At 36.2% G+C, this 70,101-nt stretch overlaps 2 protein-coding genes, 1 non-coding gene and 1 pseudogene across 3 annotated transcripts; 2 read left to right on the forward strand and 2 right to left on the reverse strand.

Moving 5' to 3' along the window:
• The first annotated feature begins 32,929 nt into the window (after positions 1-32,929).
• LOC120262949 lies at positions 32,930-35,554 on the forward strand (annotated as a pseudogene).
• Positions 35,555-35,851: 297 nt separating this feature from the next.
• Positions 35,852-42,746, reverse strand: LOC120263861 (translation initiation factor eIF-2B subunit gamma). Its single transcript, XM_039271834.1, has 13 exons — positions 42,617-42,746; positions 42,441-42,536; positions 42,280-42,357; positions 42,073-42,153; positions 41,781-41,991; positions 41,644-41,702; positions 39,758-39,807; positions 39,555-39,642; positions 39,233-39,475; positions 39,053-39,145; positions 38,443-38,547; positions 38,132-38,248; positions 35,852-36,243 (listed from the first exon to the last, which is right to left on the reverse strand). Exons 1-13 carry the CDS (start codon positions 42,686-42,688, stop codon positions 36,178-36,180), a joined length of 1,359 nt encoding a protein of 452 aa, XP_039127768.1. The 5' UTR covers positions 42,689-42,746; the 3' UTR covers positions 35,852-36,177.
• A 2,793-nt stretch (positions 42,747-45,539) lies between these two features.
• Positions 45,540-45,678, forward strand: LOC120264172. Its single transcript, XR_005537344.1, has one exon. It is a non-coding gene; the product is annotated as a small nucleolar RNA Z247 (small nucleolar RNA).
• A 7,938-nt stretch (positions 45,679-53,616) lies between these two features.
• LOC120263168 lies at positions 53,617-54,741 on the reverse strand. The gene is made up of 3 exons (XM_039271056.1): positions 54,450-54,741; positions 53,992-54,281; positions 53,617-53,637 (listed from the first exon to the last, which is right to left on the reverse strand). The coding sequence occupies exons 1-3, from the start codon at positions 54,739-54,741 to the stop codon at positions 53,617-53,619; spliced, it is 603 nt and encodes a 200-aa protein (XP_039126990.1).
• Between the last annotated feature and the right edge of the window lie 15,360 nt (positions 54,742-70,101).

Raw genomic sequence — 70,101 nt, forward strand, 5'->3', positions numbered from 1 at the left:
GGGCAGAGGAGGAGGCAGCGGTGATGGTAGTAGTGCTGATGCATGTCGTTGTCTCTGATCACGCATCAACCCTACCATTTCTCGAACCAGATCCAACAAAGTTTCTTGGTTGTCAACCCCATCATTCCCTTCTTCAACAAGAATTTCACTAGCATTTGAGGGTTATCCCAGTAAATCAGCAACACTTCTGCTAGCAGCTCAACAGGAAGGCATTCTGCAAGGTAAACCCAATGGGAATCAGAGAAACACAAACAAAATGGTCATATATATTAGATAAACTAGAACACTAAATCAAAAGGTCCTTATTGGAAAACTAAGATCAAAGTTAATTGAAAATGAAATAGTTTTGATACCACTTAGATTTGTCATGCGTCGAGCCTGAGGTGTCGACAAACAGCCGTATACCTAAAAGGTCATAACCAAGTAGGCATACAAGGCCTTGGTACCTATCTCACACTAGTGAAAAACATCTAACAGAAATATTAAATTCCAAAAGTAAAGAAAGGCTACAATGTCTGTAAAGCAACAACAAATAACAATGTATGATAGAACAACTAAACAAAGATAAGGACCAAGTCTACAAGAAAGGAAAGTTATTAACTTGATAACAACTAGGTGGCAGCTTGCTCAACGACCCCGCTAAGCTGTCCACCACCCAACTCTACTCTTGATCTGAAAGAGAAAGAGAACAACTTAATGAGTTTGACATCCCAATAAGCACCCTACTAAAAATATCGGGATCACATAAAGTTTAAAGATTTAAAAAAAACATTCAAAAGTGTGCCATTGCACAATAAATATCAAAATAAATTTCAAAAATAAAAAAATTCCAAATAGATATTATTTTTCCAATAAACGAATATATAAGTTCCCTAAATAACTAATGCCAAAACAAAACATCAAAATTCATCCGTTTAAACTCAGGACCAGAGTCAGATTTTAGAGTACATTTGTTTACCCTCGGTGACGCAAGCCAAAATATCAGAGGTTGTTATTTTTCACCAACAGAACGGTGCAAAACTATAGTTTCTATGTCAGAAGTATGTGTTGACACGGTCAGTGTTTAACCCGCAGTGACAGAGTTAGTGCATATTTAATTGGGGACTACGAGTTTCTATATAAAAAATATATCGGGTCCAAAATTATCATCAACGCAATAATGATGAAATTCAGTGATCCGAATTCTAACAAAAATGATTCAAATTATATCAACAATAATACATTTAGAAAATCAATGATTAAATACAATATTTCTATAATTTATCCCGTAAAAAAAATTAATGAATAAATAATTAAATAAACTTAGTTAAAAACCCAATGATTAAATAGATAAATGATTAAATATAAAGGTAATCAAATAACTAAGTTTAATTTTTAAGATCTTTAATAACATTTCCAAAAAAACTGAGTACGTCACAAGTAAAAAACAAAAGAAGTATATAATATACTAAAGGAACAGTGGTTGCCAAAACTAAACTTATAATCTGTTTTTAGGCAAAGCATCAGAATCACATAATTAAAAATAAATGAGTATTTATAAGTTCTGAAATTAATGATAGGCACCATATCTAAAACCAAAAATATTTAAATATTATAACATGAATGGTTTTAACAGTAAAACCCAAAATAATCAAATAATTATGTAAATCATTACCGGTAAATAGAAATTTTACACATATATATGTAAATTTATACGTGGTGTACTTACCTGTCTAACGCCAAATACCCTATGTTTGAGAACACATTCCAAGGATATCAATTACAATAATCCACACAAGCCTAAAAGTTATACAAAATTAACCTCACTCACTAAACGACTACCTAATGAAGACAAATACAACAAGGTTAAACTAAGGAGCTTTGGCATGAGTATCAAAGGCTCCAATACTAATTCAAAACATAGGTTTAAGACCCCACAAGCAAACAATATAATCACACAAATTCAAATAATATTTCCCACCACTGACATGGTATATCGGCATTCAACTGAAACTAATAGGTAATTATTCGGAACCTTTATAGTATGTTATTCCCTCATCACAAGGTCCACATTTGACAAGATTACAAGTCAGAATTAGATGAAATCATCCAAATTAACAAACTAAAAATAGACAAATATTTTATTTGACATGAATTATAAAAATCCACTAACATCTGCAAACTCTTAAAAATACTAATAAACTAATAAATCAACTAATAAAATAAATAGAACTATAATACTATGTTTTCTTATAATTAAAAAGAATATATATTGCCAATATGTACATAACCCAACTCTACACAGAAAACCAAGCCATCCTAACCCATCAATTTAATATATATATATATATATTATGCATGTGTGTACTAAATTAGTGGACGCCAGCACACTAAATCCAATTCCACATTCAAATGAAAAATAGAATTAAGAAAAAGTCTGATTTTTCCCAAACTAAGGATAATGCTTTTAAAACATAAAGAACTTGTGCATGAACGAAGGCAACAACAAGCTTGTAAATCAATGTAGAAAATTTACTATACAATATCTCAAATTAACAATGGCCGGTTTAATCCTGAGATAATCAAACCACTAAGCGCATAGCATAAACCCTAAACAAGAACATCAAACAAAACCCTAACAAAGATAACACTTCCTTTAATCAAATCAAAAGATAACACCAACGAAAACTAAAAGAACAACACCATAACAAGATCTAGAAAACAATAATGAAAATTCTATAACCTGACCAAAGATCCAAGGAAGAGGATGCTTACTTCAACAATAATAGTGTACCAACCCAGAATGGCAAAACCCTTCTCCCATTCTCGCCATCGACGCCTCCAGGAAATAGGGAGAAAAAGATGAGGCAAGGTCTCTCTTTTTCTCCCTAAACAGAGACAAAAAAAATAGAAGGAGGTGAGAGACGGCTAGGGTTTCAAAACTAAAAATTAAATTAAATTATAATAATGTTAAAACGTAACTATCTAACACCCAAAAATTAAAAAGAAAAAACCTTTTGGGTGGGGCCCACAGACAATAGTAGTGGTGAAGAAACACTCGACACAGGGGATTACAGAACCGCATCGGTGAAAGCCACAGTAGGCTCACTCATTGAGACATGAGCATCATCATTGTCAAAAGTGGTAGATGAAAAAAGAAATATGGTTTCAACAACGACAACATGTCAAGAGACAAAATTTTGTAGGATGACATATTTAATTAAAGATATGCACTTTGAGTGAGAAAACCGAGAAAGATACATGGACGTGAACAAGATTCAAGTTTATGTGAAGAATAACAGCATAGCCAAGGGTAGTAATGAAGTTTAATTAAATTAGGTGGCATTTGAAAGAGAGTCTCAAAATACGAAAGCATGGAAATGATAGACTTTGGATAGCAATTAATAAGATAAATTGCAGTTGCAAATACAAATGCCCAATATGTATGTGGTTGGTATAGAGGCTTGATGGAGTAAAGTAAGACTCATTTTAACAATATGACGATGACACCTCTAAGAAAAACCATTATTTTTGCGGACCCCACCTCTCTTACCAGCATGCATCTGTATTATAGCTTAAGTGATGAATTCCCTATGCATTTCTGGGTTTCCATCCCATCAATGTCTCAAAGTAATCAGGATTTAAACTTTGATTTGCTTTTCTTCTTCTCCACTTGATCTCTGGAAAAGGCTGGGAACGTGGAAGTGTCGGCAGAGCGTTGTGGTGGTGGAGCTCTTCACCATAAGCTTATCGTCAAGCTAGAGGTAGGTAGCCTTGCTCTCTTCATACTGTAGTAGCTGAACGTTAGAACCTTGCTTTAACCTCACAATCGAAGCTTTTGCTTAAAATGCGCTTCCTGGCTAGTAGTGCAATTAAACCATTGAAAGCATGTTAAAGTTTTGACGTAATCTTTGGAATGTCTTAAATCTATGTTTGAAATCTTTGTTCTTTCTAGCTCATTTGGTCATCATGTTAAACCTTGTTGACTTCTATGTGGACACTTGAGTGGCTACTTTTGTATATTTGTGTGTTAGTACGTGTGAGTTTTTGTATATAAGTCAATGTGTTTACATGTGGTTTTCAACTTTCAAGCCCTGTAAGAGCATTTCTATATTTTTGTATTCTAGTCAATTTTGTATTTAAACCTTTGATATATTCATTGAGTTGTACCAGTATTTTATATTTTTGTCAGATTGTTATTTTCTTTTAGCCTAATTCAAGATTTGAGGCATTGCAAGCTTACTGGACTCACACCATGTAGGACTGCAGCAGTTTGTCTGTTTGTCGAGTTTGGCTTTGCTGAGCTAGGGTTGTGATAATGTTTAGGTGGTGGGGTGGTGAAGTGAGATGTGAAATACCTTGGGTATCAACTATCAAGAAAATCTTTGAGTGCTAAATACCCTCCACCATTGTCAGTATTGAGAGTGACAATGGATAAAGCAAATCATTTTTCACCAGGGGACTTAAAACATTGAAACACAGATTAAACATCATAAATTCTCTTAAGTGGATAAAACAAAATATAGCGAGTAAAATGATCCAAAAAAAAGGCCTAGTACCTATCCCGTCACAAGAAAGAATGGGAGATTTCCACACATCAAAATAAGTTAAGTCAAGGGGAAAACGAGAAGTAAGATTAGAATCATAAAATGATAGTTTATGGCTTTCATTACATTAACAAGATGTGCAATGAAATTGACTTAGATAATTGAATGAAAAACTCATAGATATAGACATAAACTGGTAGATTTACCCTTTAATTTGATGTACTTGTATAATTTTCAATAAATCATTATCAACTAAATATTAAATTATATACTCCACTAGTGGAGTTTCAAATAAGGGTAGTTTTAAAAAATAATGGAAATTTTTATAAAATATAGTTGACTAACTAATTTTAACAAACTTTTCTTAATTGGTGTAAATCAAGTAAATGTGACAAGGAAAAAGGAACGGAGGGTGTATTTTGAATCATACATCATATTTAAAAAAAAAACAATTAAGAAATTAAATAAAAAATTACAGTTACCATTTTAGACATTTTAAAAATGAAAAATTTTTGTTAACTACCCTGGTGTTTGACTCTTTATTAATTTTGGGCTTTTTGTTTGAGTTGTAATATTTTAGTACCCTCTAGTCTAAATTGTTTATAAAAAAATACCAAAACCTTTAATTCCATTGATTTAAATTTGAATTTACATTTTTATCTTTATTTATATTACTAAAACACGTACAAATTAAGAATCATTCAATTCTACCTATAAATATAACTTGAACGGGTTTTAAATATTATGCAAATAGACCTGAATGGTCTTATTAGTAAATATTTTTTGTAACTTTTTGCAAACAGTTTAGATTACTTGGTATTAAAATGTTACAATTCAAACCACAAATCCTGAATTAATTCGAAAATGTTAAATCCCAAAAGTAACTTAACCAAATTTTCTCTTTTATAAATCAATAAAAATAAACATTAAGAAGCAAACTACTGAAAATCAATCAAAAACCAATGGCCTTTTGGTCTAATAACATCAAATCTACTGCATAAAATATTTAAAGAGTCAAGTTCAAACATTAATTCACCACAAGTGAGAATATAAACATATTAAAAGATTAACTCTATATTTTTGTTTACATCTTATTCACATCCTAAAAAAATCACCATGAGTAAAAGTACAAATATATTGAAGGATTAACTTTATATTTACTCACATCCTTAAAAAAATAAATAAATAAAAATTTAAAATTTAAAATTTTTTTTAAAAAAAAGGAAATCAGTGAAAAAAAATCTCAAGCAAATCGTAACTTGCATGATGCTTTAAATCTCCACATGACACCTTGACAAGTTGTTAGTTCCAAGATCAGAATAAAATATAAAAATAATTCATACGTGGCAAAAGCCCGAGTTGACAAATCTGGCCATCCATCAGAATTATAAATATGAAAATATTTCATTGGAAAGAACACATGCGGTGGTATAGACAAAATGAACAGTAGTATCAACAGATATTGCTGTACATACTATCACCTACTCTCATTAATCAATGGAGTAAGAGATCAAAGACATCACATACATTCATTAAATTATTGAAACCAAAGCTCTATAATATGCATTGCTTCAAACCAAGAAACTAAACCAAGCTAGCTAGTCATCAATAATGGATCTCATCACCTTCACTTCCATCTTCTTCTTCATCCTTCTCCTCCCTTTCCTCATCATCCTCTTAGCACTTACCTGTTTCTCAACAAAAAAAACCAACTTCTCAAGCACTCAAACCTTACCCATTAATTGGCCATGTCCCTCAATTCATCAAGAACCGCCACAGATACCTTGACTGGTCAACAAAGATCATCCTTTCAGACCCTACCCACACCATGGGCTTCCAAAATCCTTTCCTAGCTCATGGCATCATCACTGCCAACCCTTGCATAATTAAAGGTGGCCTCTTGGAGCTGAGTGACATCCTCTTGGAGCTTTCCCTCTACTGACTTTGAGTGCCCAAAATGCCCCCTCCCCCCGGGCCGAAAAAATCCTCCTCCTGTCCAGGAATGAAATCCAGTGTCTCCTGGGCAAACATGGTCTCCTCCTCTTCCAAGCAAGAGGCTTTTGAGACTCCCCTTCACCTGCAAAAGTAGCACTTTGAAAAACTCAAACTTCTCTCTACTTCTTTGATTACTATTGATGATGATCTCTGGTTTTCCATTAAAGATAGCATGCAAACCTCTTTATATGCTAAATTCCTTGGCAAATCTTTGCCCCTTGAACAGGCCAAACTTGCCATGGCGGACGCTTGGCGAGGACTGGGTGCTTTCTCTATTGCAGACCTCCCCAACGGCTTCTACTACATCAGATGCGAATCTCTGGAGATGCAATGCCGCCTTCTTTGGGATGGCCCTTGGACTGTTGCTGGTTGCATCTTACATATTTCACCATGGTCGGAGACCTTCCAACTGGCTTTTGAAAAACTTTCCTTTGCTGCTATCTGGATCCAAATCTACCATCTTGCTATTGAGCTTTGGGGAGGAGATAATCTGGAGACAATAGCCTCACAATTTGGTAAAGTCCTTAAGGTTGATGATCACACGCTTGATCGCTCAAGAGCCAAATTAGCTAGGGTTTGTGTGGAACTCGATCTTTGCAAACACTTACAACAGGGAACTTGGGTTAATTATGGTGAGTTTTCTGTTTTTGTTCTTGTCCTCTATGAGAAACTTCCGGTGTTTTGCTTTTGGTGTGGTTTGGTGGGGCACGGCGAAGCTCACTGTCCAATTCTCAGCAATCAACCCCATTATGGGCTTCATATGCCCTCAGGAGCACCTCATGAGCTGGTGCGTGAAGACATTGGAATGCAGGTTGATGTGGCTGTTGATGGACTGGATGGCATCGATGATGAGTTCCCATCCAACCATCCCTCGGAGTCTGGGAGAGAATTTGGTCCCTAGCTTAAACTCAGAAGTCGTCATTCCTCAACTTGTAGCAAGGGTATTGGTCGTGGCGGAGGTCGAGGCGGTGCTTCCAGCTGCTCTGGCTCCCAAAACCCTAACCCTAGGCAGTCTCTTGGGAACAATGACCGAGAGGGTAACATCTGTCATCCTGATCCCCCTTCTGATGTCCATGTGGCTTCCTCTTCGCATGTAACCACCTTACGTGGAGGGCATTCTGTGAGAGGAGGGCATTCTCATTCTTTTTCAAATGCTTTGGTTGCATCGAAGCGCCATCCCGAGAGCTTTGGGACCACAAAACCCCCTCCAATACCTGACATCTCTCCGAGTCCCGGGGTAACAGTTGACGAATCTCCAGTTCCCGAGAAGGAGCCACCCTTACCTTTTCGGGATTCTTTCGGCTTTGGAATTCCATCCGCTTCAGAGCCGCCCATTTCCACCCTACTGTTCATTGGGAACCCGGAAAAAAGGCCGTTGTGCTCTCCATCGCAAAAGCTTTTGACCTTTCCATTTGAACCCCTTCTAATCACATCAAATCAAACTCATGATTCAAGTAACGTTCCCATTCCCTCTGATCGACACTAGGGAATCGTGGACAAAGTTATTGAAGCAATCACCCATTCAGAGAATATTGAAGAGGAAATGGAAGAGCTCTCTTCAGATGACTCTGGCCCTCTCCAAGAACCAGATGATGACATGATTCTCTCCTATTATCAAAAAGACATCAAACTTAAGGCAATTGCTCGCTGAAAACCCTCCAAAAATGCGACGAAAAAGAAAAAGGGAGGAAATCTCCCCTTTCTTAATCTTCTTTCCTTTTCATGTTATCTATGTTAAAAGTCTTCACTTGGAATTACAGGGGCATCTCAAACTTAAAGACGATTGATTACATTAAAGATATCATGGCTAGAATGAAGCCTGACTTCATTTGTCCTGTGGAAACTAAATCTAACACTACTCGTATCAAACATTTTTGTGACAGGTTCAAACGAAATTGGAACTGGGTTGCTGTTCCTTCTAATGGTTATTCTGGAGGCATTATCGTTCTTTGGAAACCCTTCAATGGTGTCGTCACTCCTATTGTGATTTCTAGGCTTGCTCTTCATCTCATTATTTCTACAATCGATGATATTTGGATCCTTTCAATAGTTTATAATTCGTAGGTTTTATCTGAACACAAATGCCTTTGGAAATCTCTTTCAGGTCTATCCCATCTAAACTTCCCTTGGATCCTCACAGGTGACTTCAATGCCATCTCCTCTTCTGAAGAGCATAAGAAAGGTTCCTTTAAAAACTATGCTTCTAAATCTAAAGCCTTTTCCTCCTTTATTCTTACTAATAACTTACCTGATCTTGGTTTTGTTGGTCACTGCTTCACTTGGTGTAATGACCAGGTTGGCCTTGCGTGAGTTGGGCTCGTCTGGATCGTTTTTAAGCAAACGCCAACTAGCTTTCCATGTTCAGCCAAATCATAAATCAACACCTGGCCCATATTACTTCCGATCATTCTCCTATTTTTCTCACTGCTCATGACTCCCCTCCCCTCTCCAGTAAGATCTTTCGATTTGAAAACTTTTGGCTGGACTTTGCGGGATGTCATTACAGTGTTGCAAATGCCTGGAAGTCTAACCCCTTAACCTCTCCTATGCATGCATTTACGGATTTTATTACTTGAACTAAAGCTAATCTTTGCAGATGGAAGCGTTCCAGCATCTATCATATTGATGTAGCAATCAAAAATATTGAACATGAAATCTCGGGTATGGAACATTTGTCTCACATCCCATCTGATGATTGGGGAATCACTTGGCTCAGAGCTCTTCAAAATCATCATGCTGCTCTCCTTAGACAAAAGGCTATTTATTGGGGTCAAAGGGCTCGCACGCAGTGGCTTATTCAGGGGGACCAAAATTCAAGTTTTTTCCATAGCTCCGTCAAGATTCGAAGGCATAAAAATAAGGTGAATTTAATCCAAGACCACTCAAGTACTATCTTTACTGATCAAAGATGTATCGAAAATTATTTTGTTCAACATTTTAAAAATCTTTGGATGTCCTCTTCTGATTTCACTATTGATTCTATGTTTAAAGCCATGCCGGATGATTTCCTTGTGTTAGGTGATGAGGATCAAACATCTTTGATTCGACCTATCTCTATGAGAGAAGTCTTTCAAACGCTTAACACAATGCCCCGGGGAAAAAGTCCTCGCCCTGCTAGCGTTAATGTGGAGTTCTATCTTTTTTATTGGAATATTATTGGCAAACATCTTTTCAAAGCTATTTTTGAAAAATGCTATGCTACCTCCTTCCTGGGGGAAAACCTTTGTCACTTTGATTCCTAAAAAAGACAACCCCATTTCTGTTTCTAATTTCCGCCTAATCTCTCTTTGTAATGTATCCTACAAAATTTTGGCAAAGCTATTGGCCAATCTTTTAAAGTCTGTGATCCATAATCTCCTCGGCCCTGAACAGACTGGGTTTATTCCAGGGTGTGGCGCTTATGATAATATAATTGCAGCCCAGGAAATAGCTCATAGTCTTAAATATGATTTAACTGCCCCCTCTAGATGATGCTTAAAATAGATATTGAAAAAGCACTTAATACGGTTGAGTGGGTCTCTATTTTTGCCACCCTCCAGAAAATGGCTTTTTCTGCTATTTGGATTTCTTGGATTCGTGCTGCTCTGACCTCTGTTTCGTATTCCTTTATTATTAATGGCCAGCACTCTAGTTAGATTAACAGTAGTAAAAGAGTTAGACAGGGTGACCCATTATCCCCTTTACTCTTCCTTCTCGTTTCTCAAACCCTCTCTGCTATTCTTAATAAGGCTTTGACCCTCAACCTTGTTCCTGGTTTCAATAACAATCTTCATCAAAATTTCAACCACCTCATGTTTGCGGATGATCTCATCTTAATCTCTACTGTTACTAGAAAAACTGCTAGAAATTGCCTTCTTTGCCTTAACATTTATCAAAAGCTCACTGGACAAAAACCTAATGCTTCCAAATCTGTAATCTACCTCCCCTCCTAGTGCAATAGGAGAATTGCCAAATCTATTTCTACAATTCTTGGTATTAGAATTGGCAATTTCCCCTTTACTTACCTTGGTGTCCCTATCTCTCCCAAAAGACTTCTTATAAATCAATTAAACTTTCTTCCTAACAGAGTCCAATCGGCCATTCATTCATGGAATCATTCTCAGCTTTCTTTAGCTGGCCGAACTGTTCTAATCAATAGCACTACTTTGCCATTCCAAACTATATCCTATCAGTCATGAATCTCCCTAATACTATCCTTGATTGTATCTCCAAGCTCGCTAGGGATTTTCTCTGGGGTTTTGGCAGCAATAATAGTGGCAATCACTCGGTGGGTTGGGCTCTCTCTACTCAAAGGAAATCTGAGGGGGGGCTTGAAATACGTAATCTCAGGCTTATTAAACATGCACTTATGGCCAAGAACATTTTTGCTATTCTTAATTCTGAGAGTAAGATTTGGGTGGATATTTTTAAAAACAAGTATTCTGATTGGCATCCTTGGAGTTTTTCCCTGCCTACTCATTCTTCTTGGTTCTTCAAATCTATTTGCAAATCCACTGATTTCCTCAAAAGCAATTTGAAAATCATCTCTTCAAACCCGGATGACTTGGATTGGTGGAAGGACCCCCTGGATTTTGGATCTTCCTATCTCCCATAAGCCGACTTTCTTAAACATGAATATCAATTTTGAAAATCTTCTCTTCAAAGACTTTCTTACAAACAACTTCTTTAACACTGATTCTCTTAAAAATGTCTTTGGTAATTCTGTGGATCTTGATGCAATTTCAAATTTTATCTTTGATGATGAAAATGATAAGCTGTGGGTCTGGGCCCCTCCAACTCATAAGGCTACTATCTCTTATACTGTTTATGATCACATTAATTCTGTTTATGATTCAACATACTTGGAAAGGCTAGGATCATATTTGGAAGTTATCTGTTATTCCTCATATCAAAACTTTTATTTGGAAGCTAGCCCACGGCAAGTTGACCACAGGGGCTTATCTATACAATCTTAACATTGGTCCCTTTGCTAGCTGTCCTTTTTGTGGTCTGGAAGAAGAAACTGGTTCTCATCTTATTTGGCGGTGCTCCAAAATTCTTCATTGCTGGTCACAAATGCTTACATGGATGAACTTAAACTGACTTGATATAAACTACTTATGTTTAGGCAGGTGGTTATTTTATAATGACAGGAATAGAAGTGATTGTACTCAAATCAAGGCTTTGATTGCAATTATTGCTTTGACCATCTGGAAGGATCGGTGCAGTTTTGTTTTCAAAAGTAATCAACCAATTTTTGCTTTCGCCCTCTCAACATTCAAATTCAATATTTATTTTCACAGATGCCTCTTAGGATGACTCTCTAAAACTGCTGGTCTGGGTTCCCTATTCATTGCTAATCCAAGTTTAATCCTTCTTGCAGGATCCTTGGGGACTTCTCACTCAAATCCTTTAAATGCCGAGATTGATGCTATTTGTCAAGCCCTTCAGATTTGCATGGAATACAACTGGCAACCAATAAAAGTTTGTTGTGATTGCCCAGGGGTCTCTCAGCTTTGCAAGAAGTTTCGCCCCTGCATCTCTTAGAGATCAAATGACATGATGAAGAAGCTTAATCATCTGCAGAATGCCTTCCCTGATATCACTGTTAATATGATTCCAAGGGAGGAAAATTCACTAGCCGACGAGTTAGCCACTTATGAAAGACTTAATCCACATCTTTCACTTTTTTTCAGAGAACTAGATAGACCAAACTGGATTGAAGAGCTTTGTGCTAGTCACAATCTCTTCTTTTGATGTTTTGTTTTTCTTTTTCTTCAGCTTCAAGCTCTTTAGAGCAAAAAAAAATACCCTTTGAACGTAGAACACATAATCAAAACCAAGTTTGTCAACTACCTCAAAGGGAAATTTGCAACCACTTTTCTCAATGACTTACTTGGCCAATCTATCTCGAGCTCTAATGGTGAGCAGTGGAAGCATCTGAGGAAAGTAGGAAGCATGGAGTTCAGCAAGAAGTCATTAAAGGATGCTGTTGTGGATACACTGCATTGGGGATTGAGAACAGGTTGTTGCTATTGCTGAGGAGAGCAGAGGTAAGAGATGAAGTTTTGGACTTGCAGGACATATTGGAATGCTTTGGTTTTGATATTATTTGCAAACTTGCTTTGAATGAAGATCCCGCATGTCTAAGTATAGAAAAGGAGGAGGAGGAGGGGAAGAAGAAGATCATGTCTAAAAAAGCCAAGAAAGCATTTGGAGACGCACAAAGACTCACATTGGTGCGTGCCATGGATTGGTTTCCATACACTTGACAGACGATGAAGATGTTGGACATTGGGTATGAAAAAATGCTAAGAAAGAATGTGGTCATGTGCATGATTATGCCATGAAGATGATACATAAGAGAAAGGAGCTCAAACTCAACAGTGATTTTGATATCTTGTCTCACTTTGAGTTAGAGAAAGAGACCAGTGATGAGTTTCTCAGAGATGTTCGGATAGGCTACGCGTTGACGGGAGGGAGATGGTGCCCTCGGCATTAAGTTAGTTCTTCTGGTTGTTGTTGTCGCACCGGAGGTGGAAGAGAAGATACTGAAGGAAGTAGAGGAGGTTAGAGCTAAGCAAGGGTACAAGAAGCTAAGAGAGATGCAATATCTACCTGTGGCACTGACCGAGTCGATAAGGCTGTATCCTCCAATGGCAATGAACACGGTTGAGTGCATAGAGAGGATGATATGTTGCCGGATGGAAACTTTGTTGGGAAGGGATGGTTTGTGTCCTACAATACATATGCTATGGGGAGGTTGAAAGAGTTATGGGGGAGGATTGTGATGTTTTCCGATCGGAGAGGTGGCTGGAGGATGGGATTTTCTGGCCTGAGAGTCCATTTAAATTTCTAATTTTTCATGCAGGGCCAAGGACATGTCTGGGGAAGGAGTGAGGTGGCTTATATACAGATGAAGGTTGTGGCTGCAAGAGTACTTGAGGAGTTTAAGGTTGAAGCTTTGGTGGAGAAGGGAAGAGTTCTAGAGCATGAATTTACATTGACTCTCTGGATGACAGATGGTTTGCCTGTTCAAGTCAGAAAGAGGGAATGATAATTATTAAAATTAATATTAATAGTGTGTGAAATATATAATCGGATGAAGTATTTGCATTGTTTTGTAACTGATCATGTCATGTGCGGAAGGTCTGGTTGAGTTCAGTGTGATTGTTGTTGAGAGTTAATGTGAGATTGTTATCATTGTCGCTATTCTTGAAATCTATTAGTATTTTCGATCGTAGAATGGAAGTATCTTTGATTGTTATTATTGAAAACCAATTAATGCTTGCCTTGGCAGGCTATTTACACAACTTTGATGAAGATAGAGCGTCCTGTCGCTATGAGGGAAGTCATCTTCCCTAGTTAGTTCAAAAATCAAAGAAGTGCCCAGATTTAGGTACTTTTGTCTCTGTTTATCTCTTTTTATTTATTTTTTTTTTATAAAAATGGACACGTATTAAAAAGGGGGAAACAAATCACAGACAGAAAATACAACAACCTGATCACTAGGAGTGACACCGGCTAAAAAAAACGAGAACAACTACAAATCAAAACAACAAAATAAAAGGGGAAACCCTAACAACACAAAAAGAACTGGAAAAACACAAAACAGGCATAAACCAACAAGGAACCCTAAGGAAACCCCATCAGGAGGAGCGTGGACCGGGCAGTCAGGGACGTGTGCCACTAAAAATGTGAATCCTTGGTGCCATAATTGTCACCATTGATAATTATGGACATATTTCTTTTATTAGTTTAGTTATCATGTTCATGCAATTATGGATTTAGGTAGTATTTAAACTCAAAAAAATTATGTCTATAATTATATGTACAGTGATAAACAATATTTTAAAATAAATAAAAAGACTTACCTAATCTACCTAATCGATTTAGGTAGATTACATAAGTCTCTCTGTTTTTTTATGGGTATCCATAAAAAAAATATGTCCATAATTGCATGAACACCTAAACTCATAAAAAAAATATCCATTGCATAAACAGTGATAAACAATACTTAAAAGGACTTACCAAATCTACCTAAACCCATAAAAAAATATATTCATAATTGCATAAATAGTGATAAACAGTACCCAAAAAGAGAGACTTATCTAATTTTGAAAGCAGATAAATTTAAGTATGCTATGAGGATCTTAAAGATATCATGAACTTGATAATTTCTTCAACAATTTTTTTTCTTTCAAACAAGCACAGTATTATTAGGGGCATGAGCATGGGCCTAGTGGCAGAGTCACAAAGCAGGAAAAAGCCTTCTCTTTTCCAATTAAATATATTTACTAATGTATATTTTTTAAATATGAAAATAAATTTTGAATTTTTCTATTGTTAATGTGAAAAAATGTATGTATATATATATATGGTCTAATGTGAAACTAAACATTTAATTTTTTTAGAACTTAAAATGAAGAAATAATTTAATTTTACATGGGTTAATTTGAAAATAAACCTTTAAATATAAAGACCTATCAATATCATCTCTTTCATAGCCTGTTTTGTTTGCCATAAACTTGTGAAGATTCAACTATATATGTAATTGAATTGGTGATCAATTCTTGTTGTATGCTTAGTAATAAACATTGAGAAAATTATATTCAATTGTGTAAATAATGAAATTATTTGTTGCTTTCAAAGTATGAAGATTCACAAAGATCAATTATGAGTTTGTTCTTGTAGATCATTTATATTGAGGCTATATAAATTAGTTGTTAAGGCATCTCTAACTTCAAATTGAGTCGTAATGCTTATTAACTTCTTTAAGTTAAGAAATAACTAATTCCGTACAAATCCCAAAATGTGACAATATTCATTTAACTTCTTAAGTTAAGAAGTAACTACGTGGACCTATTGGTAAGTGTGCTACGTACATAATTTTGAGCATTCAGTATACTGATTTATGGGCTCGTGTTATGTTATTAAGAATTGTGAATCATCCTCTGTATTGCATTCTAGTCTAATTTTATGTGTTGTCCTATCAATTTAAAGTTTATCTTGGACCCTAATTTTCTCCTTGAAGGATAACATGAAACTAACTAGATAAGGTTTTGTGAAGTGTACTAGATTAAGTACACTATAATAATCATGTGCTAACTACTATTTTCAATATTATTGTATTTGCCATACTTTTGGACCCTGTAAGTGGAGATTTTATGTGTGCACTACGGATATGAAATTATCTTTGCTAGCAACATAAAAATTTGTCTCATCTACCAATTCAATTTTATGTAAGCACAATAAATGACTGTAGACCAATAAAATCCAATAGGCATGCAAAGCCCCAAAACCTATATTAGAATAGAAAATACTAGAAATAAAATCTAACAAAAAATCTTGAAATTTAAACATTAGCTTACTCCATGGTTTTAACTATAAAATTTCAAAGTCTACAATGCTGAACAATAAGAAATAACTCGGTCTAACTCTAGAAATAAATGTGGGAGTGAGTGAAGAGGTTTCCAGAGGAGAGTTTTGGGAAGAGATTGGTGATAGGATTAATTGAAAGCCATAGTATGCTCAGTCAAGTTAGAGGAAGGCAGCCTTGCTATCTTTATACTGTCATAGCTAAACGTTAGAACCTTGTTTTAACCTCATAGTCAAAGCTTTGCTTGAAATGCTCTTCCTACCTAGTAGTTCAGTTAAACCATAGAAATCATGTTAGTTAAATTTCTGGTGTAGTCTTTGGAATGGCTTAAATATGTGTTTGAAATCTTAGCCCCTTCTAGATCATTTGGTCATCTTGTTAAATCTTGTTAAGTTGTATGAGAACTTGAGTGACTACTTTTGTATATTTGTGTGTTAGTACATGTGAGTTCTTATATATATAAGCCAATGTGTTTGAATGTTATTTTCAACTTTCAAGCCCTATAAGAGCATTTCTTCTTAATCATGCTTAGTGTTTATAGTAAAGCAAATTGAATATGAAAAATAAATTGAATTGATGAGAAGAGAATTGTATTGTATGCTTGTAAGTATGTGTGATTAAAAGAAGATTTGAACCTTTATGTAGAGATTACAAATAAAAAATCACCCTAACTTTATCCTTAAGTTACTCCCAATTATCCCCATAATTAATGCTATAGCAATCTCCAATTAATATCACCATGATTATTTAATTGCCACAAATAGCTCCACGAAATATTTCAATAACATAATCAACACCGATAATCTTGAATATCTTATTAACATAGTCAACACCATGATTGATTATTCCCTTAACCCCTCTCTCTCTCTCTCTCTCTCTCTCTCTCTCAAACTCAAGGTAGTAATGTAGAAGCCAACTTGAGTTTGGAAACTTGTGTAAGAAATTAACTAGGGGAAAATGATTTGGTGAAGATATCAGCTTTCTGGGCTTGAGTGGTAATAGGAGCAAGTCAAAGTGTCTGTTGGAGAAAATGATGACGAACAAAGTGACAGTCAATATCAATATGTTTAATACGCTCATGAAAGACATCGTTATGAGCTATCTGAATAACACTTTGATTATCACAATGCATGGGAGTGATGGAATGATGAGAAACACCCATATCCTGAAAAAGCCATCATAAACATACTAATTCGAATGTTTCATCTGCAAGAGCACGATATTCAGCCTCAGTTCTAGAGCGGGAGACAACTGTTTTCTTCTTACTTCACCAAGAGATAAGTAACGACCCAAGAAAGAAACAATAACCAGTAATTTAATGACGATCAGTGGGATCTCCTGCCCAATCTGCATCACAATAATATTGCAAATCTAAAGATGAACCAGAAGGAAAATGCAACCCATGAAACATGGTACCCGTTAGTTCCACGCCGGTATGGTTTGTGAGTTTTTAGAAAACACTCAAGTACTCATAGATCTCACACAAACCATCATAGAAAGTTCACACAATCAAAACAAGAAGGAGACACACAAAATTGGTAACCCAGTTCGGCGTCCACTCGCCTACGTCTGGGGGGCCAAACCCGGAGATAAACAATCCACTAAAAAAGGTAAGAATACATGAGTACAAACACTTGTCACTCACTCACTCAACAATGAAGATCACTACCCTCTCTAGATTGTCTAGTGCTCTCCCACTCTCTTCAAGAGTTACCCAAGAGTCACGCCCTACAATCTACGAGCAAGGTAGCTTATATAGACGCCTCAACGTCCCAAATATAGTACATACCTCTTTTAGAATCTCCGCGGCTACTAATTTAAAAAACTGCCAAAATTAGCTGTTGCAACTCCTGTTGTAACATAAGTTGCAACATGGCCCTGACTGCTGACTTGACTAAGTTCTGGTTACGTTGCGGACGACCTCCCATCAACCTCCCGGTCATGCTTAGTCCGAGTCGATGCAGCCAAATCTCCCGATCCCGACTGCCGGCAACTAGCCTACCTCCTCAGTTCCTCATCACGCAGTCCCCTCGTAAGGGGCGCACGTCCTTGTGCGTCTTCACGAAACTTGCCAAACTTAGTCTTCAATCCACCTAAATTTGGTCTTCAAAGATTCTCCAAACTTGATCTTCAATTCACCCAAGTTTGGTCCTCAAATCTTGCCTTCAATGGACTTCAATCAATCTTCATCATATCTTCAAGGATTCTTCAAATCATATCTCCTTCATTCATACCATGAATAGATATTTCTTTAATTAAGCTCCACCATATTTAGTCTCCAATCATATCTCTCTAAATATGGTCTTGATATGATCTTGTCTTCAAATGCATTGCCAAAAATAACTCCACCATGATCTTCAAGATATTTGGCTTGCACTCCAAGTCTCCATGCCATGTCACCATGCTTGCCACGTCATCAATTATGCCTTGTCACCATGGTTGCCACGTCATCTGCCTTGGTGTCAAATCATGCCAATTTAAATAGTGCGATTGCACTAACAATCTCCCCCTTTGGCATAATTTGACAAAACTGTTTTTACACCCAGACTGACTCCTGTTACAACTTCTTGTTACAACTTGACTGGGACACAGACTGTACAAAAAAAATCATCTAGTTGCTTACAAAATATATGATTACACCGCAACTAGTGATGTACAAATTAAGCACAAACAAATACTCCCAGTCGGTTTGGAACTCGTACATTAGTCAACTTCTCCCCCTTTGTGTCTGAATAGATGCCAAAGTCTTTACTGGTTGTTGCAAGTCTTGTTACAACTTCTTCTACAACTCCTCCTGTCTTCAGAACACCTTCTTCCTACTGCAAACGACATTAATAAACTGTAGCAGATGCAGGTCGTTTGCAGTCCCCAATAGAGATTTAAAGTTGGCAAAGACCAATTTCACCCCTCAGCTTTTCAAATCTTGTAGCATCAAGGGGTTTGGTAAAGATGTCCGCCAATTGCTTTTCTGTTGCAACATAATCAATAACAACTGTCTTGTTTTCTACCAAATCTTGTATAAAGTGGTGTCGAAGATCAATATGTTTGGTACGAGAATGTTGGACTGGATTCTTGGATATAGCAATTGCACTTTTGTTGTCACAAAATATAGTCAATAACCCTTGTTGTAAGCCATAGTCTTCAAGCATTTGCTTCATCCACAACAATTGAGTACAACAACTTCCTGCTGCTATGTATTCAGCCTCTGCGGTGGAGAGTGAAAATGGAACTTTGCTTCTTGCTATACCATGTAACCAAGTTGTTACCAAGATAGAAACATCCTCCTGAAGTGCTTTTTTTCTATCATCAATGTTTCACGCTTAATCTGCATCACTATACCCCGCAAGATGTGAGTTGGAGTCTTTTGAATACCAAATTCCATATTCTTCAGTACCATGAACATATCTAATGATACGTTTAACAGCGGTCAAATGAGACTCCTTTGGTGTTGCTTGATATCTTGCACAAACTCCAACACTGAAAGAGATGTCCGGCCTGCTAGCTCTGAGATAGAGTAAGCTTCCAATCATGCTTCTATAGAGACTTGGGTCTACATCTTTTCCATGCTCATCTTTTGTCAACTTCTGATTCACACTCATGGGTGTTCTCATATGTCTAGCCTTTTCCAAGCCAAATCTTTTCACCAGATTCTGTGCATACTTGGTTTGAGAAATAAAAATTCCTTCTTTGCATTGTTTAATTTGGAAACCCAAAAAATAGTTCAGTTCACCTACCATGCTCATTTCAAACTCTTCTTGCATTAGATGAACAAACTCATCCACTTGCCTTTGTGAGGTTGAACCAAATATGATATCATCAACATAAATTTGTGCCACCATAAGATCTGATTTAGACTTCTTTATGAATAAAGTCTTGTCTGCTCCCCCTCTTTGGTAGCCCTTCTCAAGTAAGAATTTTGTGAGCCTTTCATACCAAGCCCGAGGAGCTTGCTTCAAGCCATAGAGAGCCTTCTTCAATTTGAATACATGATCTGAATGTTGAGGATCTTCAAAGCCTTTTGGTTGCTCCACAAACACTACTTTACTTAGAAAACCATTAAGAAAAGCACTCTTGACATCCATTTGATGTAGCTTGAACCCCATACAACATACTACTGCTAACAATAATCTGATAGATTCCAAGCGAGCAACTGGTATAAATGTTTCATCAAAGTCAACTCCTTCAACTTGAGTATATCCTTGAGCCACTAGTCTTGCTTTATTTCTAGTGATGTCGCCTTTATCATCAGTCTTGTTCTTGAAAATCCACTTGGTTCCAATAACATTCACATCTTTTGGCCTTGGGACCAATGTCCACACATCATTTCGAACAAACTAATTCAACTCTTCTTGCATTGCAGCCATCCAGTATTCATCAACTAAAGCTTCTTTGATATTCTTTGGTTCAATAAGAGAGATGTAACATGTGTAGCCGGCCAATTCTCGATAATCAATTCTTTGAGTGCTTCTGGTTCTCCTTCCTTCAGTCACATTACCAATCACATTCTGAATAGGATGATTCTTCTTTATTCTTGAGGATGGTTCAAGACTGCTGTCTTCATTATCTTCTTCGGTGTCAATTTCTTCTTTATCTGATTCTGAGATGATTTCGCCTATTGTAACTTCAGTTACAACATCAGTCATAACCTGCTGTCTGTCTGAATCCTGAGCAGTTTCTATTGTTGCAGTTGGTGTTGTAACCTGTATTGCAACTTCTTGTTCTTCATCTGCTGATTCATAATCCTGAGTGATAAGTTTGTTTGGCTCTCTTGATGCGCCCTGAGTCTCCATATAAGTGAAATCATCAACTACAACATTAATGGTTTCCATCATCTTTTTGGTTCTTGAATTGAACACCCGATAGCTCTGCTAGTATTGGAATATCCCATGAATAATCCTTCATCACTCTTCTTGTCAAACTTTCCTAGCTGATCTCTATCATTCAGAATATAACATTTGCTTCCAAAGATGTGAAAGTATTTGAGATTTGGCCTTTTGCCTCTCCAAATTTCATACAGTGTCATGTTGGTTGAAGGCCGAATGTACACTCTATTAATGATGTAGCATGCTGTATTGATTGCTTCAGCCCAAAATCTTGTAGAGAGTTTCTTGGAATTTAACATAACGCGAGCCATCTCTTGGAGAGTGCGATTTTTCCTTTCTACCACACCATTTTGTTGTGGAGTTTTTGGAGCTGAAAATTCATGACGAATCCCATGTTCTCTGCAAAATTCTGCAAACTGAGCATTTTTAAATTCTCTTCCATGATCACTTCTGATTCTGACATTCTTCCCAATTTGGCACTCTTTCTCATTTTGAAGTTGCATGCATAACTTCTTGAAAGCTTCAAAAGTATCTGATTTCTCCTTGAGGAAGTCCACCCAGGTGTACCTGGAATAGTCATTAACACACACAAAAACATATCTTTTACCTGACAAGCTTTCTGTCTGTGTGGGTCCAATGAGATCCATATGCAAGAGTTCTAGCACTCTCGTTGTACCAATATCTTGCACCACTTTGTGAGAAGCATGATTTTGCTTTCCCAGTTGACAAGGTCCACATACACCATCTTCCTTTTTCGTGAGCTTGGGCACTCCCTTAACATCTTTCATTTCTGTAATCTTCATCAGGTTCCGGAAGTTCAGATGTCCAAGCTTCTGATGCCAAAGTTCAGTGATGTTGCAAGATGTGTTATAACAGACTTCCAATTTCTCTAACAAATAGCAATTGTCTGAAGATCTTGAACCAGTTAAAACATACTGACCAGCTTCATCATAGACCACACATCTGTCCTGAGTAAATTTTACCACTAGATTTCGATCACATAGTTGACTTATACTCAGAAGATTTTCCTTTAGTCCTTCTACATGCAGAATAATTTTCAGTCTTGGATATCCAGGCACCATCAATGTTCCTTTTCTAACTACTTGACCTTTCTGACCATCACCAAAAGTCACATGCCCAATTTGACATTCTTTGTAATTCATCAAGAAGCCTTTGTCACCTGTCATGTGTCTTGAACAACCACTATCAAAATACCAATTGTCTTTTGAGGATTTTTTCATTGAAGAGTATCCCACTAGATCTTCCTTTTTGACCCATATCTTCTTGCTTTCTTTCTTCTTTTCTCTGGTATATAGTGTCTGCTTCATACTTTTTCCTCCTTTTATGTCTTTCTTCATCTTCCAACATCTTGGACGAATGTGCCCTTTGACACCACAGTAATGACATGTAGGAATCCATTTCTTTGCTTTTCCAAATATTCTATCTTTCTTCATCTCTTCCTTCAGTTGGTAGCACTCGGGTCTTGTATGGCCTCTTTTTCCACAATGAAAGCATATTGGAACTTGTCTTCTATGTCGTCTTTTCTTTTTATTATACTTCTCTTGTTTATTTTCTTGAGCATTTGATAGAACACAGCCTGCTTCAACTTTGCTTTTCTTGCCTCTTGATGTCTCTTCTATATGATGTTGTGGCACACTTGTTTGAAAAAGTACCTTCTCAATCTTGGCTCTTCCTTTGTTCATGTTGTTTATGGGTTTCTCAGCAATGTTCAGCTTTTCTTGACATTCTTTCAACTCTTTTTCAAGTTGTTTGTTCCGTCATGACCATTTCATCAAGTTTATTTAACATGAGTTCATACCCATGCGAGAAGATCGGTTTCGATAACCTCTTCACAAACAATTTCTCCGGTGTTGCAATTGATGTTGTAATGGGACTTGCAAAAAGCTACCCGAAATTTCGAAATCTCATTAGTTGGTAAAGATGTGTGAGTATTGACTGCATCTTACGCTTTGTCTTCTTCCCTGAATTTTTTTCTGAAAATATCCGCACAATTTCTTGGCCAAAAGGGCAATTTCTCCTTCTTCTTCTATGTCTTGATCATTGCAACTCTTTTTGGGCTTGTTGCTTCAATTTTTTAGAGTTATATCTTCTTCTCTTCTACCGGATTCGATTCATCTCATACGCTGTAGAGATCCCATCAACTCATCAAGTCTCATTGTTGTGATATCTTTTGTTTCTTCTATTGCAGCAACTTTAGCATCAAATCTTCTTGGAAGCGATCTAAGAGTCTTCCGAACTAGCTTCTTATCCGAGTACTCCTTCCCGAGATGGTAGGCTTGATTTGCTATATCTATTAATTTGGCATTGAACACGGCTATCATCTCATCTTCTCCCATCCTGAGATTCTCAAACATAGTTGTTAGCATTTGAAGTTTAGATTATCTTACCAAGTTGGTGCCTTCATGAATGGTTTGAAGAATCCCCCAAGCTTTCTTGGCGCAATCACAAGTTGCAACATACTTGAACTGGTTCTCATCTACTCCTCCGAAAATAGCATTGAGTGCTTTTCCATTGGCATTTGCTTTGAGCATATCTTCGGAACTCCAGTTACTCTTCATTTTCACTGTCTCGTTCATGTTTTCATCAACTTCGATTGGGGGAGACCATCCTTCTTCTACGGCTGTCCATGTATTCTCATCAAGAGATTTAATGAAAACCTTCATGCGTGCCTTCCAGTATGGATAATTTGACCCATCTAGCAACGGTGGTCGTGTGACGGAAGCTCCCTCTTTTCCGGCCATCAATGGAACTTGTTAGGACCTCGCCAACTTTGCAACCAAAGTAAACACGGCGACCAAGTCTCTGATACCACTTGTTAATTCCGCCGGTATGGTTTGTGAGTTTTTAGAAAACACTCAAGTACTCATAGATCTCACACAAACCATCATAGAAAGTTCACATAGTCAAAACAAGAAGGAGACACCCAAAATTGGTAACCCAGTTCGGCGTCCACTCGCCTACGTCTGGGGGGCCAAACCCGGAGATAAACAATCCACTAAAAGAGGTAAGAATACATGAGTACAAACACTTGTCACTTACTCACTCAACAATGAAGATCACTACCCTCTCTAGATTGTCTAGTGCTCTCCCACTCTCCTCTAAGAGTTACCCAAGAGTCACGCCCTACAATCTACGAGCAAGGTAGCTTATATAGACGCCTCAACGTCCCAAATATAGTACATACCACTTTTTAGAATCTCATGGCTACTAATTTAAAAAAGCGCTAAAAATTAGGCTGTTGCGAACTCCCTGTTGTAACATAAGTTTGCAACATGGCTCGCTGAGCCGACTTGACTAAGTTCCGAGTTACGTTGCGGGACGACCTCCCATCAACCTCCGGTCATGCTTAGTCCGAGTCGATGCAGCCCAAATCTCCCGATCCCGACTGCCGGCAACTAGCCTACCTCCTTAGTTCCTCATCACGCAGTCCCCTCGCAAGGGCGCGACGTCCTTGTCGTCTTCACGAAACTTGCCAAACTTAGTCTTCAATCCACCTAAATTTGGTCTTCAAAGATTCTCCAAACTTGATCTTCAATTCACCCAAGTTTGGTCCTCAAATCTTGCCTTCAATGAACTTCAATCAATCTTCATCATATCTTCAAGGATTCTTCAAATCATATCTCCTTCATTCATACCATGAATAGATATTTTTTTAATTAAGCTCCACCATATTTAGTCTCCAATCATATCTCTCTAAATATGGTCTTGATATGATCTTGTCTTCAAATGCATTGCCAAAAATAACTCCACCATGATCTTCAAGATATTTGGCTTGCACTCCAAGTCTCCATGCCATGTCACCATGCTTGCCACGTCATCAATTATGCCTTATCACCATGGTTGCCACGTCATCTGCCTTGATGTCAAATCATGCCAATTTAAATAGTGTGGTTGCACTAACAGTACCCTTTACATATATGAGAATACGAAGAACTGCAGCAAAATGAGTAGATCGAGGAGAAAAGAGAAACTAACTAACTAAATGGATAGCATAAGCAATATCTGGACAAATAACTATTAGATAAATAAGACTCCCTACCAAGATTTGATAGAGTGTGGGATCTGCCAAATGTATACCATCAAAAAGGGAAAGACGGACATTTTGCTCGAGAGGTGAAGGGGCTATCTTCTAGTCTGTCAATCCTACTTTAGTAATATCAATGTCCATTTAGTTATCTAATTGCCATAATTTTCTCATTAACATTTATAATTATACCCACACATTTTCCAAATCTTCCGTCTTGATTGTTTTTTTCTTTTGAAAGTATATATATAGCTTAATTTGTATATAGTATTACATATATATATATATATAATTAAAAAATAATAATCAAAACCTATATATATATTTAAAAATTAATAATCAAAACCATGGGGTCATGGCCCCTTCGCCCACCCTAGCTCCGTCCCTGTATCGCATGGATAGAAGTTAGAGGAACACCCATATTAAATACAAGCAGGTGAATATGATTAGGTACTATTTGCAACTGGGCCTTTTCCCCAAAATTTGTTGAATGAAATAATGATATCCAAAATCAGTGCGTGATTGGTTCCGAAAGTGAGGTAAAAAAACAACATCCACTTAAATATAATGGTTTTGAAATCTGTAATTTATTATTTTTTTTATTTTATTTTGAATTTTTAAAATATTTAATATAACGTGTGTGTGTGTATATATAATTTTTACTTGGCATATGTGCTTTCAAATTCTTCAGATGGTTTTTTGACATACCATTTGAAATATATTACTATTTTATTTTTCAATCAACATGAATGTGCAAGTGGATTATGGTATATTGTAATAAATTAATTGAACAGATTTTTAAAATTCATTTTAAGTTAAAAAATAAAATAATAATATATTTTTGGATCATACATGACAAACCCATTAGATATTTAAAAAAAATAGAGATTAAGACAGTAGACAAAAAGAAGTTTACAACAGTAATCATTTTAAACATTTTAAAAACACATAAAATATTAAATAAACATTGAGAAGCAAACTACTCTAGGAAGAAATCAGCCAAGAAGTCTAAAGCAAATCTTAGTTTGCATGAAGAAGCGAATCTCCTCATGACACCTTGACATGTGGTCAGTTCCAGATATCAAAATAATTCATGGGGCGACTCCTAAGTTGCTAAACCTGACCATCCATCAGAATTATTATAAATATAAAAATAATTCATTGGAAAGACCACATGAGGTGGAAGATAAAATGAACAGTAATACCAACAGAGATCAAAGAGATTACATGCATTCATTCAATTATTGATATATAAACTCTATAATATGCATTGCTTCAAACCAAGAAAATAATCCAAGCTAACCATCAATAATGGATCTCATCACCTTCTCCTCCAATTCATCAAGATCCACCATAGATAATCAATGCTTGACTCACATTGAAAGATTAGTATCTAGAAAAATTAGAGATTAAGTAGTCATAAAAAATCAGTCTAGTTATAAAAAAAATAAATATATCTATTTGTTCCAAACAAAGTGTCAATGATTGCAGGAATAAAAGTTAGGAGAACACCAATAACAAATACAACCAGGTGAATATAATTGGCATCAGAGTCTTTTTCCCAAATTTGTTTAATAAAATAATGATTTTTTTTACTAAATAAAATAATGATATCTATAAAATCAGTGCGTAATTAGTGCGTGGTTGGTTCAGAAAGAGAGGTTCCACCAAAAGCATAACAAGACATTCCACCAAGAGCAGTGCGTGGTTACAATTTGAAATATATTATTATTTTATTTTTCAATCGACGTAAATGCGCAAGTGGATTGTGGTATATTTTGGATCATACAACATATTTTAAAAAAACAATTAAGGAATTAAATAAAAAATTAAAACACAGTGATTGTTTGACATTTTTAAAATGAGAAATTTTTGTCGACTAACTGTATTTGACTTTTTATTAATTTGGGATTTTTAATTTGAATTATAATATTTTAATACAGGCTTAATTCTATTAATTTAAATTAAATATATATTTTTTTGTTTTTATTCATATTTTTTAAACACATACAAATTAAGAATCATTCTAGTATACATTTAAATATAAATGATTTTTAAATTCTATACAAATAGGTCTAAATGATTTTTATTAATACATATTTTTGCATTTTTTTTTTGTAAATTATGTAGATTACATAATATAAAATATTATAATTTAAATCACAAATTCTAAATTAATAAAAAAGCAATCCACAAACTAATTTAACAAAATTCCCCTTTTAAAAACCTATAAAAAATAAACATTAAAAAGAAAACTATTTTAAAAATAAATAAATAAAAAATCAATAATTTTTTGTTCTATTAATATCAAATCTTCTATATAAAATATTCAAATAATCAAATTCAAATCTTAATTTATCACAAGTGAGAGTATATGTGTATATATATTGAGAGATAACTCTACACTTATTCACAACTTATCCGCATCCTAAAAAAATAATCACCAAAAGCAAGAGTAAACATATTGAGGGATTCGCGTCCATCCGCATCCCACCAAAAAATTCCCATCAAACAAATCTAATCTTGCATAAAGCTTTAAATCGCCACATGACACCTTGACAAGTGGTTAATTCCAAGGTCAGAATAAAATATGAAAATAATTCATATGTGGCAAAACCCCTACTAAATCTGACCGTCCATCAGAATTATAATTATGAAAATAATTCATTCGAAAGAACAAATCAGGTGATAGACAAAAATGAACAGTAGTATCAATAAACAAGATTGTTGTACATATTGTCACCTACTCTCATTAATCAGTGCAGTCAGACATCAAAGAGATCACAGGCTGTAACGGTCAAGGGTAAAAAGAGACGATCAATGGTCAAGAGATAAGCAGGCTGAGGAGGAGCAACCGGAAGGTGACAGCTGTTATACAGTTTGATAATTTTATTGTGAGTTAATTACCAGAGGATTATCTCGTAATCAATGATTGTAAACTTTAACCATTAGTATTTTATAGCGTGGAGTACAAGGCACCTTTGTAATAGGTTGTTATTCCTAAAACGATATATATATATATATATATATATCAAATGAGAGAATGAGCACGCACCTAGCCTATCATTCACCTTTTTTTTTCTCTCTCTCTCTCTCCTTCCTCTCTTTCTCTTTCTCTTTCTCTGTCTCTTTCCCCTGTCTAAACCCTTTTCCCTCTCTTCCTCAACTTTTCCTCTACTCTTTCAGCTGATTTTTATCAAGAGAAATCCTAGCCGCCAAACCAGGCGCTACACTAGTGCTTTCATTAATTCCCGCTCCCATGACAAAAGGTATGACGACGCGATCTCGCGCCATAGAAGACCACATCCATCTTCTCAATGAGCGTCATGACTCCTTGCTCGCCAAGATGGAGGATCTCTGTTGCTCGGTTCAACAACATGCTGAGCTCTTTGACACTATTCAAAAGTCTTTAGCCACTCTGCAAATAGTGATGACCGACATGATATTCAAGCCGTCTAAGATGGAGAGGGGACCTTCACCACCCTTACTACCATCATCCCTGTTTTTCCAGGAACGGGATTTCCCCACCATATGTCAGCCACAACCCAAGCAGGCCATCCATCGCAAACCTGGGCTCGTCTTCCTAAGTTGGAGACCCACTCTTCCCAGGTGAGAACGTTCTCTCTTTGATTTTCCAGATTGAACACTTCTTTGCCCATCATGCTACTCCTGAAGACCAGAAGATATTGATGGCTGCCTTCTATATGACGGGGGCAGCTCTGCAGTGGTACCATCGGCTCTTTGCCACCGAACAGTTGACGTGGAGCGCGTTTGTCCGTTTAGTGGAAATATGATTCGGGCCATCCAAATATGTCAATCATGAAGCTTGTCTTTATAAACTCAAGCAACACTCGTCTATCACTATTTACATGTCAAAGTTTGAATGTTTATCTACAAGGAATATCGGGTTGAGACCCAGTAGTTTGTTAAACCACTTCCTCTCTAGTTTGAGAGATGATATACAACGCAAGTTGTACATCTTACAACCGGAGACGTTGGCGGATACAATGGGATTAGCTAAAATCATTGAGGATAAATGCAACATGGCGCGAACAACGTCAGGTTCACCGCGCTTGCCTTTTAGACCTCTTAATATGGGCAATGTTTGCCTTCTGCCTCCAGAGGCACCGCGCCCCCCAGCTCCACAACCTGTGATTCCCATCAAGAAACTCACACCGACCAAGATGGTGGCAAGGCGGTAACGCGGCTTATGCTTCAACTGTGATTCACCATTCACTCGGGGCCATTGCTACAATCCCCCACAATTTGTCTTCTTGTTGATGATGAAGCCGAGTTCTAGGGTGAAATATTAGAACCTGACCCAATTCCCTTGGAGGTTCCCATGGACTTACCCCCGGCAGAGCCCTTGATGGAAAGTCGCCCAGTATTTCATTCCACGCTCTCACGGGAGCCCTGGTTCCATCGACCTTGAAAATCGCTGGAAAAATTAATGGCAAGGGCGTCATTATGCTGATTGATGGAGGATCCACTAACAATTTCCTTCAATCCCGATTAGCATCACACCTGGGTTTGACTACCCACGTTACTCCTCATCTCACTGTCACGGTCGGTAGCGGTGAGCAACTGCGATGTGGATGTGATTGTGTGAAGGTTCCATTGAAGTTAGGTGATGCTTTATTTACGGTCAATCTCTTGCTCCTACCAGTATTTGGCACTGACGTCGTCCTAGGATTCACTGGTCAGCATGACGAGGGCCTACACTGTTTGATTATAAAAATCTCTGGATGGAGTTTGACCACCACAGAGCTCGCGTACGTCTGCGTGGCATGCCCACCACACGCGTGGATATTGTATCACCAACAGCCTTACGTAGCGACACCCTAGGTCAAACTGGCAGTCAATACTTTCACCTCATAGTCTCTTTGACTGCGGATATTGGGCCGCAATCTTGGTCTCCCGAGACTATTGAAGCTTCTCCTCTTATGGTCTTCGTTGACCGTCTTCACCAATTATTGCAAAATTATACTGATATTTTCTCCACTCCTATAGGACTTCCACCTGCGCGGTCGTTCAATCATCGCATTCCACTGAAGACCAATACATCACCGGTAATGTACGGCCCTACCCCTACCCGTATTTCCAGAAGACGGAGATCGAGCATCTAGTTGGTGACATGTTTAAACAAGGCATCATCCGGTCGAGCACCAGCCCTTTCTCTTCTTTGGTGATCCTGGTGAAGAAGAAGATCGGGTCGTGGAGATTTTGTTTTGATTATCGCGCCCTCAACGTCGTGACCGTGCAGGACCGTTTCCTATTCCGACCGTCGAAGAGTTATTTGATGAGCTCGCCGGCGCCCAAGTCATTTCGAAGATGGACCTATGTTTAATCTATCACCAGGTTCGCATCTACTCAGAGGACATCGAGAAGATAACATTTCGCATCCATGAAGGGCATTACGAATTTCTCTTAATGCCCTGTGGCCTGTCGAATGCCCCCTCAACGTTTCAGGCTTTGATGAATGCAATGTTTTGTTAGGTGTTGCAGCAATTCGTCCTGGTTTTTTTGATGATGTGCTTATTTACAGTGCCTCATGGGCCGACCATCTGGAGAATCTTGAAGTAGTGTTCACTATGTTTCGCCAGCACCATCTCTCGGCCAAATTTAGTAAGTGTGCATTTGGCTGCACGAGTTTGGGGTATCTGTGGCATCTTGAAGCAGTGTTCACTATATTTCTCCAGCACCATCTCGGCCAAATTTAGTAAGTGTGCATTTGGCTGCACAAGTTTGGGAGATCCGGGACACTGGATTTCCAATGAGACCGTTGTAGTGGAACCTGATAAAGTTTAGGTGGTACAAAACTAGCCACTTCCATCCACATTGTGCCAATTTCTAGGTTTCTTGGGTCTGACAGGCTATTACAGCCATTTTGTTCCACAATATGTGTGTTTGGTAGCACCATTAACTGAATTACTCCGGAAACAAGCTTTTGTTTGGACACCCGTAGCCACGACCGCGTTTGAAGCTCTCAAACAAGCCCTTACCTCAACGCCAGTTCTTCAGTTGCCCCGGTTTGATCGTCCCTTTGAAATTTAAACCGATGCATCATCGACCGGTATTGGAGCAATCTTATTGCAAGATCAACACCCTCTTGCTTACTTTAGTAAGGCTCTCAACCCTTCCCCCCCCGGCTTCGAGCAACATCAGCCTACAGCCGTGAGATGTATGCTCTCACTAAGGCCGTGTGGCGTCGACGTCAATATCTGTTAGGCAGCCACTTCATCATTTACACTAACCATCAGAGCTTACGCTCTCTTATGCACCAGAATATTCAAACACCCGAGCAGCATAAATGACTCACTAAACTTCTGGGCTTTGAATTTGATATTGTTTACAAACCCTCGGCAACTAACAGGCCAGTCAATGCTTTATCACGACTACACGAGGATGAGACACCTCAATTGGTAATTCTTGTTGTTACTTGCACTCTCCAGAAGTATGGCAAGCCCAGCAACGTGCTTACCAAGATGATACTACATTGACTTCTTTGATGCATTCCATTCGGCAACATCCTTCTCAGTATCCAGATTATACTATCATGGATCAAGTCGTACTATTCAAAGGGCGTATCACGGTTCCCTCTAATGGTCCACTGCAGTATCTGTTGATCTCTGAGTTCCATAATACGCCGGTGAGAGGTCACGCAGGTGCCCGTCGGACTTATCACCGTATTGCAGATACCTTTTTTTGGCCTTCACTCAAATAGCAGATGCAAGAGTTCGCAGCGGCTTGCCGGGTCCATTAAACGGTGAAGCCATTTAATAGAGCTCCGTAGGGCATATTACAACCTCTTTTCTATTCCGGGCAAAATCTAGAAGTCCCTCGCACTTGATTTCATCACACACCTCCCAAATTCTGCTGGCAAAACAGTTATGTTGGTTGTGGTGGATCGGCTATCCAAACAAGCCCACTTCTCTGGGTTGCTTTATCAATTTACAGCTCTTCAGGTCACTGAGGTATTCGTGCGAGATATTATCCAGCTATACGGTGTCCCAGTTTCGCTGATATCCAACAGAGATCCCTTATTTATGAGCCAATTCTGGAGAGAATTATTCCGATTGCAGGGAACCCAACTCTCGATGAGTAGCGCCTATCATCAGCAATCAGATGGGCAAACAGAGATCCTTAACCGGTACCTTGAGGATTATCTCCGTTGCTTCGCCGGCAACCATCTAAAGCAATGGTATCACCTCCTCGCCTGGGCTGAATGGCAATACAACACAACTTGGCATTTTGCCATTCAAATGTCGCCATATGAAGCAGTCTACGGCCGCACACCACCAACCTTAATGGACTATGTGGGAACAGACAATACTGTGGAAGCCATTCACAGTCTTCTCTCTGATCGAACTAGACTTATAGCTGCTCTCAGAGAAAACCTCAGCCGTTCCCAATAGCACATGAAGAATCAAGTTAACGGCAGGCGAACGGATGCTACTTTCCACGTTGATGACTGGGTATTTGTAAAACTTCAGCCCTATCGTCAACAGTCGCTCACTTAACAACCTTCCCATAAGCTTTCCAAGCGTTTCTTTGGCCTTTCTAAATTCTTGAGTGAATTGGTTCAGTTGCCTACCGTCTTGAACTTCCAGACTCGACTCAGTTGCACATTTCACATCTCCAAGTTCAAACTTTGGCGTGGCGATCCCACAGTCCAGCACCTTCCACTTCCGAGCGAGTTCAAGGAGAATCAACCGGTCTTCCAACCATTGGCTATCCTACATTCCCGTTTGATCTTACTGTGAGGGCATCCAGTCAGGCAATACCTAGTGCAATGGGAGAATCATTCGGCTGCCGATGCTACTTAGGTCACTGCTCAGGAGCTGCGCCAAAATTTTTCTCATTTTAGAATTGAGGACAAGTCAAATTCCGAAGGGATGGCTAATATAACGATAAGGGTCAAGAAGAAAGGATCAATGGTCAAGAGACAAGTAGGCTGAGGAGGAGCAACTAGAAAGTGACAGCTGTTACGTAGTTTGATGATTTTATTGCGGGTTGATTACTAGAGGATTATCTCATAATCAATGTCTAATAATTGTAAATCTTAACTGATAGTATTTCATAGCATGGAACACAAAGCACCTTTGTAAGAGGTTGTTATTCCTAAAAGGATATACATATATATACATATCAAATGAGAGAATAACCATTCACCTTTCTTGTTCTCTCTTTCTCTCTCTGTCTCTTTTCCCCTTTCTAAACCCTTTTCCCTTCTCTTCCTCAACTTTTCCTCTGCTTCTTTCAGCTGATTTTTATCAAGAGAAACCCTAACCGCCACATTAAGCGCTACACAGGTATTCATTCAATTATTGAAATATAAAGTCTATAATATGCATTGCTTCAAATCAAGAAACTAAACCAAGCTGGCTAGCCATCAACAATGGATCTCATCACCTTCTCCTCCACCTTCTTCTTCATCCTTCTCCCTCTCCTCCCTCTCCTCACCTTCCTCTTAGCACTCAGCTGCTTCTCAACAAAAAAACCAACTTCTCAAGCACTCAAACCTTACCTATTGATTGGCCATGTCCTCAATTCATCAAGAACCGTCACAGATACCTTGACTGGACAACGAGATCATCCTTTCAGACCCTACCCACACCATGGGTTCCAAAATCCTTTCCTAGCTCATGGCATCATCACTGCCAACCCTTTGAACGTAGAACACTTAATTAAAACCAACTTCGTCAATTACCCCGAAGGCCAGTTTACAACCACTATGCTTAGCGACTTTCTTGGCCAAGGGATCTTTAGCTCTGATGATGAGCAATGGAAGCATCAGAGGAAACCAGCAAGCATTGAGTTCAACAAAAAGTCATTAAAGGATGCTGTTGTGGATACAGTGCAGTGGGGGATTGAGAACAGGTTGCTGCCACTGTTGAGGAGAGCAGAGGGAAGAGATGAAGTTTTGGACTTGCAGGACATATTGGAATGCTTTGGGTTTGATACTACTTGCAAGCTTGCTTTCAATGAAGATCCTGCATGTCTAAGTATAGAAAAGGAGGAGGAGGAGAAGATGATCATGTCTAAAAAGGCCAAGAAAGCATTTGGAGATGCACAGAGACTGACAATGGTGCGTGCCATGAATGTGTTTCCATTCACTTGGACGACGATGAAGAAGCTGGACATTGGATATGAGAAAAAGCTGTGAAAGAGTGTGGCCATTGTGCATGATTTTGCAATGAAGATGATACGTAAGAGAAAGGAGCTCAAACTCAATAGTGATCTTGATATCTTGTCTCACTCTGAGTCAGAGAAAGAGACCAGTGATGAGTTTCTCAGAGATGTGCTGATAGGCTACGTGTTGACGGGGAGGGATATGGTCTCCTCAGCATTAAGTTGGTTCTTCTGGTTGTTGTCGTCGGCACCGGAGGTGGAAGAGAAGATACTGAAGTAAGTAGAGGAGGTTAGAGATAAGCAACTGTACAAGAATCTGAGAGAGATGCAGTATCTGCATGCGGCCCTGACGGAGTCGATGAGGCTGTATCCTCCAGTGGCGATGAACACGGTGGAATGCAGAGAAGATGATATATTGCCAGATGGGAGCTTTGTAGGGAAGGGATGGTTTGTGGTGTTCAGTGTTTATGCTATGGGGAGGTTGAAGGAGATATGGGGGGAGGATTGGGGGGTTTTCCGGCCAGAGACTCCATTCAGGTATCCCATTTTTCATGCAGGGCCAAGGATGTGTCTGGGGAAGTATATGGCTTATATACAGATGAAGGCTGTGGCTGCAAGTGTGCTTGAGGAGTTCAGGGTTAATGTTTTGTTGGAGAAGGGAAGAGTTCCAGAGCATGAGCTTTCATTGACTCTCAGGATGGCAAATGGTTTGCCTGTTCAGGATAAAAGAAGGGCATGATAAGCAATGATTTAAAAACCGGACCGGACCGGCCGGTTTAACCGGTTCAATCGGGAACCGGCCGGTAAACCGGACCGGTTAGTAATATATACTACAAAAGAACCGGACCGGCCGGTTCAACCGGTTCAACCGGTGAACCGGTGAACCGGTTGGACCGGACCGGTTAATTAATAATTTAATTAATTAATTTAATTAATTTATTTTATAATTAAAAACTTATATCAAGTTAATAAACTAATTAACTCCGTCCAAATTTTAAAAAGACAAAAAAGTCAAAAAAATAAAAAACAAGATGCATAAAAAATATCAATATATTATAATTTATTATTATTAATTTATTATAATTAACTTATAATTTTACACTAATCAATAATTAAACTCATTAAAGTTAAAGTGTTAAACCAAATATTTGAACGGTTTGGTTTTTAATTTTTTTAATCATTATTGTTGTTGTTGTATACTTGTAGACTTATATTTTATTTAATTCTTTATTTTTCAATATTTGTTGTATAGTTGTATTTTTGTATATTTGTATTTTTGAAAATTTTTAATTTTATGTAAAGTTAAAAACTTTTATGACTTTTATAAAGGTAATTTAAATTTGCAATATGTAATTTTTGTATCTTTTTTTATTATTTTTTCTTTATTTTTGAAATTATTTTTTACTTATTTTTAATGTTTTTTAAATTTTTAAATATTTATTTATTTGAAAAAATTAAATCCGGTTGAACCGGCCGGTTCAACCGGTTCAACCGGTTGGACAGGAACCGGTTGCTTAACCGGTTCGACAACCGGTCCGGTTATTAAAACATTGATGATAAGTGAAGGTAATATTGTTACTGTGTGAAATAAATAATAAGATAAATGGAGTATTTGTATTGTAGTTGATGCAATGTGTGTAATGTCAGTGTGTATGACTGTTGTTGAGAAGTTAATTTGGGATCATTGTTATTGTTGCTGCTGCTCAAATCTTTTGGTCACGATAGGTCTTCAAGGTCTGCGTACTTCAAGTTTTCACCATACCATCGTTTTCATAAAAATTGCTCAAATAGATACAAAGGCTAAGAAGAAGTAATATACAAAAGCAAAAAGATACAAAAGCCAGGAAGATGTAATTCCAAAACTTTGAGCATCATTGTCGGTCATCTTGGTGAATTAACAATGGAGATACTAAGATCACAAAAGCAGACATTAACCAATTTGTCAAATGCTTATACAACAACAAAAATTCAATGTAAGGAAAAAAGGTCACAAATTTTTAATTTAGTAAAATGATTAAGACTGATTATTACTCTACCAAGAGCAATAAAAGCATCCTTCAGGGGAAGAAATTACAAGTGGAAACATGACACAGGTGGATATGATTGGAGGAACAAAATCTCTGGCTCTTATCAAATGAATACAGAACAAGGGTTCTGTTATTAAATAGGCACAACTAATACCAAATCGACGATCATAATACATGCATTGAGCTTAAATTCTACTTTATATTAGAGGAAAATAAATATTTCAAGCGCCCTAACTTGCAATGATGTAACTTTGTCTTTGGTTTTTTATTTTTATCTTTTTGCAAGAGATTCCGACTTGTGCTCACCACCAGATGTGACAACATAGCCTGCTCCAACCTGGAAGTAGAAGTAGATGTATATAGAAAGATGAAAGTAGTTTCAACAAGAAATAAAATATTAGCAGAATTTATATATAATTTGGCTTAAAAGCCAGGAGCAATGAATTATGTCAATTAGCAGCTGAGTGAGCCAGAAAAACAATATTAAAGGAAGCTTGGAAGAGTGGTGGCAGAAGCACATGCAGTTTCCATTTGTGTATCATATACAACCAAACAAAGTCAAATGCACATCATCCGTTGGTGTTTCCGACAGAACACAAATAGAGGACAAAGAAAAGAAAAAAAAAAAAATATAAAGGAAATGATTAAGTGAAATGATGAGAAAGATCAAACTTTCTCGATTCCTTTTCTTTCTCTTGCACATAATTTCTACGTTGAAACAAGCACACAGGTGTGTCTGAATGGAGGACTTGAGGAAAAAACAGAGGGGAAAAAAAAAGGAAAATCAATTTTCTTTTACTTTGTTTTAAAAGATGAAATTGATAAACACATGAAAGAAAAATGTGTCAACAAAATTTCTTTTCTACCAATTGTTTCCATTGTTTTCGTTTCTTTTATTCTTCTCTGCTTTGAATCAAAACATACCCTCAAAGCTTCTTCATTCTCCTCATGCTTAAAATCTTCTAGTAAACCTCATGTTCAATGTTTGGTTGGGTAAGGATAAGAATTATGATTTGGAATTAGAGCAGGATATTTCATTGAGGTTAACCCCTATCATGGAAGTGAATATAACCAATTGTGCTGATCAAGTTGGAATTAAAGCACAAAAGACACTAATTTGAACAGATGTAGCGGATGTAGTAAGAATAAGAACTTATTTGCTCTAGCAAATTATGAGTGCTCATAGTTTAGGCAAATTCAAGGTTGGTTTCTTGAATGTACATTTGGAGTTGGCCTCAGGAGGAAGATCACATCTTTATTTACAGATCATCACAAATTTATATAGGACTTTATCATACTTTCAGAGGCAGCAAGGGATGATTAGACAAATGAAACTTCAGGGGAAGTCCAGAATGCAAAGAAAAGGATGATTTCTGTAGAGAACTCATGGCATCAGGTCTTTGTTCAAGTAGTATTAGGTGCCAGATCCTTTATCTAATTTTACTTTGGAAACTTGATTTAGAAAAGAAAATAAGGTTATTCCATTAGATGGTTTCACAGTTCACAAACTTCATATTAGGTCTCATAACTATTCCTAATACAATTGACGATATAAGAGCGGCATGCTTCCTGTAAGAGATGCAACTGTAGATAAGAAAGAGTAGGATTGTCGCTCACATTAATCTGATAATTAATAACAACAATGAATAGAAGGGTGAGCAGGAAGCATTCATTAGTGATGTTCAAGAATATAAAAGCACACTATTTTCCTACTGAAAGGAATGAATTAAGAGGACACAGGAGTGTGATAGGTGAGTTCAGAGAAGCAACCAGCAGCAAGAGGAATTGGAATAAGTATTGAGGGTATTTGTGGTTAAGACAGTCGAATTGTATTCTTTTCTGTTAGTCATTTATTCAGTTCTTTAATTTTTTCCCCCTTCCTTAATTTTGTGTTAAAAATCACAATAGTGGTCTCCAAAGTTTGGAACATTGTTTTTGAAGAAAAAATTGTACATTTTTGGACATAAACTACACAAATTTGTTGTTTTGATCCTAAAACAAATTTGTGTAATTTAGAGGCCAAAATGATTATTTTTATTTTTTTATTTTTACTTAACAGCCAAATGAACAATGGCCGAATTTTAGGGTCACTAATGGCTTTAATCCTTTTCTTCTGTACTTTGAATTGTGATTACTCTGGTGATGTGACTTACACAAGATACATCAATGTTTATTGGCATTTAATTGGTAATAAATTTTTTTTTTATATATAGAAGAGAGAATACCTGACAGTCCTTTAGCACACAACGCTCTTGAAGGTGGACATTACTGCAAATGATGGAACCTTGAACCAAACAACCATCTTCAATTGTGACATGATTCATCACAACAGTATTTACAATCTGTAGGTTCCAATAGAAAAGCAGTCAAACCAAAGAAGGGTAAAAGGACATGAAAGTTCTCAGCATACGCATACACATTGGATATCACATAGCGAGGGATAAACTAATCAAGGTCAGTGGTTGGAAGATCACAACATGAATCAATAAATAATTTTGACTGATAGAGGTTTCCTTGCACATTAAAGTAGAATTACCTTTACATTTGAACCAATTCTGCAGTGGCGACCTATGACAGACCGTTTGACACTACATTTGTCACCTAATTTTGAACCTTCTGCAAGCATGCATTGTGGCCCAACCTAAAAGATCATCCCATCAAAAAATAAATAAATAAGTCAGCACATAGACAAAGAACGAGTATGCTCTCAAACTGAGCAAAATCAAATACAAATAAAAAAAAATTGAGAAATCAAGGAATCACAATAAAGTAACACCTGAAACTTCAAATAGTAAAATGAATCAGCAAAAATGCATTGCGCACACACACACACACCAAAAAAGGTTTGTAGTTAATTGTAAAAAATAACCTGATATCCAACATGTGGCCACAACAAATGCTAACTAAAGATGCAGCAAGAAAAATAGAATAACAAATAATTTGTATAAAAATTGAACCAAAATTTGTCTATGTGTCATTTAGCATACCAGCTTTGATATTTTTACAATAAAAGGCAAAATCTATAAAGAATAGGTAACATTGATTTATTCTAAATATTTACTTGAGAAAATGCTGCAATCCATTTTTAATAAATTAGATACATGCAGTTCATGAACAAATTGACTCCACTGTAACAGAGGACTCACAGTTGTTTTTGACCCGAGTTCTGCTGATGGATGCACAACATTGTTTTGTGCAGAGAAAGAATAACCAGAAAGGTGACTGGCCTCCCCAACCACCTAAAATTGCCCAAGTAATTACTCAAAAGATCCATAAACATCCAACAGAATAAAACAATAATAAATACAAATTTATAAAATGCTTACATCGCGATTGATGTCAATGAAGGCTTGAATAGAGTTTAGACGAGCACAATATTTGTTTTTGCCAGCAATATAGGCACAGCATTTATGAGTACTTTGAGCAGACAGTGAACCATTAGCATCCAATTCATGACCATTGTGAAAAGCAGATGGGGCAATTTCACGGTGTTGAGAGAGCCAAATTAGGTTAGTTTTAGAAGTAATTGTGTTATTCCAACCTTCTTCAAATTTTGCCACTTCTGACCTCTGGCATTTATAGAGTGGTGATAAATTTTAACATAACAAGAGTAACAACGCAAGCATGTCTATGAGACATTTTACATACCAGCTGACTCCTGACAAGATAAGGGAAGACATCCTGCCTAATGCTATGAAATGAATCCTTCTGATCCAAAACTTCCTGCAGAACTCTCCTGGTAAACAAGAATTACCAAATCAAATAAAGCATTTTCTGAATTAGAAATTCCTTGGCATAGTTAAAGACATAGAAAGGAGATTCAAACAACAGCAACAGAAATAGCCACAAACCTCTTTAGTGCATACATATGAGCATCCATTAGATCAGCACGAATCTCCATCTGATAAAAAAATGAAATAAATACATAGATAAGATACATTGGTAAAGTAAAAATAAGAGTCAAAGCCACTATTAGCCCCTAAATTTTGAGTCATTGATTGTTTTGCGCACCTAAAATAAAAAATATTAAGAAAAACAATCATCTAGGCCCCTGAACTACCAGAATTTGTTTGTTTAATCATCCAACATGGACTTATGCAAATGTCTGGTCATGGCACCTGCCCCATTGGTCATAGGGGCTAAAATCAATGAGTTTAACGCAGTTCAAGGGGAAATGAACATTTGTTTTATTATTATTTAGTGGGTAAAAGGAATTATGGCCAGAACTTTAGTGGCTACCAGTGGCTTTAATCCTAAAAACAATAGTGCAGCCTGTAGACACTGCACACATATATAATGAACAAAAAGCCTGCACAAGAAAACAAATGTAATTAATAAGGATACAATTCTACAGCATCATTTAGCCACATCTACTTAAAAGCACACATAATCTAAAGTAAAAAAACAATGTCTAGTGTTGTGACAAACAATCTTAGGGACAGCAAAAGGCATGAGTTAGATTGGAACTCCTTAATTTGCAACCTTAGGCACCTGATAACTGTGAGAAAAAACTTGATGAAGATTATAGAAAAACCATACAAACTATCCATTAATTCAACATATCGGGCACTTCACTACAATTTGCACAGACCTCCAAAAGTCTAGACCTGCCCATTCGCATACTTTTGCTTAGCTGGCCATCTTAGATCCCTTAATTGCATATTTTCAAATTGCAAAGGGCCATATTTACCAAGTTTTAGACAAGTGCAGATAAGCCCCTTATTCCTCAAAATTCATCCACATTGAGGACCTTTATCCTTGAAGGCACTTAATCCAAAATAAGGGGGTTCTCACTCACTCTTGGATTGCCTGATTCCAGAGTATGGGGAATGGTGAATTTGACCATTATGCTCTTATCTTTTCAATGGAGAAAATGAGTTACAAAGGGGGAAATCAGTAGTCCTTGATTTACTTTGTGGGAACTCAAGTAAATGTACCACTATTAGCAATAAGAGTTTATTTTCATATGGCTTGATTATATATGTATTTCAATTAATTAGTATTTTAACAATAATCATATGTGGCTAATTCATTTCCATGAAGTTTTCCCCCGTGATAAGTATATATCATCATAGCTAATGAAGGGTAAATTGTAGAACAAACAATAAATAAATAAATAAACACCCTTATTCCTTATTTTTCTTCCGACATCTTTCTCTTGTTCTTCCCGTATTTTCACTCATATTTTAACAACAATCATATGTGGCTAATTCATTTTCATGAAGTTCTTTTCCCGTGTGATAAGTATATATCATCATATCTAATGAAGGCCAAAATGCAAACAATAAATAAATAAAAGCCCTTATTCCTAATCTTTACTCCAACATCTTTTTCTTGTTATTCCCGTATTTTCACTCCATATCCAAACACCATGGAGGAATGAGAGGAAGAAATAAACTTTCTTAACCTTAATAACCTCAATATTATTTTCACCTAACGCATCCTCTATTTGACTGACTTCCGATCAATTTTTTCATTGTGAAACTCCAAAAGAGAAATGATTATCATGTGATTGGTTACGATTTCCATCAAATGCTTAATAAGTCATGTACACAAGTTTGGAGACTGTGTAATCAAAAATGGATATGTAAGATGGTATAAATCCTATGGTCCTTTATATTTCGTTAAGAAAATGAAAAAAAAATGAACAAAAATCATATTTTGGTTTAACTATAACCAAGAGAGGGATATCAATATGCATTCCAGAGTATTAAATCCATTCAAGTTTCACAAATACCTGGCCAACAGCTCCAAGTATACTCTTTTGGACACGGGTATCTTTTTCAACTTCAGCCCCTGAAAAAAAATTGCAGAAGTTCAAACAGCAGTACATAACATACAGTCATGCAAGCATGAGTGGCTCAGCGTGCAAACCTGATGCAATCAGTAGCAAGAATTGCCTGGTGGGATCCAAACCCACAATATTGTACCGCCCTAGCTTTTTTGCTTTGTCCTTCGATCCAGTTTCAGAAATTCCACTAATAGGAGTATCACACAGCAATGCAGTCACAACTGCACCATGTCTTCTGTGAGTCGCAGCCACCACCCCCAGAGGCACATCAGTAACAAGGTCACCACTAACAACCTATGCAAACAATTCAATTCTCTGGGGCAAAGAATCCATAATTAATTCCAAGTAACCCATCTAAAGTGTCTGAAACTATACCAGAATGTCACTTGCAGTGAGATGGTGCGCCACCGCCCGCAATGCGCCAGCAGTTCCAATATCCTCAGGCACTGCAGCAACCTGAAGAATGCATCGCAAGTTCATAACAGAACATCCAAAAATTGCCAATCAAGCATCTCGTTTGCACTAGTCTAAAGTCCAATTCAAATAAAAAACAATCAGAGCTATTTCTTCAAGCTCCTATACCTCGACGTGGAGACGATCAACGTAGGCACCGGAAATCCATCCGCCAACGCGAAGAGCAGCATCTGAACCCTCGACCACCTAAAAATCCAAGCTGGGAAACAAATCAGAAACCCTAGACAGCGGATTTGGAGATGACGACCAGAGGAAGAAAAGGGACTCACCACAATGAGGTCTTTGAGGTTACTGGACTCAAGGAGCTCGAGGACGTAGGAAAGCACGGGTCGGTTGGCGACGGGGAGCAACGCCTTAGGGATATCCTGCAAAGATCATCGGAGACGATGTGAAGATGCTATGGATGAGACTAATTCAGCGAAGGAATGCAGGAAAGGGAGAGCACCTCGGAGACGAGAGGAGCAAGGTTCTTAGAGGCACCGCCGGCGAGGACGACGACCTGGAAATCCATGGCCATGAAACTCCGACAGGAGAGAGTGGCGACGATGGTGCTCTCTGGCGCCGAGCAGGGCTTATAGCCAACAAGTGTCCGGATTCGGATTCGGATTCGGATTCGGATTCGGATTCGGGCTGGATTCGAAACCCGAACCCGATTACTTTGGGACTTTTTCATATCCACCCTACAAATGTGTAGATTTATATATATATATATATATTGTCCTTGGAATATATTTAGATGTTTATTTCAAAAAGTACTTTTATAGTAACAAATTACTAAAATGCCCTTTCACTGAATTATGATAATAACTCAATAATTATATATTATTCACATGTCTTACTTAATAAATAAATAATATTTGTCACTATTGTTATTATTATTATTAAATATGTTATTATTATTATTATTATTATTATTATTATTGTTGTTGTTGTTGTTGTTGTTTTTGTTGTTGTTCTCATTATTATTATTATTATTATTATTATTATTATTATTATTATTATTATTAAATTCTAACCTTGACATTGGTCGTGGCCCATGCGACAGAGAAAGAAAGAGAATCCATCTCCCTCATACCCTACGCGTTGATCCCTTACGAAGCAAACGGCGAAGTCGTCGCTGTCTCAAAGAAGCCACGTCCTTTGCCGATGATCACTGATGTCAAGATTCTCAATGAGCTCGCCCATCACGAGCTTGGCATGGCTCGAATCAACAACGGCAGCTTCAGGAGTTACCCGGCCTCCATCATCGCTGCCCAGAAGCAATGGCAGCTCCTGTTCCTCCGCCAGCCCGATGAGTTCTACTTCAACCACCTCCAGCCCGCCCTTCTCAGCTCTCGACGCGTGGTCCAGGCCCTCATCAATGCATCAGACGTCGACGAGGTATCCCTCGTCGACAACGCCACCACGGCCGCCGCCATCATCCTCTAAAAGGTCTCATGGCTTTCTCGAGGGACTTCTACTCCCGCAGAGACGCTGTCATCATGCTCCACTACGCCTACAGTGCCATCAAGAAGCCCATCCGTACATCTTCCGCGCCGATGGCCACGTTATCGAGGTTCCCATTCCTTTCCCAGTATCCTCTAATCATGAGATCATCGACGAGTTCAGGAAAGCTTTATCTCTCGGGAAGTCGGACGGGCGGCGTGTCCGACTGATTTAAGATAGGGATGATAGAATTTAGAGTAATACAAAAGCATGTGATTTTTTGGATTGACTGAGAGCATTTTAGTAATGGCACTTAACCAAATAGCTTATCAAAAACAGCTTATTTCCATAAGCTGGTCTTTGGCAACTTATAAAATAAGCTGTATTTGGGCTTATTTCACAGCTTGAGCTTATCCAAAAAAGCCCATCCAAACACAAACATAAACACCAAAAGCACTAACTCATAAGTTAAGTGCTTTTGAGTCAGCTATAAGCTGATCCAAACAACACCTTAAACCTTTTTTGCCACGTTTAACAAAAACATGTGGCATTATTTTCTAAAATTATTTTTTATTTATATAATACTATCTAAATGGTTATTATTTAAATAGTCAGATTCTCTTGTAAAATAATTGGCACACCATATATACTATACCACGACTCCCTGTATCATAAATGTAATATATGTTAAAGTCTCTGTCCAGTTCTCTATTATGAGCAAGCCCAAAATCTATACCACGAGTCCCTGAATCATAATTGTGATATTTGTTAAAGCATATGTCAGTTCTCTATCATGAGTACAACCAAAATCTTTGCCATGACTCCCAGAATCAAAATTGTGATATCTATTAAAGCCTTTGTCCAGTTCTTTATCATAAACATGGTTAAAATCTATACCATGACTCCCTAAATCATAATTGTGATATCTGTTCAACTCTCTGTCCAATTCTCTATCATAAGCATGACCAAAATCTATGTCATGACTTTCTGAATCACACTTATGATATCTGTTGAAGTCTTTATCCAAGTCTTTGTCATTAGCACGGTCAAAATCTATACCATAATTCTCCGAATCATAATTATTATCCAGTTCGCTATCATTAGTACTACCAAAATCTATATCATAACTGTCTGAATCATAATTGTGATATTTGTTGAAGCCTTTGTCCAGTTCTTTGTCATGAGTGTTAAACAATCTGGCCTATTCTCTAGGTTGACCTATTCTCTAGCTATTCCTATTATTTAGGATAAAGCTATGTCCATGATCTTCTTATGATTCTATCCAGTTACAATGTGTGCATGTAATGTAGGTAATAACCATTATAACTTATCTGAAACACAATATAAATTTCTATCTAAAACTGATGTGATAATAACACAGGACTACAATCATTTTCTTCTATCTTGTGTGTTTCTTACCTTTTCATGGTATCCGAGCCATATAACTCCACAAGAGATGGTTGATTCTTCCTCCTCTTCTAGCCAAGTCTCAATGGGTGCTGCACTTTTTCCTCTCCCTTCAAGTCTGACACCCACACCATCCTTTACCCATCTTATAAACATTAAACTCACCCGTAATAACTATTTATTATGGAAGGCTCAAATGATCCAGTACCTTCGTAGCCAACAACTACTTGGGCTATGCAGATGGAACAACACAAGCTCCTATGAAGATGATCACCCCAGGCCGGACACTAGAGCCACTCTGGTTGAAAATCCTAAGTATCAGAAGTGGATGTAGAAGGATCAAATAGTTCTTAGCGCTCTACTCGCATCTCTCTCAGAGGAGATCTTGTCTCGGAGCGAACCTTCTCCTCAAAATCTAGAGCTCGCATCATACAATTGAAGATCCAACTGTCAACTATTCTGAAGAAGGAGATTCTTGTGTCAGATTATTTTCATAAGGTGAAATGCCTTGCTGACACACTTGCACTACTGGACAACCTCTCCAAGATGATGAGGTCGTTACATACATCCTAGCTGGCCTTGGGTCAGAATTTGACCCCCTGGTGACATCCATCAGCACCAGAATTGATCCTATTAGTCTCATTGATTTATATGCCCACCTTCTGAGCTACGAAACTCACTTGGAGCACAACAACACCGTTTTTCAAATGACGGCCAATAATGCTTACAGAAGCAATAAGAGATGAGGATTATCTTTATTGTGCATTCGTGGATGTGGTCATGGCAGAAGTGATGGCCCAAGGAGTGGAGGAAATCAAGACACTAGTGACAAGAAGCCAACTTGTCAAGTATGTGGCAAGGTCGAACATATAGCGTTGAAGTGTTGGTTTCATTTTGACCAGTCATATCAAGCTGAGCTAGATCAAGTGGCATTTACTACAGACACAACCTTATATAATGTGGACACTAATTGGTATGTGGACTCTAGAGCTACTGATCATCTCATAAAGAAGCTTAACAAGCTTACACTGAAGGAAAAATACCATGGCAAGGACAAGGTTCAAGTGGTAAATGTAGCAGGTTTGTCTATAACCCATATTGGTTAATCTCATGTTCCTACATCTTATTGTCCATTACAGCTCAACAATATCTTACATGTTCCTAGTATCAACAAAATCTGCTTTCTGTTCATAGATTTTCCACTGATAATAATATTTTCTTTGAGTTTCACCCAAATTTCATTCTTATAAAGGATCAAGCAACAAAGAATTTCTTCTTAGAGGCAAAATTAAAGTTGGCAGGTACTCCATTTCATCTCCATCCACCAAACAAGTCTTTAGTGCCAAGATCACCCGTGAAGACTGGCATTGTAGGCTTGGTCATCCCTCATCTGCCATAGTTCAGCAAGTAGTCCAGTCAAACAATTTGTCATGTTTCTCTACATTCAATAATTCAATTTGTGATTCTTGTCAGAAAGGCAAAAGTCATCAACTTCCTTTTCCTAACTCTGTCAGTAGTTCAGCAGCTCCTTTAGACCTTATTCACTCAGATGTATGGGGCCATGCTCAAGTATCTATAGGAGGGTATAAATACTATGTAAATTTTATTAGTGATCATAGTAAATTTACGCGGATATATATTTCCTCAAGAATAAAAGTGATGTCTTTCAAATTTTCTTGCAATTTTAATCTCATGTTGAGCATATGTTAAACAAGAAAATTCTGCGTATGCAAACTAATTGGGGAGGTGAATATAAAAAATTGAATTCCTTTTTCAAACAAAATGGCATCACTCATAATGTATCTTGTCCTCATACACATCAGCAAATGGCACTGTTGAAAGAAAGCATAGGCATTTGATTGAAACTGCTTTTTCTCTCTTAGCTCATGCTTCTATGCCTCTGAAATTTTAGGGATGAAGCTATTCAGATAGCTTTTTTCTTGATCAATAGACTTCCTAGCAAAGTTATAGCACACCATACTCCTTTAGAACTTGCTAGGCATCAGACTAGGGGTGGCAATTTTTGACACGACACGTTTACACGACACGACACGACATGGCCTTAAGAGGGCTTGGGTTTGGGTTAAACGGGTTAGTGTCATAAACGGGTCGACCCGTTTACGACACACCTAAATTAAGCGGGTTCGTGTCATAAACGGGTTGACACGTATATGACACGGTTAACCCGTTTAATATGAATAGATAAATGTGTCGCGTGTCATAAACGGGTCGGGTTAACCGTGACCCATGAGAATAATTCAATTAATTTATTATTTTTATTTTAAATTCTAAGAAAATCAAAACCCCAAGTATTAATAATTTAGTATTAGTAAATAATTAATAAATTTGTAAACATTAAATATTAAATAAATTTACCGGTAATTATGCATTTTATTGGTGAATATAACATTTTAATAGTATTGATTTTAAATATTTTTGAAAATGTTTTACAAGAGCCTATGTAACTATGTAAGTACTAAGTATTAATAAATTAAATTATTATTTTATAAATATAAAACAATGAATATAAAACATAAATAAATTATTTAACTGAATCCTAATTCACATGGACAATTAGACATAATAAAATCTAATTATAATTACGTGGCCCAATAAAAAGATTGGAAGTTTGGAACTTGGAACTTGGAACCCATCTCTCCAATACTGCACAAACAATGAGACATCAGAGAAACAAAAAATTCAAAACTCTACATAAATGTGTATAAAGTGATTCTTAAAAAGGAAAAGAAAGAAAAGACTTGATGGAAAAGACGTTTGGAAATTGAAAGTATGGAACCCATCTGGCCATCTCCAGTCTCCACTCACTTGACTCACTGATGAATTCCTTCAGGCTTCAATGTCTCCCTCTTTTCCTCAGTTCTCCCAAAACCCTAGCACCGCACACCACTCTTCGATCGCCGTCCTCACCTCCTCCTTCATAACCTCGCCCTCGATCCTGAACACGCCAACATCCGCAGTAGCCTCGAAAAATCCATCAACCCGGTAGATCTTCATTCTTTCTCCGGCAAGACTACTCCAATCCTCCATCCGATTGTAGTTTATTGCCCTCTTTTTCATCTCATCCTTTACTGGATTTCTTGAGCCAATCGGTGAGTATAAAGCCCTATCTTTCATATTTAATTTTTGCAGGATATCATGGAAGAAGTCATTACTCTTTTAACATGCTTATTTTCTGAAATTTTGTAGGCAGAATGTCTTCAAGTCCATATGTTGGTGAAACTGATGGTTCTCATATAAATATTAATTAGGAGGATGATGATTTGGAGGAAATGCCTCATCCTGGAGAGCCAACAACAACAAAAAAAAAGTGTCTCGCAAAAGAAGGTTTACTTCAGTGGTGTGGAACCATTTTGATCTTCTACCAGAGCAACCAGATAAGAAGAAGAGATGCAAATGCAAACATTGTGGAGTAACCTACATTGCTGACTCAAAATATGGGATAGGAAACATGAAGCGACACATCTCCACTTGTGTTAGAAAAGATATCCGCGATGTAGGTCAGTTACTAATTAGCTCTGGATCTATGTCTTTATCTGGTAATAAGTTTGATGCTGAAACCTTCAGAGATTTGTTAACGGGTGCCATTATTATGCATGATCTACCTTTTCAATTTATGGAGTTTGAAGGAATTAGAGTCTGTTTTGACATATTTGAAACCCCGATTTGAATATTGTTACTAGAAATACTTGTAAGGCTGATTGTCTAAAGATGTTTAAAAGGGAAAAACAGAATATCAAAAATATGCTAGCAGTGTCACCTGGAAGGATTTGTTTGACTTCAGATTGTTGGTCATCTTTAACTACTGATGGTTACATATGTTTGACTGCTCACTTTGTTGATAAGAATTGGGTTTTGCATAAAAAGAATTTTTGAACTTCATTATATGCCACCTCCTCATAATGGGATATCATTATCTAAAAAAATTCATAGTTTTCTATGTGATTGGGGGATTGATTTAAGAGTTTTCACATTGACATTGGACAATGCTTCCGCAAATGATACTTGTGCTACTTTGTTGAAGACTCAATTACTTAACAAAAATGGACTTGTATATGGTGGAAAGTATTTTCATATGCGTTGTTGGGCTCATATCATGAATTTAGTGGTTCAAGATGGGCTGAAATTCATAGATCCTTGTGTCACTAAAATTCGTGAATGTGTTAAGTATGTGAAAGGCTCTCAAGTTAGAAAGCAAAAGTTTCTTCAATGCATTGCTCATAGTTCTCTTGATAGCAAGAAAGGATTAAGGCAAGATGTCACTACTCGATTGAACTCAACTTACATCATGCTTGAAAGTGCCATTTATTATCGTCGTGCATTCATGCATTTAGAATTGAGTGATTCAAACTTAAAGCATTGCCCTTCAAGAGATGAATGGGAGAAAGTGGAGAAAATTAAAAAAAATTTAGCTTTATTTTATGCCATTACCAATCTATTCTCCGGTTCAAAGTATCCAACTACAAACATGTATTTTCCTTTAGTTGTGACCGCTTATTTGAAAATGAAAGACGAGGTGGATGGCTTTGATGAGTGCATGAGTTCTATGGTTGTTGTGATGCTTGAAAAATTTCAGAAATATTGGGATGATTTCAATAAGTTACTAGCCATGGCTATTATTATGGATCCTCAATATAAGTTTCATTTTGTGGATTGGAGCTATAAAATGATATATGGTGTGGATATGGGAAAAGCTAAGGTGGAAGAATTGCGAGGGGTTCTTAAGTCTCTTTTTGATCATTATGTGGATGTATCTCCGTTGGCATCAATTAGATCAATCAATTTAGCTCCAACAACTCATAATGCTTCAGAAACTTGCTCCGATAATACTTCAGAAGATTTGATGAAGGTACTTATAATTTTTTTGTACTGCATTTTATTTTAATATGGATGTGAATCTGAATTGTTAAATCTTAATGTCTATGTGAAATCTGAATTTTTTCATATATACTTTTGCATGTCTATGTCCATGTCTTTAGCTTTCTTCATGACCTCTTAATATGCATCTTTGTTAAATCTTAATGTCCATGTCTTTTGCTACTAACTATGGCCTCTTAATGTGCATCTTTGTTATCTTAATGTCCATGTGAAATCGGAATTTTTTCATATATACTTTTGCATGTCCATGTCTTTAGCTTTCTTCATGACCTCTTAATGTGCATCTTTGTTAAATCTTAATGTCCATGTGAAATCTGAATTAAGAAATCCATGTGTATTAACTATGGCCACTTAATGTGCATCTTTGTTAAATCTTAATGTCCATGTCTTTTGCTACTAACTATGGACTCTTAATGTGCATCTTTGTTATCTTAATGTTCATGTGAAATCTGAATTTTTTTCATATATACTTTTGCATGTCCATGTCTTTAGTTTTCTTCATGACCTCTTAATGTGCATCTTTGTTAAATTTTAATGTCCATGTGAAATCTGAATTAAGAAATCCATGTGTATTAACTATGGCCACTTAATGTGCATCTTTGTTAAATCTTAATGTCCATGTGAACTAAAGAGTGAAGGTACTTACTAATATTATTTTCATACTATATTTTTATTTGAATTTATATGTGAATGTGAATAGAAATCTGAATTGTTTTTTTAAAAAAATTTTTTGTAAGATGTTTGATCTCGCTACTAGTGATGAGACTACTCCGCTTTAAGTCGCGAACTTGAACTATACTTAGATGAACCCGAGATTGGATAGGAAGATTGAACTTGATGTGTTGAAATATTGGAAAGGGAATGAATTTCGGTATCCTAGTGTTGCATCTATGGCTCGTGATATTCTCATGATTCCTATCACTCATTGTTTACGAAAGCACATTTAGTCTTTGGAGGAAGGATTCTTGACCAATATAGAAGTGCGCTAAAGCCTGATGTGGTTGAAGCATTGGTTTGTACTCGAGATTGGATATATGGATTAAAAGGTATTATATTTTTATGTATGTTTTATTTAATTTAGTGTTATTTCAATATAATTTTCATATATATTTTTTGTTATCTATTTATTGTTTTGTAGATGTTTTGCAAAATGAGGTGGAGGAATTGGCAACCATGGTAGAGCATAATCCCAACCACAAAGCAGAATGTCCATCATCTTCTACTTCGGTGCATTTGGATAAATAACTTAGCTTATTATTTTTGTAATGGATTGTTTTAATTTAGACAAGTAAAACAATATGTATCTTTATATTTCTATGTTTTTATGTTGTTTGGCTATTTTTTTATCACATATGAATTAATGGATTTAATGATGTTTAAGTATTTTATGTTTAATGTTAGTTTGGATTTTTAAAAAAATGTTTTGATTAAATATTCGTGTCACGTGTCGTGTCGTGTGGCGTGTTAAACGTGTCGTGTCGTGTTTTAAACAGATAAACAGGTCGTACTGACCTATTTTAAGATAAACGTGTTAAACGTGTCGTGTCGTGTCGACACGGGTTTTAGACGTGTCGTGTTCGTGTTCTACAAAATAACCCATTTAATAATCGTGTCGTGTCCGTGTCAGATTCACAGGTCAACCCGACACGAACACGACCCGCTAACCCGTTTTGCCACCCCTAAACCTAGGCAATTCAATAATGGCATAGTTCTATACAAAAAGGCATTCAACACCATAATAGCCACTAAACCAGTGGATCATGTTGAGGCTCTTCAGCAACCATAATGGACGCAAGCTATGAGTGAGGAGTATATGGCTCTTGTCAAGAACAATACATGGCATCTGACTCCACCAAGGCCAGGCATCAATATCATTGATTGTAAATGGATTTTCAAAAAAATCAAAAGGATGGATGATGATCATATCGAAAGATACAAGGCACGGCTACTTGCAAAAGGCTTCAAACAAAAGTATGGGTTACACTATGAAGACACTTTCAGTCCTGTAGTTAAATTTAGGTATAAATATCAAAATGGTCCCTCTATTTTTCATTTTCCATCCTTTTAGTCTCTCTAATATAAAATCCACCCTTTTGGTCCTTATATTTGCACATTTTCGTCCTTTAGTTGTAAAATTCGCCCTTTTAATCCTCGTATTTACACATTTTCATCCTTTTTAGTCCCTATAATTCATCAACTGGAAGGACCAAAAGAGCAGATCCGTCAATTAGAGGGACCAAAAAGATAAAAATGCGAAAATACGAGGACCAAAATGGCAAATTTTCATATTAGAGGGACTAAAAAATGGAAAACGTAAAATAGAGGGACCATTTTGATATTTTGACCTTAAATATACTACAATATGCCTTAGTTTGTCAATAGTTGTGTCAAGGGGATGGCAACTCAAACAACTAGATGTTCAAAATGCTTTTCTGCATGGGTATTTAGAGGAGGAAGTGTACATGAAGCAACCCCCTAGTTTTGTTTCATGCCAACACCCTGATTATTTCTGTAAACTAGACAAGGCCATTTATGGATTAAAACAAGCTCCTAGAGCTTGGTACTCAAGGCTTAGTGGTAAGCTACAACAGCTAGGATTTGTGGCATCCAAGCCTGATAATCTCTATTCATATACCATAGTAAAACAGTCACTATTTATATGTTGATTTATGTTGATGACATAATAGTGGCTAGTAGTTCTTCTAATGCTACTAATGCACTTCTAAAGAAATTGAAAGAAGATTTTGTAATTAAATACTTGGGAGATATGCATTACTTTCTGGGAATTGAAGTGAAAAGGACGCAATATGGCTAAACACTGACACAGTGTAAGTACACAGAAAATTTGCTTCACAAGGCAAATATGATCAACTAAAAACCAGTCACTACTCCTATAAAATGTTTAGAGAGGCTGTCCAAGGTTGAAGGAGATCCTCTCAATGCAGAAGAAGTTACCATATATCGAAGTCTAGTTGGAGCTTTACAGTACTTGACTCTCACTAGACCTGATATTTCATATTCAATCAACAAGGTTTGTCAGTATCTACTAGCTCCAACCAATTAGCACCTTATTGCAGTTAAGAGAATTATCAGATATCTCAAATTCACAAGTACAATAGGACTAAAGATTCAAAAGTGTTCTTCAACTCTATTGAGTGCTTTTTTAGATGCTGATTGGGCAGGTTGTAGTGATGACAGAAGATCAACTGGTGGCTATGCAATGTATTTTTGATCAAATCTCATTTCATGGAGTTCAAGGAAGTAGGCTACTATATCCAGATCTAGTAATGAAGCTGAGTATAAATTTGTAGCAATTACTACAACAGAGGTTATATGGTTACAATCATTGCTATAAGAATTGAAGGTATCATAGAGGGAGGTCACCAATTCTATGGTGTGATAACTTGGGGGCTGCTTTATCTCACGAAAGAAACCCAGGTTTTTCATGCACGTACCAAACATATTGAGGTAGACTATCACTTTGTCAGAGAATGGATGGCCCCCAAATTGTTGAAGATCAGGTTCATTTCCTCTCAAGATCAAGTTGCTGATATATTCACAAAGGCTTTAGTAACTCCGCACTTCATTAACCTGAAGAACAATCTTAACCTAGTTACCACAGGGTTATGATTGAAGGGGAATGCTAAACAATATGACCTATTCTCTAGCTATTCCTATTATTTAGGATAAAGCTATGTCAGTGATCTTCTTATGATTCTATTCAGTTACAAAGTATGCCTGTAATGTAGGTAACAACCATTGTAGCTTATCCAGAAACACAATATAAATATTTATCTAAACCCGATGTGATAATAACATAGGGCTACAATCATTTTCTTCTATCTTGTGTGTTTCTTACTTTTTCAATGAGCATAACTACAATCTATACCATGATTGCCTAAATCATAATTGTGATATCTATTGAAGCCTCTATCCATTCTCTGTCATGAGCACACCAAAAATCTATACCACGACTCCCTAAATCATAATTGTTATATTTGTTTGAAGCCTCTATTCAATTATCGGGTCATGAGCACCGTAAAATCTATACCATGACTCCCGAATAGTAATTATGATATTTTGATTAAAAACCTCATCCGATTCTCTATCATGAGCATGGCCAAAATCTATCCCACAATTCTCCACATCATAATTGTGATATCTGTTGAAGTCTTTGTCCAGTTTTCTATTATGAGCACGCCCAAAGTCTATACAACAACTTTCTAAATCATAATTTTGATATCTGTTGAAGCCTCTGTCTAGTTCTTTATCATGAGCACGACCAAAATCTATACCATGAGTGTCTGAATCATAATTATAATATTTGTTAAAGCCTCTATCCACTTCTCTATCATGAACACACCCAAAATCTATACAACTCCCTGAATCATTATTATGATATCTGTTAAAGGCTCTATCCAGTTGATGTCTCTGTCTAATAGTATATCATGACCACGCCCAAAATTTATATGACTTTCTGAATCATAATTATGATATATGTTGAAGCCTTTTGTCCAGTTCTTTGTCATGAGCAAGCCCAAAATCTATACCATAACTATTTGAATCATAATTGTGATATTTGTTGAAGCCTCTATTCAGTTCTCTATCATAAGCACGCCTAAAATTTATACCACGACTCCCTAAATCATAATTGTGATATCTGTTGAAGCCTCTGTCCAGTTTTCTATTATGAGCACGCCCAAAATCTATACCATAACTTTTTGAATCATAATTGTGATATCTCTTGAAGCCTTTGTCTTTTTCACTATCATGAGCACGATCAAAATCTATATTATGACTCTCTGAATCATAATTGTGATATCTGATTGAAGTCTTTGCCATGTTCTCTATTGTGAGCATAGCCAAAATCTATCGACTTTACGAATCATAATTATGATATCTGTTGAAGTCTCTATCCCGTTCTCTATCAAAAGCACCGCCAAAATCTATATAACGACTATCTGAATCATAATTATAATAGAAGCCTCTATCCAGTTATTTGTCATGGAGCACACCCAAAAATCTATACCATGGTATCGAATAGTAATTATGATATCTATTGAAGTCTCCGTCCAATTCTCTATCATGAGCACGCCCAAAAATCTATATCACCACTCCCCGAAATATAATTGTAATTTTACTGTTGAAGCTTATGTCCGGTTCTTTGTCATCGACATGGCTAAAATCTCATACCATGGCTCCTTGAATCATAATTGTGATATCTAGTAAACCTACATCGGTTTTGTCATGAGCATGACCAAAATTTATACCATGACTCCCTGAATCATAATTGTGACATCTATTGAAGTCTCTGTCATGTTTTCTATCATGAGCACCGCCAAAAATCTATCTGCGACTTTCTCCGATATCATGAGCACCACCAAAATCTATATGATGATTGTCCGAATCATAATTATGATATCTCGTTGAAACCTCCGCCCAATTTTTGTCATGAGCACGCTCAAAATCTATACTATGACTATTTGAATCATAATTATGATATTTGTTGAAGCCTCCATGTCAGGTTTTCTATCTTTCTAATTTATCCAAATACAAAACTTATTAAACTATGAAAAGTCATAAAATGATTGGTTTCAAAATTTTTTCGATATGAGATTAATTATGATCAAAGTTAGATATTAATTATATAATAGAGTGGTAACTCATTTTTCTCCTAAATAAAGAGGTCTAGTGTTCAACTCTCTCTCTCTTGACAATAGTTGAAAAGTTATGACTTATATACATCAACTAAAAAAACCTAAATTTTAAGATAAAATATTAAAAACAAGAGTTTTTATATTTTATGCAAATTTTAAAGATAGAGAAAAGATCATAAATGTCAACAAGAAATGAATGGTCAAAAAATCATTTAATTCTCAATATCTATTTTCGATTTTTATCCTACAGGTTACTGTAATCCATGATTATATGGTTCAACTTTAAGATAGGTATATGCAAAAATCACCATTTTGGGAAGCTAACATAATGGTGCATTACCAATATCACAATTATCCGGGGTTATATCTGCAAAAAATTTCCTTAGGTCCGAAAGTCCATTTCACCACAAAGTAGAACTCAAGCTTAAAAACAATGCAGGACTGTGTTTCACACAAGAAGCAAATCTATCAATTTGTTTAAAAACATTCAGAAGACAAGAATAAATGTAAAAACATGCATTGATGAGGTACAAATCCTTGTGAGCGAGAGTTCCGGACATAGGATCCTGAACAACTAACTCATTCAAACAGGAATTTTGTCAAGTCATTAAGCCCTTTTTCCACTGTTTGGATATGATTTAGTGCAGAGAACTTTCCTTCCCTTTGCTGCGTCTCGCTGTGATATCGCTCTCCCGCCAGGAGTCCTCATTCTTCTGCGAAAACCATGAGTTCGAGCAAGTGATTTCGAGATCTTGATCTTTTAGTCTGACATAGAGCAGGCTCCTGCCCTCACCTGGAAACAGACGTTTTTCAATCACCACCTTGTTGAAACCCAAGTCAATTCCCAAGGACAAGCCTGGACATTCATTTACAGAGAAAGTTAGAATAGTTACAATCCAACGGTTAGACATCAAGACATTGCCACTTGTTATCATATGTAATTTTGTTCAAACCCCAAAAGGTATGGTTAATAAAGTATAATGAGACATGATTTACATCTATATTTTATCATTTCCAGCCACACTCAAATGAACTGAAAATGAGTGATCTTGGCAATCTCACCTTTTGACAGATGCTTCAATTTGTGCATTTCGCAATAAGGAGTATCAGCTATCAATTACTAACAAATGCAAAGCATCCTTAGAAAAATCTAACTGTTATATACTTCTAAGCCCTAAGACTAACTCATTTAACAATAAAGTTGAAAAACTTGTATGTGAGAAAAATACTGTCAGCGGTTCAATGTAAATGGGTTGAGGGAGAAAAGGTATTTGTTATCACCGACTACCCACATAATCAATCCCTTTTGAACCACCTTTTCTACTTTTAGCTCACATCTTGCATAGCAATGAGACCTTAAGTGATAACAGCTCTATGCTGGTAATAGTGTACTATATATGGGACAACTGAGCCAGGTGATCCGTAGGCGCATCCTTTTTGCCTGCTATATGGTGCAGAAGCAAAAAGGTTCAGATCAATAATTCTGAAAAACACAGTAACAATATATACAATTACTCCTTTCTAAAAGCATGACCATGTTACCTTACCCCCACAACTATTTAGCAAAGACCTCATATTGATGCCACAAAACTCACATTTTTCTTTCTAGCTATAAAATGTTTGTTTCCAAATCTTATTGATGTTTCCTTTTCACTCACAAATCTGGAAGTTTGCACAGATAGGAATGGCAATTATCATCCTCCTAATCCTACTGATTCTACCACCCTCATAGACAAGAGAGTAAGCAACTGTCTCAAGAACTAACTTATGCAATAAAGTTGCATTTTAGATATTGAACTCCAAAGCGAACCAACAGAAGTTTATCTCCAGCAAGATAACATCCATCTAAAGCTTGTTAAAAGGAACTAAAGTTTTCCAATAAACAATCACTTTGCAATAAACATCACCCTTTATTCACATTGAATCTTAAATCAACCTTCTTAACGCATACAAGCACACATCCAAAAAGTGATAATAACCAACAGACACAACAGTGTGGCATCAGAATCACCAGCATTGCCTGATCCCCTATCTAAATACTCCAAATTCAGCAAACTGACATTTAAAAATGATAATGCTTTAATACCTTAATACATATTACAACAGTGACATTTCAATTGCAGCATTACCTCTGCAGGAACATATTTTCTAGAATAAAAGAAAGCTCCATTTCATACCTACAAAAATATTGAAAAAGTATTAAGAGCAACACCAGTAGTCTGATATTCCCCTTGCAGCATTACCTATCTCCCTAGACAATCCTAAAATAGCCTTTTATTGAGATTATAAAGAGGACTTTACACCTAAAAACATACTGCAGAAGTATTGAGAGCACAATGACCATCAATGTTTGCAGTATTACCAATTGGCACATCACTGAAGCTAAAAACTTCGTTTACACACATACAGACATTTTGCAGAGTAATAAAAGCAGCATGGTCCATAGTGTAGCATCAAATTGCAGCATGCCTTATCATACACTCTGAAAAACAGACATCACAATCTCCAAGGAAAATTCACAAATGCAACAAACTCTAAGATTATTTATCCTTGTCAAAACCTACAATCTTTGAAAGACATCCCTTTGCACTCTCCATAACACTATTACCCTTCAAAAATGAATTAGTGGCAGTTTAATCACAACAATAGAACATCAAAATTTTTCAAAAATGCTCGGAATTCAAATAATTGGCTGAAATACAAGCAACATCAAACAAAAGCAACTAAAACTTTCTCCCTGGGCATTAAGACAAACACATGATGTGCATTAAGTAATAAAGGCTGGAATTTGAATTACCGGAGAAAAGATGAGTGTGAAGGAGAGGAGGCAGAAGTGGAGGAGAAGAAGGAACTGCGGAAGGGAGGAGGAGGCGCATTGGAATCCTGGGAAGGGAGATAGAGTTCGGCGTGATGGCTCTGGCACCGCCGAGAAGAGTTAACGCACGCGGTCGGGAGGACTGAAAGCGATAACGCCATGGTTCGCTCAGCGCTTCGAGCTTACAGTTTTGCGAGGCTCTTTGTTGGGACGGATTGCAGGGAAGCTAGCTTGGGATAAGGCCATCGTGTCCGTCCATTTTTCAGGGGCCCACTTGATGGGCTTGGTGAATCTGAGACATGAGCTATATATGTATATATTTTAATAAATATAAACAAATTACGTCTTCAATAACGAGAACATACAAAAAGTTGAGTTTTATAAACTTATATTCCCATTTTATAAAAACTTAAAATTTATATCGACAAACATCCTGTATAAAAAATCTAATGTTAATAGTCATTGGCTTTGACAACATCAACTTTAATACTTAGTTGGTTTTGATTTAGTATTTAAAGGAAAAAAAATAATAAAATAAAATTTGAAATAAAATATATATATTGATAGAAATTCTAATATTTGTTATTACTTTTATTTCTAATTTTAGCTTTTGCAGATACTAAGTTGACCATAAGCTCTTAACTGGGCATAATTATTATTTTTTAATTAGTATGTATTTTTTTAAAAATAATATGTATGTGTATATTATTAATAATATGGTAAAATACGACATTAGGTTGTCAACTTCAGCCTTGTCTACTATTTTAGTATCTACAAATAAATAAAATAGACGAAATGGCTACAATGAACATTTTCTTAAAATTCAGAAATTAAAATAAGTTATTTTATAATTTAAGAGTTAAAACAAAATTTTTCTAGTTTAATGGTAAAAATGAACATATAACCAAAATTAGGGAATCATTGGTATCTCTAATCCCATTAATTTTAGGTTTTTTTTGTCAGAATACTGTATATTCAATAATCAATCTCAATTACTGACCCAATATTACTTTACTAATTTAAAAATGCCCTTGCCCCGTAAAAATTAATTAATGTGGATGGCTTAGAACAACAAAATCTGAAAATCTTACGGCAAGAGGTTGCAATAGACTACCCACTTTTCACATGCTATTACGTGTCATACAATGATATAGAATCGAGTGCATCACCTCTTTTCTTACATTGTTAGGGTGCAACTTTTGCCATTTCTTTGTCTTCTCAAACTTCATAGCTACCAAGATCCATTAACAATCTTTGAGGTCCGTGGAGAATTAGTCTCACGGAGTGCGAAAAAGAAATCAGGGATTCATTATGGAGATCAATTGTTTAAAACATCCGGTTTAAAAGAAATGATCTAATCAAGCACTTCTCTCTTATGACTTGTTCGATCATGGCAAAAACTAATTTTATGTTCTTATCTTGGTTTTTGTAGCTCTAGAATAAAAAAGAATGAAGTTAGTGGACTTGACTTCCATGGTCAAACAGAGCTTGGAGTTCTTAGGGTTCTACGAGAGAAGATGGCGACCTGAGGCGAGTCCTATCCCCTAAGAGTCGATTGATCACGTTGTCACTGTCTAGTAAGCTTTTCTAGTAGAAGACCCCTTTTCTTTTATGCTAGTAGGCTTGTTTTTGGCTATGTTATCTGTTTCTCTATATTTCTGTTGTTCTTTTTCTACTCCTAGCGAATTTCTTTTGTTTTTTTTTTGTTTTGTTGTTTCCATTATATTTCCCTCCCCTTGTCGTTGTACCCTCATTGTTTGTAAATTTGGTTTATCTTAATTCAAGTTTTTGTCATTTATTCACTTTTCACAAAATTTATTTATGGTTTCCTTCTGCTTATCATTCTAGTTAATTCTTGATAAAATTTGTTATTAAATACATTTTTTTATCAATACCAAAAGGGTCTTTGGTCTAGTGGTACTAATTCTAGTGTGAAAAGATGTCTTATGGGAATTTTCATTGAGAAAGTTCAAAACGCACCGAAGGCAATGGTGCCAAAAAGCTTACCGGTGTGGGGAGTGGGCTTGCGAGTCCAATCCACATGTCCGCTCAATTAATGTGCACGAGTGAGCGATTAATTTTTCGAAGGTGTGCAGCTCTTGACACGTGACTTGTCCACTTTTGTTAAATAATAATAATAATAATAATAATAATAATAATAATAATAATAATAATAAACATTTTTATCAATCATGATCTTCCTAATATGTGAACATTCTAATATATGTTGATAATGTTGTTCTTCTAAAATATAATGCCATCTCGTATTATAATATTAATATTACTACTTAGAGTCCATTTAGTGGACATGATGAGAAAGATAGGATATGATAACTCTTATTTAATTTGGAGAGCCAACATGGGGAGGGTTAGGATAGAAATTGGTAGAAAGATAAAAAATTAAATTTATTTTTTTGCCCTTCATTTTGTTTCTCTTGCTCATTTATCGCTTGTTTAGATGGAGTGAGGGGTGGGTTCATAATGTAATGGAAAGGAAGGGAAGGAAAGGGAATAATTGAATCCATACCTTCCTTGAGGGGAAGGTAAGGTAAAGTAAGGGTTTTCACCATTTTGTATTTAATTTGGAAGTAAAAGAAAGTAATGTTATGTATTGTTATTATCAAAATACCCTTTATTTGTTTTAATTCAAACACAAAAAACATAGCCATTTGGAATATTTTTATTTAAGTTTTTGCACAACTAATCCAAATTCAAGGTTTGGCCCTTTATCATTCCAACAAAAAAATTCATCAAAATAAAAAAAAAAATACTATAGCACGAGCCATTATAAAACATAAGCATAAAATAAACCATAAAATGAGCAAAACAATTTCCATAATACCACCAAAATACACAATTTTCATCAAAATAAACCATAAAGACATATAGTTTCATCAAATTAAGCAACATACACATTGCTCCAACATTGTAACATAAAAGAGATCTAGATATTGTTTCAAGTTAACAAGAACTACATATTGTCATCAAGTTAAAAGAAGATAACATTGTTCCCTTGCATGAAATCAAAACACATAATTCATCAAAAAAAGTAAATTCAATGTTCTTTAAAATCATTCAACCTTGAACCACCATTTGTGACATACATCCAACAATCCCTGCAAAAATAGCAAGAATGAAATTATGATTTTACTAATTATGTCTTACATTAATACACCAAAATCTAAAATTAGAATGTCCTTGAAATCAATGACAAAGTAACAGAACCTCAAAATCTAAAAAGGATATCAAACACATAAAAATTTATCACATTATGAAATCAAACTAAAAAAATAAAAATAAAAATAACAACAAAAACAAGCCTATATATAAAACCTGAAGTAATTAACTCTCAAGCTCTTAATGTTTCAAGAATAGCTATAAAAAGTTCCCTTCTCAAGATCTCTCTTGTTTGGGTTGGATTTTTTCTTTGTTTCTCTAATAGGGATGCAAGACCGCTTTTATAACACGCATGTACTAAAACATAAGTGCACTTTCAATGAGATGTCCATAAATGTCATTAAATTAATAATAGTTGGTGGAATGCAAAATCTTAAAAAGCAAGCAAAAGTGTAGAAATCAACACAATCAATAGATTCCAATTAAAAAACAAATAAATATGGAGACACCATCACATGTCCACGAAGGTGCACATAGAGCCTGTCAGCAGACGTGAGGCGGGCGGCCCGCATGAGCTACCAAAACCCGCCATTTGGCGGGTTGGCAAAATGCCAACCCGACCCTACGCACTGTGAGGTTGGCTAGTTGGGCAGACGTCCCACTAAAAAAATATAAAATATTTAAAAAAATTATATATTTTATATATTGATTATTTTTAACAAAACCAAAAGATATTTATTAAGGCTAGCAAAACATAATATAAAAACACATATTTCAAAAAAATATTTTTATATATGAGGTTATAATAAATCACCTAACTAAAAAAATAATAAAAACAAGTAAAGCAACAACATATCCAAATCAGAGTTAACAATTAACCCAACGTTCAAAAAAATTTCCATCATAATTATTGTGTTATGTAAAAGCACCTTAAACATTTATCGCTCATTTAATCTTTTTAAAATTTTTAGTAAATTAAAGGGCGGGCCCGCCACCCCCCACCCTCACGCCCCATAGCCCTAACCCAAACGGGTTGACCCGTATTGGCGCTTTCCAAATGAGCCTACAAAAGGCCAACCAACCCTGCCGATTTTTGTTGGCAGGGCGGACCCGAGCAGGTTAGGCCCATTTTTGACGACTTCTAGGTGCACACAGGCACACAACACAAACAATCACTAATCTTAATATTAACGGTCAAAGCCATTAACTTTCCACTTATTGACTTCATTCGCATATTGAAGACATCACATTCTTACCTAAAACATCCAAATCTTGTCAAATAATCATAAAAAATAATAATTATAAACTAAGAAAACATAAAGCAACAGGCATACAAACAGACAAAGGACCAAGTGAACAAACAAAATTTACTAGGCTTGTTCATGCTGCAAAGTCACAAAGTTCAAACATCAGATCTATAATCAATAGAGTGTGCTTCAAATTTGGATTGAGATAAAAAAAAAAGAAAAAAAAAGAGGCAAGTATATATGTTTTCTTGTGTATGAATAAAAGAAGACGACAAGATGGACAAGCAAATGAAAAATAGAAGTGGATAAAATCTATATCAATATAATTTTCTCTTTATCTTCCGAATTCATCATTTTTTTTTCTTCAATTTTTTTCTCATCCAATAAAACTAGTAAAAGCATCAAGACTCCAATGGATTGACTTCACTCTCATATCAAATACTACATATTTTCAGCAGACACCATCCAACTACTCAAGAAACCAGCACAAATACTTTTATTCTAAATTAAAAACTACAAGGCAATAAAAAAATAAATAAACATAAAAACGCAAACAAATGAAAAAAATTAAAAACAAAAAAAGGGAAAAAGAAATTCAAAAAGGAAAGTTAGAGAGCTCACCTCTTGTTGCAAACGACGAGGTTGGCTCTACTCCATTTCTTCTCCCCAAGCATGGGTTCAAAGAACTCTTACCTTATGAGCCCTCCAATATCCTTCCAAACCCCTTCCCTCACGTTGCACCGGGAGGCTTTTGGACAAGAAGCCTCTGAACGAGCGATATGAAAGCATTCCATTATATATATATATATATATATATATAACTATATCGTAATTTTGTCTATTTATATATAATTCATATTATCCTATGTCATTATTTGATCCACTTCAAATGTAAAATACGATAACAAAATGATATCTGATACCTTATCTGTTGTGCACCAACTAGAACATAAGATAAAAGCTTATCATAACCATATCATTTTCTACTTTTATTTAGTATTCATATTCTATCCGTCTTTATCATGTATACTTTTTTTTTTTTTAATAACCGGTTCTTATTAAAAAAATATATGTTTTTTAAAAAGATAAAATGTTTCACATTATCTACATATATAACTTCGGATATGTCTTATAAAGGAGCTTTTATATAATATATAAAGAAATTAATCTTATTTCAACCCAAACAACTTCCTTGGTTTTAAAAATAGGGATTTTTACTTGCATACCCTTGTAAAATCATGAATTTGCTTAAATACCCTCATAAAAATAATATTTACTTGTATAACTCTACAAATCAATTATATTTGCTTATATGCCCCTATGGTTAAGTTGACTGGTGTTAAATCAATGGATGGAATAAGGGTAAATTACTAAAAATGGGTTTGGTTTATATACCCCATAATCTTATTTTTGTAGGCATTACTCATCTCATTCAACAAATAACCATTATGGGTTTTCGTTAATATACCCATCAAAGTTTTTTATTATATTTTATAGACTTTAAATTATTTAAATTATTTAAATTATAAATAACCAATGTAATTTTTTTATATACGCTTTAATTATTTTTAAAAATTATTAAAAATCATGAATTTTTGAGCAAATTCATATTTTTAAAGTTTTTAGAAACATCTCTAAAAAAAATTTACATTATCACATGCTTTTACAAACACAACCTAAAAATAGGTAAAAAATTACTACATGTAACAATATATTATTAGATTTTCATCAAACTTAATTACGCCATCTATGTCGTATATTATATGCAAGCAGTGATCACTTACCCCGAGCCATAGCGAAATTGTTGAAGATGATGAGAGTCTTGAGTCCACGCTTGAACTAACCAGAGACTCTTCCAATCTATCCCGTCCTCTCCCATCGATGGAGCTAGGTATTTTGTCAGAACGATAGATTGGGGACCCCTGGTGCTGTCTATATATAATCCTTTCCATCAAAGGATTAACTCAACTCAAAGGTTTGAGTTAGATCACAATTCAAAGTGCCAATTAGAGTTAAATTAGGATTCCACGGATAAGTTATGGACCACTTTATTTAGTTTGAATTTAATTTGAATCAATATCATCACGAAGTTGAATTTCAGAATAGAACTCAAACTAACATTCTCCCACTTGGTCCAACTTTATCAAAGGTGTCTTAATATCCATTCACATTAACCTATGAAATCGAGTATGTTCTACATCTAAAGAAATAAATCACACGAATCATGGCGGTAAGTCATCATTATAACCGAGTATTACCTTCCATGCATTACGATGCAATCTCTCTCTTTAATGCAAAACCTATATATGGCATTTTATCATAATGAATAAGCCAGATGCTTATTCGGGTCCAACACATGCAAAATAATAATGCATAAACTTAATCATTGTCATTCTCAAACTTAATGTATACGCTTAAAGAGAAGACAAGTAAAAAATAAATAAATGTTTAAGAGTTCAATACTAAAGTGATACTAATTGTTTATAGAGAAGAACCAAGTCCCATATGTTCAACATGATCTCTAAACAACTTCGGTGCGATTCCTTTCGTCAAAGGATCCGCAATCATCAACTCTATGCTAATGTGTTGAATGATTACTTCACCGGCATTCACGCGTTCCTTTAGTGCCAAATACTTGATGTCAATGTGTTTACTTCGACTACCACTCTTATTATTCTTAGAGAAAAACACAGCAGCAGAATTATCACAATACATCCTTAATGGCTTGGATATAGAATCAATGATTCTAAGCCCTGATATGAAACTCCTCAACCAAATACCCTGGGAACTCGCCTCGAAACATGAAACAAACTCGGCTTCCATAGTGGAAGTAGCAACCAAAGTCTGTTTTGCACTCCTCCATGAGATAGCACCACCGGCCAACATGAAAAATGTAACCGGATGTCGATCTCCAGAGTCAAGACGACCGACATAATCTGAATCCGAGTATCCAATGACCTCCAAGTTATCTGATCTTCTGTATGTAAGCTTGTACTCCTTTGTACCCTGAAGGTACCTCATTACTTTCTTTGCAGCTTTCCAGTGGTAAATCCCTGGATTACTTTGATATCTTCCCAACATCCCCACAGCATATGCAATGTCTGGTCTCGTACAGACCTGAGCATACATAAGACTTCCAACGGCTGAAGCATACGGGATGTTTTTCATCAGTTCCTTTTCCAAGTTATTTTTAGGACACTGGTCCAAATTAAACTTGTCACCTCTCACAATAGGTGCAACACTAGGTGAACAATTTTCCATCCGGAATCTCTCAAGAATTTTATTAACATAGGCTTCCTGAGACAAACCCAAAACACCATGGGATCTGTCTCTATGTATCTTAATGCCAATGACATAAGATGCCTCGCCCATATCTTTCATATCAAAATTCTTAGAGAGAAATCGTTTCACCTCATGCAACATACCCTTATCATTGGTTGCAAGCAAAATATCATCAACATATAGGACTAAAAAGCAAAACTTACTCACACTGTCTTTATAGTATATGCATTGATCCTTAATGTTCTCAACAAAACCGAATGATGAGACAACATCATGGAACTTCAAATACCACTGTCGGGATGTTTGTTTCAGTCCGTATATAGATTTCTTAAGCTTGCAAACCAAGCTTTCACCTTCACTAGAGAAGAATCCTTCAGGTTGTTTCATAAACACCTCTTCATCTAGATCTCCATTAAGGAAAGCCGTTTTCACATCCATCTGATGTAATTCCAAGTCAAAATGAGCAACTAATGCCATTATAATACGAAACGAGTCCTTTTTCGAAACTGGAGAAAAGGTTTCATTATAGTCGATGCCCTCTTTATGAGTAAATCCTTTAGCAACCAATCTAGCCTTGTAGCGCTCAATGTTGCCTAGCGAGTCTTTCTTTGTCTTGTAGACCTACTTATACCCAATGGCTTTCGCCCCTTCAGGCAACTTGACTAGATCCCAAACACCATTATGTGCCATGGATTCTATCTCATCGTTCATAGCTTGTGAAAACATTTCAGGGTCATCAGCGGCTCCAAAATCATAGTCAGATTCTTGTAAATACACAACATAATCACTAGATATTGCCGATTTATTAATTCTAGTTGACCTTCTTAATGCCACATCATTATCTTCTTGATGAAGTTGTTGCTCAATAACTTCAAATTGATGTTGTGGGACTTGATCAACTAGATCAGCAGGATGTGGTTCTTCCATGATTGTCATTTCAATGTCTCCCAAATCTTGATGGTTGTCATGTGAAACAATCAATCTTTGATTAGTGTCCGGAGTTTCTTCATGATCTTCTTGAAGACCAAAGTCTAGAAGTTGATCACTCCCACTAATCAAGTCATTCTCAAGAAACTTGGCATTTCTTGATTGCACAATTCGAGTTATATATGATGGACAATAAAACCTATAACCCTTGGACCTTTCGGCATAACCAATGAAATAACCGCTAACAGTCCTTGGGTCCAACTTTCTCTCATGTGGATTAAACACTCTTATTTCAGCTGGACAACCCCAAACACGCATATGTTGCAAACTCGGTTTTCAACCTTTGAATAATTCAAATGGAGTTTTAGAAACTTCCTTGGTCGGAACACAGTTTAATATATACGCTGCTGTTTTAAGAGCCTTAATCCACATAGATCGAGGAAGTTTGGAGTTGCTAAGCATACTCCTAACCATATCCATTAAAGTGCGGTTTCTTCTTTCAGCTACACCATTTTGATCTGGTGAGCCAGGCATAGTATATTGGGCCACAATACCATGCTCTTCTAGAAACCTCGCAAATGGACCTGGTGCTTGTCCATCCTCTGTGTACCTACCATAATATTCTCCACCTCTATCTGATCTCACGATCTTTATTTGCTTACCGCATTGTTTCTCTACTTCAGCTTTAAAGATCTTGAAAGCATTTAATGCTTCACTCTTATTGTCAAGCAAGTTGAAATACATAAAGCTTGAATAATCATTAATGAAAGAGATGAAGTATTTCTAACCATACGAGTCCATCTCTAGACTACAAATGTCTGTATGTATGATCTCTAATAAGCATGAACTCTTCCTAGCACCTTTCTTAGATTTGTTGGTTTGCTTCCCCTTTATGCAATCCACACAAGTTTGAAAGTCGGTATAATCAAGAGAGTCAAGGATTCTATCATTCACCAACTTCTCAATTCTCTTTATGGAGATATGTCCCAATCTCCGGTGCCATAACATAAAAGATTTATCATTCAAAACATTACGTTTAATACCAACATTTACTTGATCATGCAACACATTATAAGAAACATTACTTTGTAAATAAATTTGAAAAAGACCATCAAACAATGCACCATTTCCAACAAAAGAAGAATTATAAAACAAACGAAAATATGTTTCATAAAACTTAAAGGAAAATCCTAATGGTACAAGTTGTGAAACTGAAATTAAATTTCTAGAAAAACTAGGAATATAAAAAGGTCTTTTTCCAAATTTAGAACAAAAGCTCGAATCTAAAAACTAATCGCATGTCCCGATTGCCTCCACATGTGAACGAATCTTATTCCACTGAATAAATAAACTGTTCACTCTTTGTCGGGTGTCCTTCGACTTAAGAAGCCCTACAAGGTATTAGAAATATGGATTGTAGTACCAGAATCAATCCATCAAGTGTTATGACAAACATCAACCATATTAGATTCATAACAAACGAAAAGAAATTTTCAAGTACCTTTCTTCTCAAGATGAATCTTGAGTTTCGGACAATCCTTCTTCATGTGCCCTTTTCTTCTTACAAAAGAAGCACTTGGACACCTTCTCGATCCGAGCAGGTGATTTGTCTTTATCCTTTTTTTCAGGGTTGGTTCGTCCTCTCTTCTTACCTCGAGTAGCCATATGTGCACTTTCACTCTTTTCTAATAACAACCTTTCCTCCTCTTGAACACACATGGTCAAAAGCTCATTAATAGACAATTTATCTTTATGTGTGTTATATGAGATTTTGAAAGGGTTATACTGATGTGGAAGAGAGTGCAAGATAAAGTGTACAAGGTAAGCATCTGAAAAATCGATCTGCTCTAAAGCCTTAAGTTGAACCGCTAAGTCTCTTATCCTCATGATATGCTCTCGCACACCTTTATAACACTTGTAAGCTTCATGGATAATAATTTGGTCATGAGAGTGCTAGCAAAAGGCTTATCTGAAGACTCAAATTGATCATTAATTATCTTCAGCAAATCTCTTACATTTGCACAATCTGGGATTAAACCATGGATACTAGCAGATATACATGTCTTAATGTACATCATGCTCCAGCGATTAGATCGCTCCCACCGTTCATACAAGGCAATTGCACCAGGAATGCTATTGTCTGTCGGCACAGGGGGTTCATCTTTCCTTATAGCATAGTCAAAATCCATGCATCCCAACTAGAGGAGAATTAACTCCTTTCAATCTTTATAATTATCATCCCTTGACATGGGAACATGACATTTTTCATCAAAAGTATCTAATTCCATAGCTACAATAAATAAATAACATACATATCAATCATAATATTCAAGGCAATAAAACAAGTTGGTATGCTTACCAATGCAAACCATACCAAAAGGAAAAATATGAACCAATTTGTTATCACAATCTGCCTGTGGGCAAGGATATAAAAACAAAATCGATTCATAACCATCGATAAAACTAATGGATAATTAAAATTCCTTAATACATGTGGGCGACTTAAGAAATAAAAATTAACCATTATTTCATCCTGATTAATTACATAAATATAATAAAATCCCTGTGGGGCAAAATCATTACATTAAACATAATTAATCACAACTTGTCACCTGATAAAAACTAATAAATAATTAAAAATTACTTAATACACTGTAGGGCGACTTAAGTAATAAAAAAATTATTCATTATTTTATCCTAATTAATTATAATAAATATAATAAAAATCCCTGTGGGGCAAAAATTATTATACCAATCATAATTAATTACAATTTATGCCAATTAACTTAGATGTGATCCATCACACTCATAATGTGTAATTTACAATTTTTTTAAAAAAATAAAAATCATGAACATTGTGGCTATTCCATAATTTAACAAAAAAATTCATTCGATCACATGACATATAAACTATATACATGAACAAATTCAATGTTTAATAATTAATTATACAAATTATAATTAATGGTATGAATTATTCATACAAACAAAAACTTGAAATTTAAATAAATAACTAAACAGGGGTTCTACATGCAAAAAAATACATTAAAAGTAAAGCAATTTTTGCAAAAAAACACCCCATTAATCTATTTTTATTCAAATTATCATTCAAATTAATGAATCAATGAAATAAAAATAATTAAATCTAATGTTAGGG

This window comes from Dioscorea cayenensis, chromosome 6 (assembly GCF_009730915.1).
Source record: "Dioscorea cayenensis subsp. rotundata cultivar TDr96_F1 chromosome 6, TDr96_F1_v2_PseudoChromosome.rev07_lg8_w22 25.fasta, whole genome shotgun sequence".
NCBI lineage: Eukaryota > Viridiplantae > Streptophyta > Magnoliopsida > Dioscoreales > Dioscoreaceae > Dioscorea > Dioscorea cayenensis.

Bases quoted from the DNA above. Each gene is read 5' to 3' on its own strand.
- LOC120263861 (XM_039271834.1), bottom strand. From the start codon at position 42,688: ATGGCCATGGATTTCCAGGTCGTCGTCCTCGCCGGCGGTGCCTCTAAG. The intron at 39,146-39,232 runs GTAAGCATTTTA...GGGCAATTTTAG, and splicing joins TCATTGACATCAATCGCGAT to GTGGTTGGGGAGGCCAGTCA. The intron at 38,548-39,052 runs GTGAGTCCTCTG...ATGATCTTTTAG, and splicing joins AACTCGGGTCAAAAACAACT to GTTGGGCCACAATGCATGCT.
- LOC120263168 (XM_039271056.1), bottom strand. From the start codon at position 54,741: ATGGCAAAGACTTCAATCAGATATCACAATTATGATTCAGAGAGTCAT. The intron at 54,282-54,449 runs GTATAGATTTTG...ATAATGATTCAG, and splicing joins TTATGATTCAAATAGTTATG to GGAGTTGTATAGATTTTGGG. The intron at 53,638-53,991 runs GTTTTTAATCAA...CCTACATTACAG, and splicing joins ATGATAGAGAATCGGATGAG to GCATACTTTGTAACTGAATA.